This window comes from Manis pentadactyla, chromosome 13 (genome assembly GCF_030020395.1).
Source record: "Manis pentadactyla isolate mManPen7 chromosome 13, mManPen7.hap1, whole genome shotgun sequence".
NCBI classification, from domain to species: domain Eukaryota; kingdom Metazoa; phylum Chordata; class Mammalia; order Pholidota; family Manidae; genus Manis; species Manis pentadactyla.
In genome coordinates this window covers 58,293,511-58,356,082 of record NC_080031.1, presented here as the reverse complement: position 1 = coordinate 58,356,082, position 62,572 = coordinate 58,293,511, and the positions used below count along the sequence as shown (strand labels likewise).

At 52.1% G+C, this 62,572-nt stretch overlaps 1 protein-coding gene across 3 annotated transcripts; it reads right to left on the bottom strand.

The window, feature by feature from the left end:
• Nucleotides 1-1,895: 1,895 nt before the first annotated feature.
• Nucleotides 1,896-38,141, bottom strand: FLT4 (fms related receptor tyrosine kinase 4). 3 transcript variants are annotated; one of them, XM_057490385.1, is made up of 31 exons: nucleotides 37,872-38,141; nucleotides 25,152-25,248; nucleotides 24,277-24,521; nucleotides 24,020-24,132; nucleotides 23,724-23,886; nucleotides 23,379-23,518; nucleotides 22,985-23,153; nucleotides 22,561-22,678; nucleotides 19,936-20,090; nucleotides 19,685-19,847; nucleotides 18,420-18,543; nucleotides 17,315-17,423; nucleotides 16,035-16,397; nucleotides 15,632-15,778; nucleotides 15,406-15,537; nucleotides 15,169-15,275; nucleotides 14,743-14,878; nucleotides 14,218-14,322; nucleotides 13,887-14,000; nucleotides 13,649-13,737; nucleotides 13,367-13,517; nucleotides 12,754-12,848; nucleotides 12,261-12,383; nucleotides 11,126-11,237; nucleotides 9,901-10,000; nucleotides 9,588-9,693; nucleotides 8,901-9,052; nucleotides 8,342-8,462; nucleotides 7,246-7,331; nucleotides 3,615-3,714; nucleotides 1,896-2,631 (listed from the first exon to the last, which is right to left on the bottom strand). In XM_057490385.1, the coding sequence occupies exons 1-31, from the start codon at nucleotides 37,936-37,938 to the stop codon at nucleotides 2,581-2,583; spliced, it is 4,053 nt and encodes a 1,350-aa protein (XP_057346368.1). In that variant the 5' UTR covers nucleotides 37,939-38,141; the 3' UTR covers nucleotides 1,896-2,580. The 3 variants fall into 3 exon arrangements, with proteins under 3 accessions (XP_057346368.1, XP_036773708.2, XP_036773709.2); XM_036917813.2 differs by having other exon boundaries at nucleotides 1,896-3,714; XM_036917814.2 differs by having other exon boundaries at nucleotides 1,896-3,711.
• Between the last annotated feature and the right edge of the window lie 24,431 nt (nucleotides 38,142-62,572).

The window sequence follows — 62,572 nt, the reverse complement described above, 5'->3', positions numbered from 1 at the left end:
TGTCGGAGCATAAATTAAGTCAGAGCACATCACCCCTTTCTCAAAACTTCCCTCTGGACTTAAAGCCAACTACAGTTTGTGGGCTCCCAGGCCCTGCAGGATGGCCTCTGCTGGCCTCTCCTCCGCACCGCTTCCTGGCTCACTCTTCCTTCTGACCCAGGGTCTTTGCTGCCAGTCTTCCTCTGGTGTGGAGCTCCGTGCATGTGTCACTCCTTACAGCAGGGACTCTGGCCTGTGAGCTCTGTGGGGATGGGGACTCTGCCATGTCCTAGGGCCTCAGACCATGAGTAGCTCAGAGCAGGGTCTGGAAGGCTGCTTCCTGGGTATGTGTGGATCCTTGGCCTGTAGCATGGGATGCCAAGGGGCAGTGGTGACATCTGGACAGAACCAATGCCATCAAGGGACACCAGAGCATGCTCTTGGCCTGGTGTCTCCTAAAGGAGGTGACTCACGACCCCATGGCAGAAAGGAACAGGAGGGTGGGGCTGGGGAGGAGGGGAGGTGGGACATGGGGCAGGGGGGCACCCCATGGGGGGCTGGGACCTGAGAGGAGAAGAGAGAAGGCTCCTGGGAAGTGGAAGAGGCTGAGGGAGCCCAAGGTGGACACACTATGGCCTGGCGGGACACCCCCACATTCCCCTTGCTGGCCCATTCCCAGTCATACCTGGGACCCCTGTGCTCTGGGGAGTGAGGGCGGGACTGGGGCCTGAGCGAGACCCTGAGGGCCCAGCCCAGGTGGGAACACAGGAACCCGGAAGTGTGAGTGTGGCCCCACCTGGGACCTTCACAGTGGGGAGTGAGGTCCCTCCACAGGTGGGTACACTGGGCTGGATGACCCAGCAGGCATCCCCGATGGCCCACACCTGGGTTGAGGCATTCATGCAGGGAAAATGGCTAAATTCAGCCAACAACATAGTAGTTAAACATCCACACCTAGCTGGGGAGATGGTCTTCCCTGTATTCACATTTAGATTTATTATGGAAGGAGGAGCCACAAACCCACCACCAGCTGTTTCTGTGGAAGGTCTCCTCTCAGGAGCTGTGAGGAGGTGGGGGCAGCTGGCATCACAGCCTGGGGGAGGGCATGGGGAGTTGACACCCAGCAGGCTCCCCAGGAGGAGGAGGCCAGGATGGGGTGGCCTCTGGCTGCTGACCTTTGCTGGGCTCCCGTCTGCTCCCTAGACTGTGTGCACAGCCCTGCCTGGCCCCCATGTGCCTGGGCCTGGGGGTCATCGCTCGCTTCTCCTGGGCTCCTCCCAGGGAGCCTGCTAAGGCCGCGTCCAAATGGCCAGTCGCGCCCCAGTCTGCAGCCTTCTCTGCCAGCTCACTTGAAGGGCAATCGCGCACATATTGCAGGACAGGGCTGTGAAGGCTGGCCTGCTCTCCTGGCTGGAGCACATCTCCCTGAGCAGGCAGTGAAGCTGGGGTCCCAGCTCAGACCTCCCTGACCCCAGGGTCCGGGCACACACTCAACCAGGTGACCCTGGGCATGCTGCACCCCTCTGGGCCACCCCCTGGTGATGGGGGTGATCGGAGGCACCCGTCAGTGTGGTGAGCCTTATGGGGCTGGTGGCAGGAACTCACAGAGCTTCCAGGCCCATGGCCACCGGGCTCAACCTGAGTGTTTGGCCTTCGTAGGTGGGGACAAGTGCATGTCACTTTATCCATGAGGCGGTCGGCAAAGGAGCCAGGGGTCCTGGGGCTTCGGTGCCCTCTGCCTTGGGGGTCTCTGCAGTCCCCTGGAGAGGAGGGTGGGGCTGAGCTCCGTGCCCCCCTTTCCTCTGTGAGGAAGGTCCCGGGGCCTGGTGGGGCCAAGGGCTGAGTGGGAGGCCTGCTGGAGTCAAACCTGCACAGAAACTGGGGTTTCGCTGACGGCCCATTCACTGTAACTCAAACACTGGCACCGAATTTATTATTATCTTCTGTTAAATATTTTAACATGATGTGGCACTTGGTGTACAAGGGCGTGGCAGGCTTTCTTCCCGGTACATTTTTATGTGTGCAGTTATGTGATGAGAGAGTGACACCAAAAGGTGGCAGGCAGGTGAGAGGGGCCGGTGGGCCCAGCCTGCACCCGCATCATGCAGGTTGTTCCTCTGATTGGGAACAGCCTCTGAATTCCCACCAGGGAAACCTGAGACCTCAGTCTCCCAGTCAGGTGACATCAGAGGAGGAAGTCCCCTGGGTATGATGAGGATATAAGTCACATGTGCACTTGATGTGTCCTAAAGGACTGACACACAGTGGGTGGGAGGGGGTCTGCCTGGCAAGTCCTGCTGGCTGCATGGCCGCCTGTCCCGCAAGCGTCTCATGGGTGGGGGTGGGCATCAGTGTCCATGGCGATAACCAGAAGAGGGTCCCTCTCCTGCCCAGGTGGGGTGTGGCTGGGCAACAGAGCTGGGATGCCGTGTGGCTTGGGCAGAACAACTCCAGCCCCCAGAGGGCTCTTGGTCGCTCCCCTAGGAGGGCAGAGGCCCCCAGAGCCACAGGAATGCTGACTGCAGCCTGGCACAGAGCAATGCTGGTGGGTCCTCTGGGCCAACTCAAGCCTTCCTCAGGGGAGCCCATGGTGCTCACATCTCACAGAGCCATTCTGGCTTGAGCGGTGGCTCTGGGGGCGGATCCAGGCCCCTGAGGGAAGAACAAGCATTTCTCAAATAGGGCACCTCTGGTTCTCCCAGTCCTGGGCCCAGCAGGTGGGGCTGGGGACTGCCGCAGAAGAGGTGGTCACAGTGGCGTCTGCTATGATGGCATCCCGTTTGGGATCAGAGGCAAGTCATCTAGATTCAGAAAGCCTGTCCCTGGACTCCCTTCAGACCAAAGTTTTGAAAAGTAAATTCTTCACAGCAGCTCACATAGTCTCTGAAGCTCTAATGAAAAAAATATCTGTTGAATAGTTCTAGGCAATCAGGGGAAAGTGGCTGTAACTGGTCCGGTGCTGCCCCTAAGGTGGCCAGTTGCTTGGCCGGGCTCCAGGGAGGCCCCCCACCAATTGCTCCTTTGTTGCTTTGAGATGGAAATCTGGTGCCCCCTCTTCAGTCTTGGAGAGGCAGGTGAAGAAAGCTGTTCCCCACTGGAAAGGAGGGCTACACAGAGGGGGCATCATTTGGCACAGAGGCTAGGAGACCACAGCTAAACGATCATTGTATGACTCTCAGACCCTCATACTCCTTCCTCAGAACATGGGGATCACATCCCCACCCTCTGTTGGGGGAGGCAGTCAAAGAGACATTCCCCACAGGAGTGCCCAGCTCAGGGCTGCCCCCTGTGAACAGTGAGCTGAATGGAATCTGAATCTGGAGAAGGACCCGGGTCTGTAGGGCCCTGGGCAGGCATTGTGATGGAGGCTGGGGGTGCCTTGGAGCCTGGGGTTTGCTCTTCTAGGTAGGGAGGAGGAAACTCCTAAAGGAGAGGAGTTCCCAGCCCACCTCCAGCCCTCTGCTCACCCCACCAGGCATGGCCCCCAAGAGATGTCAGAGCCCAGGGTTGTGGGGGCCCTGCCTGGGGCTGCCTCAGTAACTGTCATCTGTGAGGAAGGGTGCACGGGTGGATGGGGCGCTGTCGCCTTCCTTGTGTGGCCCTGCCAGCTCCCCATACTCGCTGTTGTAGAACACCTGGCCTCCCTGTATGCCTGGGTCCAGCCGCCGCCGCCGCCCTTGGGAGTTGGAGTGGGCCCTGGTCACGTCCACATTCTGGCCGGGTCCTTTACAGCTGCTGAGACAGGGCAGGTGGCGTGAGAGAAGAGGGACCAGACCCAGGTTGGGATCTGATCAGAATCATCAAAGACACAACTGAGGCATTAAGTTAAGCAGGTGCAAAGCCAACAGAAACACACCCAGACTAAACTTAAACAGCAAAGCAGACTGATGTGACTTCGCAAACACTGGAGCCTTCTCTGCTACAAGCCTGGGTGTGGACACCACAGAATGCCAGCTCCATCCCCTAAACTGTCCATACCCATAAATGGCACCACCGTGGATGCCATGGCTCAGGCCCCTGAGGGTCACCTTTGCTTCCTCCCTTTCCTCACTCCTCATATCCAATCCATCAGAAGTCCTGTCTGTTCAAACTCCAAAGTGTGCCCTGGCCTCTCCATGCCCTGGCCCTCCTGCCATCACACTGCACTCTGCACTGTTCTAGCATGTCCCTCCTCCCACTTGTCCTCCCTGTAGCCCACTCTTCAGAGGTCCTTAAAGTTAGATGATGTCCTTCTGCACCTGACAGACCCTCCAGTGCCTTCCCAACCCTCTTGGAATGAGAGCCCAGACCCATCTGCCTCCATGATGGCCTTAGCCTGATCCCCGTTAGACTCCCACTGCCTTTGAAATTGTTGAAAAATGTGGCTTTGTTGCTCTTGCTTCGCATGGTGCCACTGAGAAAGCTGATGTCAATCTCCTCTTTTCTTTGCAAGTTGCTTGGTCTTTTTTCTTGAATTCCCTAAATGTGTACCTTTTAAGTCATAGTCTGACTGGGATATGTCTCAGAGTTTACTGTTTTCGGCCAGTTTTCCCAGGCTCCCTTCCAATATGCCAGTTCAGGTCTTCTTTTATTTAAGAGGGTTATCTTGAATAACAAGTTTGAAATGTTAGTTCCTTTCCACTGACAACATGTTCTTCCTCAGAGACTCCAACTGTACATATGTTGGATCTTTTCTACTCAACTTCTACATTTATCACTTTCTTTCTGTCCCTTCATACCTCTTTGATATTTTCTCAACTCTTTTCATGTCCACCTTCTGTGTTCTCCACATAAGTCTGACCATATCTACTGCTCCTTGGGCACACTGGTCTAAATTTTTGAGAGGAGGTGCCTTTTATTTCCATTTCTTTCCTGGATTTAATCAGCTCCCATTTGATATCTTCACACTGTCCATTTCCATCCTGAGTTCCAACTTCTCACTCATGGTACAGCTCGTTGTCTAATTGTATACCTAATTCATGTTGGAGTGTTGTATCAGTTTTTCTCTGCTTAATTTGTTTCTCTGTGTTTATATCTACTGAGAAGTTTTCATTCTAATTATCTTTATTCTTTAATAACTCTGTATAGATAGTGTGTACTTTTTCCTGTTCATGATTATTCATGCTGGGATTTCCTAGACCAGAAATAGCAGGTTACCCTATTGAAGAGGCTAGGGATGTGGGTGGCTTTCTAGGGTTCTTCACTGAGAAGGGCTGGATCAGCCCAACATCTTTGGTTTCACCTTGAATTCCTTCAATTGCATCCTTCTTTCCAAAGTCTTCATTCATGTCCCCTACTGAATCATCACCAGAGACCAACCAGTCACTCAGCCGGAAGTGTGGGCCCCTTCATGGCTGCTGCCATGCATCCATGCCGACCTACCACATGCCTGGAGTTTCCAGATCTTCCTTTTACCTACAAACTACTGGGTGTTGATGCTGGATCCCACCGAAAGGCCAGCGATCAACCTGCAAGTGAGGGTGAGTTAACTCTCCGTGCAGTGCATGTGGCCCGGTGGTTAACAGGAAACAGGAAAGGGCTGGGCAGATAAACTCCCTCTTCCTTTTCCTCCATAGATTCCTCCAAGGCACATTCTGTCTTTGCACCTGTTTGGAGAATGCTCTGTATGTCAAGTGCGTGCACCTGCCCAGTGTCATGCTCTGTGGCTCACCATGATGTGTTTCCAAGGGACCTTGCACAGAACAGTGCCCTCTGTTGCTGTTATTGTGAGGTACAGCTTCTGGTTCCCTTGGCTGTGTATCTGTCTTCTGGATTCTTGATACAATCTTGCCTCCATAGATCTTCTGCAACTTTCTTCCTCCTTCACCACTGAGCACTGAGATACACACTCCCTTCCTGCTCATGACCTTCCCAGGCGACTGTCCCCGGTGCCTTAGGCTTGCCTCAGGAGACTTGCTCTGCTCCACTGGATCTCTGCCTCCTCCATTAGCACCCTGGTCTGTGTCATGCTCCCCTATCACGAGGCAGTCCCCATGCTACCCTCCTCCCACTGTGGCTCAGGCATGGCTCTGCTGGTCCCAGAGCTAAGTTCCCTACTCACACAAAGACCAGAATCACCCGCCTGACTATGGCATAGGCATGGGCTCTGAGCGGCTTTACTCTATATCTTGTTTTTAGGAAGATGTGTGGAGATTTGAATTTAAGTAGTTCTGTCATCCTCTGGCTCACCCTCTTAGGAATTACTCTTTTTGAGAGATGAAATACTGTTTGATAAAGAGAGTATTAGTCAGGAATTCTTTCGATCAATTTGATTAGCATTAATTTTCCAAAGCTAGGTTACTAATAGAGATTACCTGATAGGATCAATACAAACAAAAGAAGGACAAGATACAGATGCAGTATTTATGCCTGCACAAATGACCTGAGATCCTTCAGCATTCCCTGTGCTAAACCTGCCCTTCATAAACTGCTGGGAAAATAAGAGTTGGTTAAGAGGTCACAAATATACCTACTAGAAAGGCGGAAAATGACCTCAACTATCCTAACGTGGTATTAATACGATACGATCTAGGGTGAAATATTCAATGACAACATCATATATTGGTTCAAAAACAGTGTGGGTAGAGCCAGGATTTGCTCTGGAAAACTGTCAGATGACCCATAAGTGGCTCCTGACAAAGACATGGATGTGAAAGGTGGAAGCTAATGGTCTGAACACCATGGCCTGCAGAAAGCAGGAAAGAGCAATGTTTTCTGTAATACTGTATTTAACAGCTTTCATTTAAACAGCTGTGTGCCAGTCAGCTAATCAAATGAACAGCTAGACATGCAGCTCTCTTATCTATACCCTTAAAAGTTTAAATATGCAGGTTTTTGGGGGGAGTATCTTCTAGGGCGAATAGAGGTGACCTTCTATTCAGGTCATCCTCCGCACAGGCACGTACAAGGACTGCTCTGTAACTGTATTCCTATCAACACAAGACACCAGCCATTGCCAGGTCATGTGATCTGTGGGTCCTGGGGCCACTGGGCTAAGTGCTGGGACCTGGGGATGGCAGAGGCCTCCACTGGCTGGGGGCGGGGTGCAGACATGTGCCTCAAGCTCGATTTCACAAAGAGATGGCATCTGGGCATCTGTCAACTGGAAGGGGAGTGTGGGGCCAGCACCAGCTTTGCTGGGTCAGGACAGTGATGGGGGAGTGGGCTCCTTGGGGAGCTGGTGGCCAAAGGCTTCAAGTCCCAGGTGGCCTGCCTTGAACACCCAGAACGGCACTAGGGAAGACAGTGACAGGGCACATGCAGGGCAGGGCGCTCCCGGAGCCCTACCTGAGCCCGCCTTCTTGTCTGTGTCTGCTCTCCAGCTGCTCGAACTCCTCAGAGGCCAGCACCATCCCACTGTCTGTCTGGTTATCCTGCGTGAGAGCGCCAGCCAAGGCTGTGGGTCTCCCTGGCCTGCCCGTGGGCTCTGCCACTCAGGCAGGATGGGCCACGTGGACCCCTAACCCTGTCCTGTGGGATGTAAATGGGAAACGGACTTCCATTTCCTCAACCTAGTGTGCAAGAGAGGGTCACATGCCCCCCACCACAGAGGGAGAGGAACTGAGGACTGGGGGGCAGGGAGCGGGCCTGGCCCCAGCTGAGGAGGTGGCAAAGCTGGGACACCCCATGCTGGGGGACCTGCAAGGTGTGGGCAGAGCAGGAACACCAGGTGACACCTGGACGGTGTCAAAAGGATCTGGCAGCTCAAAGGGTAGACAAAGGTCCTCTGGCAGACACAGCCCAGGTTGGTGGTCTTTCCCACCCTTAGACCATGTGTGGCCTGGCATGGCTTCCATTTTCAATTACATGGAGGGGCACTGTGGTCTTATCAGAGCTGGGGGTCCCAATGCCTTCTTCTGGTCCCGGGGACGGGAGTCTGGGTCTGCGTGCCTCTGGCCCAGGCCCATCCAGGTGTGGGACAGGAAGGGTCCAGGCCGTGTGGAGCTGGGAGGCTGTCTTTGCAAGATGGACACGCTGGCTCCAGCTCACCTGTGTGTGAGGTTCCCCCTTCCTGTGCCTGTACCCCAGCCTCCTCCTCTAGGGATGCCCTCCCTTTCTCTCTGGCATGTGATCGGAGACCACCAAAGGGGCCGGTCCAAGCAGAACCATCCAGAAAGAGGAGCTGTCTTTCCACTGGGTTTCTGTGCTGCTGGGGGAGAGAGGGCTGCACAGCAAGCAGGAAAACCCTGGCTGAATGACAGTAGCTCACAGCGGCAGAAACACAGACCCCAACACGCCAGGGGTGCAACCTGCACTCGGTGTCTCAAGTCAGCTTCCTCTCCTGAGCTGGTTTCTGCTGCTTGCCTCAGGAGCTCCCACCGCCTGCCCCTGCAGAGAGCCCAGGATCCTGACCTGGGGCACACAGGTCCACCACCCCACTTACCACAGAGGCCTTGTAGGTCGTTGGGGTCATGGGAAATTCTTCAAACGTTTTCATCCTGGAGGGACCCTGGCTCTGAGTCCCCCTGGTCAGGCACCCCGGAAAGGACACACAGTTATAGTATCTGCAGGGAGAAAACAGAGTGCTTAGGAAGGGCACCCCAGCACACCTCCCGGAAGCCCTCTCCACCTCTCCTGTCCAGGCTCCGTGCCAAGATGGGGCTCCCTGGAAACTGCAGCCAGGGGCTTGTGGGTGGGAGTGGAGAGGAAGCTGGAGGGTGGATACGGATGGAGTAGGTGCAGAGAGAAGCAAAGTCACAAGGTGTGCGACCCTGGTGGGGCCCGCAGGCTGACCAGGAGTGTCCCTGATGCCAGACTGTCACTTAGAATCGCTGCTTTGAGTTGGTGAGAGATGGTCTCTGCAGACCTTGTAGTTTGCTTTTACCTGATGACTAATGAGGGTAAAACATGCCATGTCCAAACTGCTTGTCCCCAGCTGGGGCCCCGGGACCTGGGGGTTTGTCCCCTGCTGGGAGACCCCAGACCCAGGGAGGGCAGCTGACCTGGCGGCCAGGCTGTGCCGATGCAGGCTTGCTGGGCCGTCCTCAGTGTCTGTGTCAGCCTCAGCGACGTGCAGGGCAGTGGTGGACACCTGCAGGAAGCTGCCCTCCTCTGAGCTCTGAGAGCTGCGGGCAGCCGTGCAGGTCTCCTCCTCCTGCAGGAATGGCAGAGGCAGCCGGCTCAGAGTCCACTGGGCCCTGGTCACCCACCCCTACTCCAGGGGCTGCTGTGAAGTGCTGTGCTCTGAGGTAGCAGGGATTAAATGAGCCTGCTGGGCAAATTTCTGACCCCCCCTAGCCTTCCCAGGTGCTGGCTTATGGAGGAGGAGGCACAGTGGGGGTGTCCTCACACCGTGCCCCCTTCACTTGGGGCAGAAATGGACCCCACGTGCATGCCTGTCCCTAGCACTTAAGGCTGGGGCCACAAGCAGCTGCTTGCTCCCTCCTCCAGGTCCTAGGGCACCTGTGTGGCCTTAAGCTGGCTTTGCTTCCTGCCCCTGGGTGAACGCCATGGAGGGAGACATAAGTCAAGGGCAGGTGCAGGGCCTGGGGCTGCACATTGCTCTTCTACCTCCGACAGGGGCTCCCTGCAGGCCCGGCACGACCAGCCTGGGCTCGACCATCTGCACGATGGCCTCCGACTGTGGGCCAGAGGTTGCTTCAGCAGGACAGGGCAGCGAGAGGGCTCACCTGCCTGCCGCCTGCCTGGAGCAGGTCCCCGAGGATCTCCACCAGATCTGAGAATGCAGGCCTTTCTTTGGGGTCTCCTGACCAGCAGTTCAGCATGATGTGGCGTCTGCAGATAAAGTGGAGCTGGGCTGTGGCCTGAGCATGCCCACACCTGCAGACCCCAGCCCCCGCCTCGCCTTGTCCCACTCACCGGCTCTGCCTGCACAACAGTCCACCCTGCTGCCCCCACCTGTGGGCGGCCCTTCCTGTGCCCCACCATGTTGGCCTGCCCCTCTGGCTCCCCAACACCCGTGTGGCTGGTCGGGGGACTCACATGGCGGGAGTGGCCAGCTCAGGGGCCCTCATCCGGGTGCCCTCTTTCAGCCTCTGGCAGAACTCCTCATTGATCTGCACCCCGGGGTATGGGGAGGACCCTGGTGGCAGGAATGGGATGGAGGTGGGGATACCCGGGGAGCAGGTGCCTGCTGCTCAGCCCAGACCCCCACAGCCCGGCCCCCAGATCTATCCTGGCCTCCACGGCAGAGGGCTCCTCCTGCTGCTCCTGGGTGTGCACAGGGGGCCTGGCCAAGGTGCTCCCCTCCCCCAACACTAGTTCTTCATTTGGTTCAGAGAGGAGAATGAATGAAAACACGGCCACAAGGATCACCAGGGTCGGGACCACCAGGGTGGGGGAGCTGTGCGGAGCCAGACAAGTGATGGCCCCTCTTCAGAGATGCCTGTCCAATCTTCCCCTAAACCCTGTGGCTCTGCCTGCAGACACACCCTGGACCTCACCACTCCTGACCCCAGGAAAAGCAGCTCCTAAGGGCCTCTAGGGCTCCCTCTGACCCTGAGGGCCAATTTCACAGCAGGACATGGCCCTTTTAGGATGAAGCCATTCTGCTCCCTCCCAAGCTCAAAGCCCTCCCTGTACGCCCCCATTGGATTCATATTCTAGGTCTTCCCCGGTCCGCCTGCAGGGGCTTCATGGACCCCCTGTCGCACCTCACACTGTGTCTCCTGTCACCTGCCTGGCCCACCTCCAACACACAGGGCCCCTGGGCTTGGCTGCGCCCTTGCCCAGAATGGCTGTCCTGGCAGGCCCACCTGCTGCACGTCCCCCATCAGCCTGCCCTCCTGGCTTGCACAGCCCGGTTCTTCTGTGCTCTGCACTTTTACTGTTAGTGACCCGTCATGGTTGCCACTGGGTGCTTCTCTGTGCTCGCTGCCTCTCCGCACCTAGCCCAGGACCTCCATCTTGGTCCCAGCTGCCCATGTGGGGCTTGCATGACAAGCACCCAGTGTCCTCTAGGCAGCCCAGCAGAGGGGGAAGGGGCTCAGCCAGGGAGGGGAAGTTCTGGGGAGCCCAGGGCCACTGAGTGAAGACAGGGCTCCATCCAGAATGGTGCCCGAGGCTGCAGGTGGGGACTCTCAACCCACCTGCCTCAGAAACCTGGGCTGCTTCCTCCCCTGGTGGCCCAGACCCTGAGCAGAGGAGCTGGCCGTGTGGCCTGGAACCAGGCCTGTCTGTCCCCTCCCTGCGCCCCGCCTGCACTCACCCAGGGAGAAGATCTCCCAGAGCAGCACCCCGAAGGACCACACGTCGCTCTGGGTGGTGTACACCTTGTCAAAGATGCTCTCAGGGGCCATCCACTTCAGGGGCAGCCGGGCCTATGGGAGGTGGAGGGAAGTATGTCCCCACTGGTTGAGGGCAGGGAAGAAGGAGGCCAAACCCTTGGGCAGCTCCACCACCCCTACTCTCCCCTGGCTCAGGGGCCACACCCACCCTGTGAGTGTTCGTTGGGCCCCCCGCCCCATCCCGTGGTGCTGGACACCTCCCTTGAAGGCTTCTTTCTGGGCTTCTCTTCCCCTGGGTGCTCCTGGGGAGCACTTGCTCCCCCTCCTCCAGACCCTGGAAGACGTGGGTCCCTGGCCACCCTCACCGTCCCCACTTCATGTGCTCACTCGGTCCCCACACTGGAAGCCCACATCCTCCGGATCCCTCCTCCCACTGTCCCTCCTGGGTGTCCCCATAGTTTCTCTTTCTCCCTTCTATGGCCTTTGCCTGAGAGTCCTGAGGGCCATGGCCCATCTTGAGTGGCCTCTGCCTCCACCCCAGCACCCCCACTCCCCCCAGCAGATGCAGAGGGAGCTTCTGGAACACACACCTGAGCCTCACCTCCACGTGCCCCACATACCTGCCCATTCAAAAGAAGGACAAAAGCCATGTGCCAGCAGGGTGGCCTGTCACAGCCTGCACCCACCCTGCCCATCGCCTCCTCTGCCCTCCTCCTGGGAGGCAAACCCCTCATCAGCTTTGGCTGCTCCTTCAGGTGCCTGCTTGAGTGCCACTGAGATACACAAGGAACCCCTGTGACCCTCTGCCCCAGGCCTGTCCATCTCTAGGACAGACACCATGTGGCGTCCATTTCTGCACATCCAGCCCCCACAGGGCAGGTGTGGGAGTCAAGGTCCACCTACTGGACCAAGGCCCAGGCTGAACACAAGCTCCAGTCAGAGCACAGCAGTCCCTGCTCATCTGCTCCTGCCTCCATTCACCTGGGCCAGGTGCCCTGGCAGGGTCACTAGGGTCCCTGCAGGCACCAGCCCTGAGATCTTCCATGAACATGGGGGTGAGTCCCTGTTCCTGCACAGGAGTCCGTGCCCCTGCCTCCCTCTGGGGCTCGCACTCACGCTGCCCTTGCGCACATAGTCCGGGTCTTTGTAGATGTCCCTGGCCAGGCCGAAATCACAGATCTTCACCACATCACTTTCTGACAGTAAGATGTTCCGAGCAGCCAGGTCTCTGTGGATGCACTAGGGGCAGAGGAGGTACCAGGGCTTGGTCAGCAAAGTCCCCTGGGGCCATACCATACCTGAGCCCTGCTCTCTTGGGGACAGATTTCTGTGTCCCCAGGACTCCCCATGGTGAGGACTTGTGGAGCCATGGGCACAGCAGCGGAGGCTGTAGGGTGGAGCAGACTCTGATTCTACATTCAGCTCTCCTACTGACTAGGTGGAGATCTTGGGTAGTTACTTCCATGCTTGGGCTCAGTGTCCCCCTCTGCAAAGCAGGAGAGATGTGCCTCGACCGTGGGGTTGCTGCTGGTGAACTGGGACAGTACACACACCTTGGAAGTGGGGTCTGCCCCCTCTTCCCCTCTGAAAGGCCTGCCAGGGTAGTCACCTTGCGGGAGGCCAGGAACTCCATCCCTCGGGCCACCTGGAAGCTGTAGCAGACAAGGTCTTCCAAGGTCAGTGGACTCAGCCACAGGTCCTCGGCTGCACGAAGAAGCAGGATGGGCTCAGGAAAGGCCCCATCCACGACTCATCTTCCAACTGCCTCAAAGTGATTGTTGTTCTTTTGACCTTGGCTGTATCTCTCCTGGCCGGGCCCCCAAGGCCCTTGGCACTAGCTAACAAGTAATCAGGACCCCTCTTCTGCCCCTCAGCCTCCATCCTGACTGCAACACCCACTAATGACTCCCACAGCAGTGAATACTGTTGTACCCCTGGACCTTTGCACATGTAACTGCCTGTCTGCTCTCTACCGTCTGGAGGGGAAACTCCTATTCATCCAGTGATGCCTAAATCAACTGTCAAGTCTCCGTGAAAAATGTCCCTGAGGTGTCCTTCCTTCCTAAGACAGAGCCCATCACTTGCTCTCCCATGTAAGCCCCTGTGTGGAGGGGGTAAGCCCCTCCAGGAGGGCCAGAGACCAGCTTGTCCCACAGCCCCCTGATCATGAGGCATCATCCTTCCAGCTAGACATCTTAGGCAAGGGGAGGCCCAGCCCTTACCTTCTTGGACTGGAGGGTTCTGTCCGGTCGCACCTTTGACCATCAGGAGCCTGGAGAGGAGGGCCCTGTCACCACTCCCCCTCCTCCTGTGGTCAGCCCTGGAGCCCTCCACCATGGCCCGGAAGTGCCTTCGCTGCTCTGGGGATTTCTCCTGCCGAGGCACAAAGCGGGTCCCACAGGTCGCTGCCACCTACTGAAGAGGGAATCCCCTCAACCCCAGCCCACCTTGGCACCCCCCTGGCTCACTGTGGAGCTACAGCCCTTGACAGGGCGCCCACATACCGCATAGGGGTTGAAGGTCTCCCTTTTGGCGCGCAGGAAGTTGGAGAGATTGCCGTACTTGCAGAACTCCACGATCACCATAAGAGGGCCTGGGGCAGGACAGGGCAGGAGACCAGCGCTTGGTGACCTAGGGCACACTGCCACGCAATCCCCGCAGCAACGCCCCGCCCGCATGCGGTCCAAGCCCAGCAGGCCCCTCCCACCCGGAGAGCCTGTTCGCCCGCCCCAGATTGCGTACCGTTGGGCTTGGTGCACGCCCCGAGAAGGTTGACCACGTTGAGGTGGTTACCGATGTGGATTAGGATCTTGAGCTCCGACATCAGGGCGCGATGCTCGCTGGCTGTGGCGCCCTCTGGAGGGGACACCGGGGACTTCGTTTGGTGCGTGCCCGTCGCCCTGGGCCCCAACCGTTGCGTGTCCTTCCTCCCCAGCCCACCTGCTTAGCTAAGGCACCGCCACTGCTACTGCCGGTGGGGCCACAGGGTCCCCAGCACGTCGGTTTCCCTTTGCGCACCAGCCCACCCAGGGCTGCTGCTCCTCACCACCGCCTCCACCCACCGACTCCACACCTTTCAGCATTTTCACAGCCACAGTGTCACAGCTGCTGCCCTTGTTGATTCCAAAAGCTGAGGCTTCCACCACCTTCCCGAAGGCCCCGTGGCCGAGAACTCTCCCTGTGGGGGTAGGGAGCCGGTTCCAGGTGAGCTGTATGAGGGTGAGGGTGGACCCCTTGGGAGGGCCAGGAAGGCAGGCCCAGGAAGGCAGGCCCAGGATGGGGAGGAAAATCGGGAGCCCCCTGCCAAACAGGAAGAGCACGAGGAGCGGCGCGGGAAGGGAGGGAGACGAGAGGCAGACAGGAAGGGCTGCATCCTCTACCAGCAGGTGTGAAGGGCCCACCCCGCTCAGAGCAGCAGGAAGTGACCTCGGGGCCTGGGAACTGGGTGCCCCGGCTGTCCTGGGGATGCGTGCCCAGATGGACAGGTCAGGCCAGGCGGGGCTTTCTGGCGTAGGTTCTGAGAATGCAGGCATTGCGGGACTCCAGCCTGCTGGCCCAGCAGCAGAGGGGAGGCGGGGCAGGCTGGGTGTGGCCTCACCGAGGTGCAGCCTCTCCCGCGGGAACTCCCACCGGCTGGCATCGTAGGACAGGTATTCACACTGCTCCTCCAGGGGTACCTCCCCCGGGTCCATGATGATGGACAGGTAGCCGGTCTTGATGTCTGCGTGGGCGGGCTGGGGGGCGGGGGTGGGGCAGCTCACGGATTTGGTTTACATCACCACAGGCTTGGTTAAAACTTTGCCCAGGATAGGTGAGGTCTCCCTCGGAACTCTCAATCAAGGAGGGGACAGGGAGAGAGAAATTCTCTGGTCGGGTAAGGACCCAGCACAGAGACATCAGAGAGGCTTTCTGGGAGACAGGACAGACCTTATTTCTTATCTCAGGGGCTGAGTGGACAGAGTGTACCCCCTTCCCCGCGCCTCGCCAGGAGCTGGGGAGAGGCAGCCGGCTGAGGAGCACTCACCCTCCTTATGTTACAGAAGATGAGGAGGAGGAGGAACCAGAAGAAGACAGCGATGACCCCGGTGCCCACAAGGATCGCGAGCTCCATGCTACCCTTATCCTCAGAGCCTGAGTGCGCAGAAGGGGGCAAGTATGTGTATGGGGAAGGGTGCACCTGTGGGAAGCACCCCTTCCTGTGGGCACCATTTGTGCCATGTGGGAGGAAGGTGGGTGGAGGGGCGCGAAGGGGAGACCCGACCTTCCACGGCCACGCTGGCGGAGGAATTGACGCAGCCCTTGGCGTTGCATACGCTGCACAGATAGCGGCCCGCGTCCTCCTCGCGCACGCGCTGGATGCTCAGCTTCTGGTTCGAGTCCGCCAGGTCAATTCCTGCAGGGGGCGGGGTGGAGGTTCCGGTTCAGGGGGGTCTGGGCCTTGATCATGCAAGCCTCCGTACGGGGTGCGTCTGGGGTGCACCCCCTACCGGACTCTTCCTCCAGCAGCCTCTCGTCTTTGTACCACACGATGCTGGGCACGTGCGCCCCCGCCACAGGGCACCGCATCTCCAGGGAGTCGCTCACGTTCACCAGAAGGTCGGTCAAGTTCTTCGTGAGCCGCGGGGCTTCCAGGGCTACGGGAGGGGTCAAGAGGAAACTGAGCGGGGTTGCAGAGAGAAGGAGGGAGCTTGATCAGGAAGGGCTGGGAGGATGGCACGAAGCGAGGCGCAAGGAGAGGTCAGGGCTTGAGGCGGGGTGGGGAGGGCTGCGCCCCTCTGCGGCGGGGCTGGGGGCCGCGCCTGCAGGCCCAGGCTCCGGGATGGCCGGCCCAAGTGTGTGCGGGCCGGGGTGAGGGCCCCCCGCCCCCCGCGCCGGCCCTGCCCACCTCACCCTGCACAGACAGGTACTTCTTGTGGCAGTGCTTGTCGCGGCTGCGTCGGTCCTGCACTTCGCACACATAGTCGCCTTCGTGCTCGGGCGCCACGCGGGGGATGGTGAGGCTGAGTGTGGTGTGGCGCTCCCCGGGGACTGCCTCCTCCAGGCTGGCGGCCAGCGGCGTGGCGAATAGGTGCACGTTCTTGCAGTCGAGCAGCAGCGGGTTCCCGTGTGCGTCGTGTAGCGTGGACAGATTGAGGCGGTACCAGCGCGGATGCTCGTAGGTGTAGTTGTCCGCCCGGCAGCTCAGGCGAACGGCTTGGCCCTCCAGGGGTTCCTCCGATGGCTCCGATTCTATGCTGAAGCCATCGGGAATGGCTGGGGAGGGAGGAGGTGCCGCTGTGACACTGCGCCCGGTGTGGGTGCTGCCCTTTCCCGTCAGCTCTGGACTCACTCGGCACTGAACCAAGGGTGTGCACCAAGTGTCTCGGGGCCAGCGGCACCAGCCCCGACCTCTCTTACCCCTTCTCGCCATCACAACCAGACCAGCTCGCTGATGTCAGCGCCACTGCCCCTTCCCACCTCACCTCCATCCAACTCCATCCTGGACAAGCCCCAGCCGGGCTGCGCTCCCACCCTCCCAGACCACGGGTGAGCTCCTTGCAGTGCACTTGGCGGAGTCCGGTCCCTCCCTGCTGACCACAGCTGACCACCGTCCTCTCCTTGGAAGAACCTCACTGTTCCCTTAGCTTCCAGCAATGCCCCGCTCCCAATTTCCTTTTGTCCCTCTGGCCACTGCTGGTCAGGCTCCTGTGGGCTCCCCTCCTCCCCCTCCCGCAGCGTTCGGTCTGGCTCCAATTCCCTGGGAGATGCCCTCACCTACTCCCAGTGACTGTCCTTTCATGGCCTTCCTGAGGTCACTATCATGTTTGAAAACTAGAGGGAACAAACCAGGGACCCTCCCACAGGGTAAAGCGCACAGGTGAGCCAGCCACTGCTTGGCAGCCTGGGCTTGGCAAAGGGGTTGGGGGGAGGTGGGGCGGGGGGTCTGTGTGGAGCAGGAGGCCACCCTAGGGAAAGCGCCTGCAGGGCTGGGGGTGAAATGGACCAGCTCCCCGTCCATACGCTGCTGACTTCTAAATCCATCCCTCTTGCCCTAGGTCTCTCTCCTGTGTGCCCCACGGTCATAGAAATTCAGTGGGCCCCAACCCGGGCTCATCAGCCTCTCTCCCAGGCCTGCTCTCCAGTGCCCACCTGGTTCCCGACCTCCACCCAGGCCTGCCTAAGTCACTCACTGGTCACATAAAAGTAGATGAGCCGCTCATCTTGGCCCACTTTGTTGAAGACCACGCACTTGTACATGGCGGAGACATTGGCATCCTGGATCACCAGCTTGCTCACCGTCTGGGCAGAGCACAGGCATAAGGACCCATTTCCCACCTAAGCTCTTCTTGCCTTTCTGCAAGAAGGCTGGTGTGCCCACCAGAGTACTGGGGGAAACTGAGGCTCGGGCTGGGGGTGACCAAAATGCAGGGCGGGGTGAGGCAGGGAGAAGCTGAGGCCCTCCAGCAGCAGACGGAGGTGGATCCCCAGGAAAGTCAAGGATCAACGCTATGGCCAGCTGCTATTGGCTGTAACTGAGGCCAGAGGGTGGAGTTAGGCAGGGCCAGAGAGACCTGGGTGTGGATGGGCCCAACTCGCGGCTGTGCTGAGGAGCGGACAGGGCCAGTGTGGCCCTGGGGGGATCCAAGCCGGGGTTAGGATGCAGGCTGTGGTGCAAGGCTGGCTGCTGGTCACTGGTAAGCCCTGGGATGTACCACTTCCACCCCAGGGCTGCCCATGGTACCTCCCTTGGGACTCTGGGTAGTGGGGACTGGAGGTGCTGGGTTTCAGGCCTGCAGAAGGACTCTGGCCTCGGGGAATAGGAAGCTTGGAAGCAGAGGAAGAGAGAGGGCCACAGGCTCTGCCTACCATCCAAAGATCTCTCCACCCCAAGCGGGGCACTTCCTGGCCAGGCCTCGAACAGGAAGAGGCTCTGGAGGCGTGTTGGAAAACAGGAAGTGACTGTAGGAAGTGGGTGCCTTTGTTCAGTCCCCTCCCCCCAGCCTGGCTTCTTCTAGGCATTGCCCCCAGGCCGGGCCAGCTGCTGAGCCTGTGGCTGCTGGTCCCTCCCCTTGACCCTTCCAGGAGCTTGGGGCCCAGAGCCTGGCCACTTGGCCTTGAATCTCAGCTTCTCTGGGAAGCGGCAGGAGGTCTGGCCCCCCCATCCACATGCAGGCAGGGGAGACCCCGAGAAACTGCAGAAAGGTCATCGACTTTCACAGTTCTGCAGGCCTGGTAGACACCGAGGCTAGGAGAGGGCCCCTCCCCACCTCCTTCTCCTCCCTCTGCCACTCTTACCTTATTCTTTCCCTCCACAAACTCTGTCCAAGTGTCCAGGCTTTCGATAGGGTTCACAGCACCCTGCATGGTCACCTCCCTCCAGTCCCGGCACTGTGGCATGCGGTCTCGTGGCTGCCGCCGGCTGCCAGGCATGAAGAGGTAAGGATTAGGTCAGAGATCTGGGCAGGGAGGGCCCACTGCGGGTTGGGGTTGAGCCTTGGGATACGCAGGGTTACCCTTCACATCATGGTGGGTGAGGCTGGCTCTCAGGTGATGGAGAGGGGTCCAGGGCTTTGTTTCTGGAACACTCTTCCACCCTTTGTGCCCAGGGCCTCTGCAAGTGACCCTTCAAGGGTTGCCAGACACCACCTTCTCCTGCAGGCCAGGGCCTGGTGCCCACAGAGCAACACACACCTGTGGCTCGCCCTCCAGCCCACTCTTCACTCTCCCCCACTCGCATGTGGTCCCCCTACAGAATCCACCCAGATCTCCCAGGGGCAAAGGCACCACTCCTGCTCCTCCCTCCCCTGTCTGGCGCTGAAACCCCTCCCTGGGCTGGGTGTGCATCCCAGCATCTTTGGTCCCTTGCTGGGACGTGGGTCTGGCACCCCAAAAGAAGCTCTTGCCTGCCTGTAGGGAAGCAGAGCGGGACCCCAGGGTTCAGCTAGTTGATGCAAACTAGAAAGGTAGAGCATCAGAGGGAAGCACATTTGGGGATGCCCGCAGTGACCTGCAGCCTTGTGGTCCAGAAGAATCTCTTATGAGCTTTTTGGACATTGTGGGCCACACTTAAGCCCCCCCCACTGAAGACTGGCCATGGCCCCTCTGCTGGTGCAGCTGCCCTGTCTCCTCCCTGGATTTCTGGCTCTGTCCCTCCTCAGCCTGTTCCCTTCCACCTCAAGAATCTCTTGCTAAATGGCAAATGTGACATGGACATACTTGGCAAGCCTGGGACTCAATCCAAGTCCCGTAAAACTAGCCCAGGTCCACCTGCTTGGTGGGAGGTGCCCTCCTCCCAGAGGCACGTCCCTTGGCCATCTCTGGAGGATGCAATTATGTGTTTGGGGGCTTTGTTTTCAGAGAGATGGGTGGAGGCTGGACCATCCCCATTGTCCAGCCTGGCCTGACTCATACCAGGGAGGGTTTGAACCTTGCTCGGGTGAGGTGAAGATAGGTTCGAGTTTAGAGCAGGGCTGTGGTGGGCCGAGGCAGCAAGTGGAATTCACAGCTGAGGTGGGGACAGAGCTGGGAAGTAGGGGAGGATGGGGTGGAGCCTAACTCACAGGCTGCGCTGGGTGAAGGTCTTGCAGGGTGTCCAGGGCCGCCAGTGCCACTGGACACTGAGAGGAGGGGGCACGCCGTGCGCAGTGCAGGTGAGGGCCTGGCGGCTGTGGCGGGAGTAGATGCTGGGGGAGGAGGCCTCCTTCTCGTGGATGTGGGGGGGCACTGGGGGCACAGGCAGGCAGCCGGTCAGCCAGCCCCCACCTCCCCACCCTCCTGCCGGTGTCCCCTCTTCTGTCCTTTCTGCCCATACCATTCACCACCAGCTCCAGGCTGATGTTGTGCCGCAGGCCGGCCGCAGAGTTCCAAAGGGCGAGGGTGTAGATGCCGGCACTGGCCTCAGTCACCTCCTTCAGCACCAGGGCGTGTGGACTGTGGCGCCCAGGGACTGCCCTTCTGTCCTTGTACCTGGCCCAGGAAGGGAGTTCAGGGGGCCGCACTGGCTCCATCCCTGGTGCCACCTGACACACCCCAGTGCCACAACTGGAATATACTGTTGGGAGGCAGGGGTGCAGGCTGGGACTACCAGTTCTAAGCTGCCCAACTAAAGGCCATGGGGGTGCACTCCGGGCCTGACCTGCCATGTCACGTGCCCACAGGTTCAGGTACAGCTGGAGGGCCCTGTGGGCCCTGCCTCCTTCCCTAGGCTTCGGTGGTGGTTGCAGACCCCTCTCCTGGGGAGCACAACCGTGCCCTCCCCATGTGGCAGGCGCTGACCTTCTGTCAGCTCTCCAGGTGTGGGCGCTCCTCGTTGTCCCCAGATCCCCATCTGGGGCCTCCGTACTGCCTGTCCCCCTTGCTTGGCTGCTCAGTCCTCTAGATGCCTGAATGGTTTCCTCCCTGCTATATTCAAATACCCACTAGTCAAAGAAGCCTTCTTTGACTGTCCTATGAACTGACACCACCTGCTGCCCCATTTCTGCCTGCCTGCTCATTTGCACACTAATTTTCATACAAGTGTCTGCTGACCATCGGTCTTCCCCTAGCTGTGCAGGGACTGTCCCCTCGCTGCTATTCTCCTACACGTAAGGTGGAGCTTAGCATGTATAGGGTGTAGGTGCTCAATGCATGTGGGAATAAACAGATGTCTCCCACCCCAGGGAGTGGCTTCTCTCCTGTCCTGAGCTGGGAGTGCTGCAGGTAGCTGCCCTCGTAGCCCAATTTCTGGACTCCACCTGGAAACGGTCCTCCCTGAGGCAGGCGCCTTCCCCGGGTGTGCTCAGCCACATGCACAGCCTAGTAGAGACCAAAGTGAGGGTGATGCAGGGCCTGGATCTCAGATGGGACACCACAGCCTGACGACGCGGGGACCTGACTCACCCGGGATCACATGGCAGGCCAGGGCCCAGGGGCAGCCATGTGGCCTGCCTGGCTCTGATGCAGAATCCTGAGGCCACCTACGACTGCATCTGTGACCCTAGGCAAACCTCTTCAACACCTCAAAGTCCCCATGACCTCATCTAAGAACCAGGGAAATGCAATGCACCTTCTTGCAGGGATCATGAGGTCTAACTGAGGTGTGGCATTCAGTGACAGCACCATGCTGGGCACACAAAGGGCACTTTGGGAGCTGAGGACCAGCCTGTCTGTCTACTAGATTTCCATCCATTTACTCACTCATAATTACTGCACGCTGACCCAGAACAGTGGGCCCCTGTGGGGCTGAGGTGGCCCTGGGGCAGGAGTCTCTGTGGAGGATCAAGCCTGGGCCAGATGCAGCAGCGCTGGCCACCCTCCCAGAGCTGGGCTAGTCCTGCTGGCCTTGGAGGGCAGGGGACAGGGCTGCAGTATCTCCAGGAGGCTGTACCCAAGAGGGAGGCTCTAGGCCCCATTAGCGCCCTTCAGGACCCTGTGCCAAGGGCCCTGGTCCTGCACCAGGTGCCCCAGGTGGGCCCCAAAGCCTATGGCCTCACAGGTAGGGTCACACCAGGCCCAGACCAGGGAATCTTGAGGCCCTCTCGGGAGAAGCCTGCTTCCCGCCTATGGCCAGGGTGGTGGGATCCTAGCCGCGAATGTCAGGGGCTCTGCTTGCCCAGCTCCAGGCTTTCAGAAAAGGTCATCCTGCCTGGAAGGAGGTGCTCCCAGCTGGGAAGGGCATGGCTCCTCTGACCAGCTGGGAATGGAAGGAGCAGGGCCCTCCCAGGAGGTTCAGGTAGGAACAACCTCTCACTTTACTGGCCTCTTGTTTCTTCATCTGCACAGTGAGGGTCAGGCTACAGTGTGACTTCCCAGGGGACAAGGGTGGGCCACGTGGACTGCTCAGATGGTCCAACACTGCTGTGCCTTCCCGAGCTCTCGGGGAACATCCAGTGCAGGCAGAGCCACCAGAGAAGGGCCCCCTCACTGACCCTTGGCACCTCACAGAGGAGGCCTTCCTCTTAGGTCACAGACCAGAGTCAGGGCTTTGGAACCTGTGGGCCTCCTGGAGGGTCTCACTGCTGCAGCGCTCAGGTCCAGCTCACGGCCTGGCTCTGGAACAGTTTGAGCATCACTGAATTTCTGGATAGGGCGCACTGGGGTTAGCAGCCTGCTGAGAGGAAGGCCTAGGAAACCCAGAGCTCCATGACCCTCTCCATCTGGCAGAGCCCTCAGAGATACTGAGTGCATGCAGCAAGCTGTTAAATGAAACCCTACACTGTGCCCACCACACCCACATGTCATAGGAGGCTGGTATTTCAAAGTTTTCACAGTTCAGTAGCAACCCAGGCCAACCTTCCCTCTGGCTGAAATAACACATTCTGTGCATTTTCCTTAGAGTGTCTTCAGAGGGGTTTTCAGGGTGCAGGCCCTGATGAGGAGGAAGCTGCCCTTCCTGCCCCCCGGTCTGTTCTTGTGCCTGGCCTGGTGTGTAGCGAGGGGCAGGAGCCAGGGCTGGTACCATTGGAACTCCGGTGGAGGATACGCTGCCAGCTTCACAGGCAGCTTCACCAGCTCGTCTCCTGCTGTGGCCTCCAGGACGGGACCCTTGAGCCACTCGACGCTGATGAAGGGCTTTTCTGCCAGACGGGAGGCATCAGCGTAAAGCAGGGGCCTGGAGTCGCTGGCCCACCCCTGCCCAGGGACTCCTAGCATGGCCCCACACTCCCAGCGACCAGACGCCTGCAGATGGGGGCTTGCCCTGCCCTCTGGGGTCCACTTGCTGCCCTCCCTTCCCTCTGGCCAGACTCCATGCTGCCCAGGTGCCCCACGACCTCTGACCCCGGGCCCACAGTGCATGAAGACCCTCGTTCCCCAGGCTTGAAGACGGACACCTGACTCAGCACAGGCCACGCTGGGCATGCCAGCCTGACCCCTGGCCGTACCGTGCACGATGACCTCGGTGCTCTCCCGGAATCGCTGGATGCCATTGTTGGCCTCGCACACGTAGGGGCCTAGGTCATGCTGGCTGACGTTGTAGATGGTCAGGATGCTGGAGAGCTCGGTGTGAGTCTGCTGGGAGCGCCGCTCCGGCACCCACCTGCCCCGTTCTGCCTGCCCACGCCCAGGGAAGCCCGGGGTTAGAGCAGGTGGGCTCTGGAAGAGCTGACTGCCGAGGGCACTCACCTGGCCCGGCCCACTTGGCTCTGGAAGCCCTGGACCCAGACCCAGTGCTTTAGGTAGGCAAACCCCCCCCCCCCCCAGCCAGGGCTCTTGGGGACAATGTGGGCAGCAATGGGGGCTTGTGGAGACGGCCCCGCACAGCACTGCTGACCTCACCTGCTTCCCCGGATAGTCCCAGTCAAAGGTGACACCTGAGTTGAACTCGGCCCACACCGTGCAGTTCAGGACCAGCTTCTCCCCGACAAGCAGCTCCAGGGACTTCTTGGGGAACAGCTGGATGTCATAGAGCTCATTGCCTGGCGACACACGCACAGTGACCCCCACGCCCTCACAGGACACCACGCACAGTGTGGGGCACAGGGTGCCCACTGAGGCCAGCCGGGTGACCCAGGACCCTACACCCCCCTTCTTAGGCCTGGGGGCTCCCCATCCTCCTGCAGTTCTCGCAGGACGTGGAGATGGTGACAGGGTGAGGGCCCTGCAGCCCCAGGTGGCCCCTACCTGTGATGTGCACGAGGAAGGGGCTGGATAGGAAGGCCTGGCCACCCCAGGTGGTCTCGCACTGCAGGTACAGGGCGTCACGCAGCAGTGGCGTGGGCACCCGCATGCCCCGACGGTCGTCCCACACCACCTCCTGTCCATCAGGCTGCAGCACCGAGCTTTGCTGCGGGGATGTGGCAGCAGTCAGGGCCCAGCTGCCCATCCTCCTGGCCAGACCAGCAGCCGCCTGTCCCAGGGAAGGACGATGGGCCGGATCCGGGGTGGGGTTGCAGGTGGGGCAGGGGTGGGGGCTGTACCGAGCGCAGTGTGACGTTGAGGCCGGGGATGGACACCAGGCAGGGCACCCACATGGCGTCCTTCCTATTGACCAGGAGCGTGTCCGCCTTGTTGATGAATGGCTGCTCTGGGTCTGAGGAGAGGGAGCAGACTGAGGGAGGGGAAGGGCCTCTGCCTGGGTTGGGGGCGGCAGGGCAGCCCATGGGGTCCCCAGGTGTGTGGGTGTGGGTGCCACCTGGGCCTGGTGGCAGTGGAGGTGGGTGGGGGGCCCTCTCACCTCTCACGAATACGTAGGTGCTGGCCGCCGTGGTGCCCTCGATGCGCGCCTTGATGTACTTGTAGTAACAGTGGTAGCTGCCCGTGTTGTTGGCATGGGCCTCAGGCAGCAGGAGTGCTTTGCAGTAGGGTCTGGTGTCTGTGCCCTCACAGTCCCTCACCACCCCTGTGTCCTCGCCGTCCTTCTCTCCGGGGGCTGGTGCCTCCTGGGCCCCGGGCCAGGCCCACTCGAGGGGGTGCTGCCCCCTGGCAGAGGATGCGAGAGGTCAAGAGGGGCAGGGCTGTAGCCCGCAGCTGGGGTGGGGGCACAGTCCCTGCAGAGCCTCCCCAGAGGAGCTTTGTCCACAGGTTGTCACACTCAGAGGTCAGGACAGCCCAGTGTTCTGACACCCCAGGGTGGGGTGCTCCTGAGCCCCCGGGGGCCTCTGCCTGGCTCCTAGGCCTGCACGCAGCAGGCTGGCCTGCAGAAACCCCTGGGCCTCAGTTTATAGGTGGGTCTGCAGGGAGGAAAACAGGCCTGGAATGTATGGGCAGGCCTGTGGCCTGTGAAGGTCGCTGGGGTGGGTGCAGGCCATTTGGGGTCCATGCAGGGTGATCTGGGGTCAGTGTGGGGTGACCCAGTGGTGGGTACAAAGGGACTGATAAATGATTCATGTGAAGTAATGACATTGTGGTGGGTGCAGGATGCCTGTGTCTGCAGGGCAGGGGTCTGTGCCTCCAGGCATCCACACCTAGACCACTGGGAGCCCCACCAAGCCTCAGGGCCCCTTTGCCCTGTGCAGGGGCTGCCTTCTGGGTCCTCCACCTTCTCCAGACTCCTCTCCTGCCAGGTCGGAGGGACCCAGGACCTTGCTGCCCCAGCAGGGAGCTGAGTACCTGCAGGAGATGGACAGGCTGTCACTGGAGTCAATAACGTGTGTCTCCTCCGTGATGTTCAGGGTCGGGGGGGTCATGGAGTAGCCAGTCGCCAGGCCTGGGGTGAGAAACAGGGTCAGTGTGATGCTGGGCGGTGAGTTCACATGACAAGATCCAGCAGGTGCACTTGGCCCAGAGCAGCAACTACTGGGCCCCACGGCAGCCGGTGACTACCTCAGGCAGCCCCTGCCCGCGGCCCCAGATGGCCAGCCCCAGTGGGCCCTGACCGGGGCCTGCAGGACCCCGACTCCAGGCCCCAGCTGTGCTGAGCTGCCAGAACGGAGTCCACCTGGAGTGCATCACCTTGGCGTGCAGCCCGTACGTCCACCTGGCGGCCCCGCCCTCCTGAACCCCAGGCACGGCCACTGCCGGGGAGGGGGTCCTGACAGTGCAGACCCTCTCCCAACTCCAGAACGGAGCACCTTGGCTTCCCCTGACATTCTGCCTGTGACCTCGCCTCTCCCAGGCCCCTCGGCGTCCACCGCCCGTGTCCGTGGCTCCATCAGCTTCTGTCCACATCGCAGCCCCTCTGGCTGCCTCAGCCCCCCTCCCTCACCCCCATTCTCCCTTCAGGGCCCCTCCCTGACACACACATAACTCTTCCTCATCTGGTTGAAAGCCCTCCTGCGGCCTTCAGGATCCCCTCCCAGCTGCCACACAGGGGTACATATGCCCAGTTGGGGGGTGCCCAGCAGGATGGTGTGTGTGTGTCTGTGGGTGTTGATCTGTGTGTGTGAGTGGTATGTGTGGCTTTGACATGTCAGTGTGTGCATGCACATGGACTTGTGTGATGGGGGGACTCCAGTGCGGGTGGAGCAGGCCCCAGGGAGGTCTGGACCTGGACTCTGGCAGATGCATCCTGCCAGGACCATCCTGAGACAACAGGAAGAGAAGACTGCATGGCTGGAGGCCCAGGGCTGCGTCCTGTCCCTGCCCCCGAGCCCCTGTCCTCCTGGGGGGCACAGCCCACTATCCTGCTCCAGCCGCCAGCTCCCTCCAGGCCCACAGCCCGGCTCCCTGAGGCTCAGGGTCCCACCCTGAAAGCTAGCTATGGGACGTGGAGTGCAAGGGACCCCCACCATAGGTGGTTCTATACCACCCTGACCCCAAGCTGCCCTGGGAAGCAGCACTGGGGTGACACCCTCTGATTTTGGTGTCACATAGACAAGATAGTTACCAGCCAAAGCTTGGCCAGCCTCTCCCTTCATGCCTCCTCTGGCCAAACCTTTTAGGTGCTGCACCACTACAGGTCAGAGATGGAAGGCCCTCACTGGCACCAGGCGTCAAATCCCACTGTACAAAAAGGGAAACTGAGGCCCTCTTGCTGCACTGCACCACTGCTGCCAGAAAGCAGTCCCCCCTGCCTCCACCATAGCCAGCAGCTGTGACCCTGCAAAGTCCCTCCTTAGTCTGAACCCAATGCCCCGCCGCCCCAGCCCCCAAAGGTGGGAAGGTGGCGTGGGGCTCTGTCCCCAGGGACCTTCTCCATATGGGCTCTGCCACCAGGCCCACTTCCCCAGGGTAGCCCTGGTCCTTCATGCACACTGGCCCCCACCCGCTGTGCTGCTGGGGAGAGCAAGCCCCCACAGAGGGTAGGCTCCCCTTGGGTGGTAAGTGGCTGGGAAGGAATCTGGGGAGGCACCTCCAAGCTGGTCCTCAAAGGAGAAACAAGATTTTCTAGGCAGTGGACAGTGACTAAAGCCACATGAGGCAGACGAGTGGTCTGTGAGCTACCGAAGAGGGAGAATGACAGGCTTGGTTGGGCCTGTAGGGGGTGAACCAACTGGCACTCCAGGTGGACCAGCTGGGGCGAGGCCCGAGGCGGCATCTGGGCACCACCTGCCTGGGGCCTGTGCATGGCCCGCAGGGAGGCCCGGGGTCCCCGTTACTGTGGTACATGTCCAGGGCACACGCCTGGACCCTCTGGCTCTGGCGATGGCAGATGTGAGCCCGGCTTCCTCGCCTTGGCCAGGCCGTCCCTGCTGCCTATCCCTTTGCTCCCGACACACCTCCCGGAGGCAGAGCCACTCGCCCTTGGCCCCAGGTGCCAGGCTTTTCCTGTTGTCAGGCCCTGGCCCCTGCTTGTGTTTTTGCCGGGACATTTGTACTCCTTCTGTCCCTCAGAGCCCCTCCGTAGGGTCTAGTTCACGCGTCCCTTCCCCGATTGGCCTGGCCTTCTGGGCTCCCACTGTTAGGACACCCACTGGACACAGTTGTGCTTTCTGGTCACAGCTGAACACAGCTTGTATTTTGTTCATCCTTAACTCAGTGCAGCTTGAGGGATGGATTCAAGAACGGATTCAAGGGCTGACTGTGGATGGGTGGGAGGGTCAGGGGTGGGTGGGCAGTGGGATGGATTTGTGGTGGGAGGATGGGTAGTGGATGAAGGACAGGGAGATTGGTGCCTGAGGGATGGGTGGGTGCATGTGTGGGGCCTATAGGAACTTCCTCCCCAGAGACCACGGCACCACCAGGGAAGCATCCACGTCCCCGCAGTGAAGAGGAGGGGGGCCATCCAGCGCCTTCACCCAGTGGTGCAGGACCCTGCTTGCCTGGAAGCCCCTCTGTCTTCACTTCCACAGGGCCATGTGCAGTCGGCAGGTCGGCAGGCTTCACCGAAGACCACGCTGTCCTCCATCCTTCCTGTCTTAACTGGTTTTCTGAGGACACCATAGCCCTGGGGTGGCACTGCTCTCTGCATGCAGGGCATTGGAGGATGCCCTGGGGCCACCTCCTCTTCTCCAGGGGCGCCAGCCACCCCCCACTAAAGCTGTCATCAGCTGCTGTCCTGGTCACTTCCCCGCATTCTCTGCTCCTGGCCCTGCAGGTCCTCCACCCCACCTCGGGCCATTCCCCGTGACACGGCATCCACACGGGTGACTCACCAGTGCCCCGGCCTTCGCGGGCCTCCTCTCCATTGTCCGCCCTCCTCCCCGCAGCCCAGAAGTGCTCCCCACCTCTCTGCCTCTCGCCGGGTGTCCTTGCCGCACCCCCGCGGAGTCCTTTAGCCTCACTGAGACTCCCAGGCCAGGGACCCTCCCCCTCGCCAGCCCCTCCCGGCCTCACCCTGGCCTGGGCATGGCCCACCGATGTCATTCTGCTTGCTCACCTGCCTCTTGCTGTTCCCCTCAACCCCCAGCAGCCCCGCGTCAGCGGCTCAGCATGCAGGGCAACGCCGAGTCTCACGCCACCACTTCCCCTTTCTCTCCCTGTTGGCAGGCCCCAGGGGAACCTGGGTGTGGAGCTCAGGGCGGGCTCTCCTCTCCCACCTTCACGTCAATGAAGCAAGTCCACCAGAGGGAGATGGGTCACCCTCCCACGTCCAAACCTCAAACCCCTGCCTGGGCCCTGGAAACCCGCTCCCACGCCCTCGGCCAAGCCCTCCATGTGCTGGGGTCGCTCCCTGCAGACTGAACCTCTGCATCCAAGTCCTGATCACCAGGCTTTCTCTGCGCAAACTCCCCACCCGTTCCTTGACCCTATATTCCCCTCCAGCCGTAGCCCCTTTCCTGCGCCTCCTCACAGCTCTCTGGCCCCTCCTCTCACACCTGCTCATCCTCCCCTGGGGTGCAGACCCCTCCTCTGCTTCATGGAGTTGCTGGCCAAGGAGTCTTGTGACCTCCAAGCTGGTGGCCTGTGGGTGCTCCAGGGCAGGGAGCCATCCCCTCCCCTCCTCTACCCAGCACGGATGCCATAGCACCGCACACCCTCTCCATCCTGCCAAGGGCTTCTCCTTGATCCCAGTGTCTCACCACTTGAGAGTGGCTATGCACGCCTGCCTCTCCCACCCCAGCCATCTGTCCACCACCAGAGCATCTCAGAGGCAGCCTCTGCTCTCCTGGGGCCTGTCCAACAGCACTCACCACCAAAGTGCCCCCTGGACCTGTTCTTGCCCTCCCCGACTCCTCCACGCAGTTGTGAGTAAGGGGCCATGTCATACTCGAACTTAAATCCCAGTATACTTTCTGGAAAATCCAGACTTCTGACTGTGCCTTGGTCCCTGCCGCCTCTCCACATGCTCCTGGTCCACCCTCACCCTGTATTCACATCCTCGAGCCCATGGCCTCCAGGCTGTTCCATGACGTGTGTGCATGCGCCTTCCTACCCCTGGGGCTGTGCACACATCTCTCCTGGTGACTTGCCCCCTCTCACATGCCCTGCTCAGCTGGCTTCTTCTCATCTTCAGGCTTCAGTTTAGACACAATCTCTGTGCCTCCTCCAAAACCTCAGTCCCCCTTTGAGCTCCACCTCAACCTCTTGGCTGCTGCTTCATCCTCCCCATCACAGTTCATAATGATATTATCTTCATATTTGTTTAAGTTATGTTTTTCCATGTCCTCTACTGGTCAGTGAGTTTCAGTGGGATAAGGACCAAGACAGTCCTCTTTTCTACTCCATCCCATGCCTAGCTCTGCATCTGGCACAAAGTCAAGGCTCCGTAAATACTTGTTGAGTGAATAAACTGATGGATGGATGGACAGATGGATGAAAAGATGAATGGGTAGAAAGATAGCTCTCTGAATGAACACATGGATAGATGGATGATGGAAGGAAGGATGGATGGAAAGAAGGAAGGAAGGATGATTAGCTGGATGGTTAGATGGACAGATAAATAGAAGGAAGGATGGATTTATGCAAGGATGGATGGATGAATAGAGTCATGGATGGTTGGATGGATGTGTGAATGGAAGGAAGGATGGCTAGATAGGACAAGTGGGTAGATGGATAGATGGATGGACGGACAGACTAATGGACAGAAGAATGGACAGGTGGAAGGATGGAAAGGTGGGTGAATGGATGGTTGGAAGGATGGGTGGACGGCAGACTGGTGGCTAACAACCTCTGAGGTCTCCCTTTGGGTTGGTACTGTGTTAGACCCTGTTGTTACTTTGGAAAAGATGATTCTAGTTGTAAAGGTCAGGCCCCCTGGGGACTGTGAGCACCTTGGGCTGCTCAGCAGCTGGGGCACAGTCAGCCGAGGGCTACTATGCCCAGCGCCTCCATGCTGCCCACCCCACCCCCAGCCCCAAAGAAGGCGCATCCTTCCTGCCTGGCTGTTGTCTGTCCCTGCTGTCTTTCCCTTCCCGCAGCAGGAAGCGCTGTCATCCTGGCCTCTGCTGCACTCCCCCTGCCTTCCTGTTCCTGGCCCAGGAACTGGCTTCTTCCTTCCCCTGGCCAGCGGCTCTGGCCCCCCAGCCTGCAGGAGAGCAGTCCCGGCAGGCGCTGCGCCGAGGTCAGTGGGGCCAGAGTGCACACCTCCTCTTCTGTGTGCTGTCAGCAGCCTTGGGCGGGAGGAACCCTGGCATCAGCCACAGGTGTCTGACTGTGGGAGCAGCCCACGGGGCTCCTGGGTGAGGGGCTGGCAGTCCTGGGGGTCAGGTGCTGACCATGGCTGCCTGTCACTGTCTCATTTGATCCTCACACAGCCAGGGAGGGAGGGAGAGGCCACGAGTCCCATCAGCAATAAGGAAACTGAGGCACCAGGCCCCACTACAGCCGTGCAGGAGCCGAGGTCTGGCTGAAGCCCAGGAGCCCAGAGCCAGCATCCCATCTCTCTGTCCCCTTCCCTCCCAGCACCACCCTGAGTGCTAGCCTCTACGCCCCCGTGCTTCCCAGCAGCCTCCTTCCTGGCCTCTTGGTTGTTTCTCAGCCCAGAGGGGCCTTGTGCCCTGAGGACACATTCGCTGGCTCCTCTGCCCTCTGGAACTGTGCACGCCCTTGGCCAAGCCACGGAGCAGAGCGCAGCCTTCCTGGCCAGTGCCACCCTCAGTGCCCCTGCCACATCCAGCATCTGTCTGCCAAGCACAGCAGGCCGTCACCTGCCTTCCGGCTGGCCCAGGTATATCCTCTGTCCCTCCCTGCTCCCTGTGCCTTGGAGATCTGCTGCTCCTGTTGCAGCACCTGAGAGGCCTGCCCAAGGCCCGAGACTCACAGCATCACCCCCACCCAGCCCTGACCCAGCACATGGCAGGTGGGGGTGTGTGCCATCGGGTGGCTCCAAGCGGCCAGGATGGCACTAGCCCACAGCTGTCCCCAGGCCCAACACGGCCAACCCAGGGATAACATCAGGATGGCCTGTGAGCTCAGGGGCCCCCTCCACGCCCTGGCAGAGCGCAGCGGTCACGGTCATTCCCTCCTGCAGGCCCTGCCTGTGAGTGATGGGGCTGCCCTGCTAGTCTGACCTGCACTCTCTTTAGCAGCTGTGCCCAGGAGGACAGAGGCAGCCAGGGGCCTGTGGCTGCAGACTGGAGGTGAACCAAGTTGGGGGCACAGGGGGCAGCTGGCCAGCAGAGCCTGGGCTTGGGGGCTCTGTGCGTTAGTCCTAGGGGGCAGCGGGAGGGAGACCTGCCCCAGAGCCCTCACCCCACACCTTTGGGCCAGGCCTATGCATAGACCTGGGGGAAGCACGGGGGGTGCTCTTTCATGGAGTCCCCCACCCACACCTAGTTGGCAGCCTCTGTGCCTCCGGAGGTCAAGGATGAAGTCCATGAGTGCCCGCACCCACATTCACGGAATGGAGGGGCCTAAGCTGATCAAATCATCTTTCTTGCATCAGCCCTGGAAACATTGCTCTCACTCCCTCTAGGTTCACTATCAGAGCAGAGGTCACAAGCCGGGCATTCCTGATGCCACTCATCGCCCATAGCCAACTGACCACCAAGTTGTGCCCATTTTCAGAGCCAGGACTGAAGGCAGGGTGGCCAGGAATGCCAGGCATACCTGTCTCCTCTCCCTGCCACTCTGGCCGAGTGCTTTGCACTCATACAGCTCAGATGCGCAGCAGGGGACACCTTCCAGTCACAGAGCCACTCCTGGACATCCTGGGGCTGCCCCTGTCCAGTCCCCCTCCTCTTCACTCCACTGTCTGGCCAGCCTCCCCTGGCTTACCACACCAGTGTCTCCCCATTCGTCCAGACCTCACCCCATGGTTAGATGATCTTTCTAGAACACAAGTTCCCCTCCTACTTAAAACCATTCCCTGCCTCCCAGCTGCTTGGGAGCAGAACCTGAGCTCGCAAGACCCTCCAGTGAGCCCTGCCACCCACCACCTCCTAGTGCCTGCTCTGGCCTTGGAGGTGGACTCCGCATGCCTCTGACCCGGCATCTGACAGCTCCTGAATGCAAGGAAGAAAACACCCTTGGCAAGGGACTTGGCCCATGACTGCCCCTGGGGGTCTGGGGATCTGGGGAACAAAGTGTGTGGGCAGGCGTGGAAGCGAGGGATGGAGGTGGCAGTGTCCTGCACTGAGGTAGGCACATTGCCAGGGGCAGACCCTGAGGACGGGGACATCTGTGAGGCTTGTTGTTTTTGAAAGGTCTCTGGGACATCCAGGTAAAACTGAGAGGTGGTCAGAAATTCAGAACCCTGCTTGTGCACCTCTCTCGACCTCTCCCTGGGGAATGTGGACCAGCACCTGCCATGCCTGCCCCTTCTTACTCCTCAGCCCCCATATCAGCTGGGACCAGACACCAGGCACCTGTCATCTCCATCAAGCTGCGTAGCACCTGGCGAGCCATTTCACCCCTCTGGCCTCGATTTCCCAATCTCCAAAATGGGCACAATAAGCATACGTCACAAGGCTAAAACCTTCATGCACCTGAGTGTGAAGCAATTTGATTAACCATTTTATGCCAAAATTTGGCTCAGCTGCTAGGCACTCCCAGTGTGGGTGCATGTGTGTGCGTGTGCACATGCATGCTGCTTATTACAAATGAATCTCCACCTGGTAGAGTTCAGGGTGACTTTGAGGGTGGCGCTTCAGTTTGGGTGAGGATAAGAGCTCACCCCGGAAGCCTGCATTCCGTGCTCTGGGCGGCACACAGCGAGGAGGAATGGAGCGCCCCACAACCCGGCCCATGGTAGACCCTCACACTGGGAGCAGTGCCACCCTCTGCCTGGACTTCTCAGCAGCCTCCCCAAGGTAGGGTGGAGAGCAGGAGGAAGGTCATGGGTTGGGGCTGGGTGTGTGGTGGGTGCAGGCTAGGTGGGCATGGGGCTAGGGTGTCCCTAGGACCCCAGCAGGAAGGGTCTGTGTACCAGTCTAAGAAACTGGTGCTTATCATTGGGGCAGTGCTGAGGCCTTGACTCTGTGGTGGGGAGACCCCTTGGGAGCCTGGAGGTGCCTCTGGGGAGCAGGGAGCAGTGGTGAAGCTGAGTGGGGATGTGGCTGCCAGGGCACCCCTGGGGCTGAGATGGGAAGGAGGGGCGTCCCACAGACGCAGAGCTCCCAGGTGCAGCCAGCTGTCCCAGGAGTTGCCCTGGCCTGCCTGGGGTCAGGACTCTGCTCCTCGGAGGCAGGACAGGCGTTTTTATCAGACAGCACAGCTGGCTCAGAGGTGGCCCCCCAGAGCTGCTAAATCGGGTCCGTGGGCTCCTGCTGCAGGAAGAGGGAAACGCAGGCAGGATGTCCTCTCTATGGCCGACAAGTCCTTTCCCATGAACCCCTGCTGACCTTGTTGGCCACGTGGCGGGGCTCCCCCGCTTGCCACCCTGACCTGTGCCTGCTCACGGGGCCACCCACACCCTAGTCTGGCTGAGGGGGTGACCTGGGTCTGGCGAGCCAGGCGGGGGCGTGCCTGCTGTCTGCCCCACCCAGCCACAGCCACCGCCAGCAGTGAGTGCCCGCACCTTCCTGCTCCCAGACTTCTCCTCCAGCATGACCGGAAAACAGAGATCCCAGAGGAAGCCAGTGTCTGAAAAGGATCGAGACTCAGGAATCCCTGGCTCCAGCCGGACATGCCGGCTGTGTCTCGCTGCTGCTGGTCCAGGGAGTCTGAGAGGGACCCTCTCCCTGTCCACCCTCCTCTCCCAGGGGCATCTCAGAGGGTTGTGGGCATTGGCTAGGCCCTGGTGCAGATGAATCTGCCTGGTGGAGGAGAACGCCCGAATGACAGGAGTGTAAGCTAGACACAGAGAAGGACATCCCCCTGATAGCTAGGACCCCACATAATGCCCCTGGGCTCCCCAATGCCCCTCTGTCTCATTGCATTCAAGTGCCCCCAACTTTCCTCCTTCCATGGCTGGCATAGTTGCATCAACTGGGGTCTTCTAGGAAGTCTCTCTAGGCACCTCCACCTGGGGCACCTGCTGTCCAGTGGAGTGCCTCACCTTCCCATATCTTCTCCTCCTCTTAGGGTCCCCGTCTAGTAAACAAGCTTGTGAGCCATTCTGTTGCTAGTCAGGGACTGGCACTCATCCCTCCCTCCCCATCCTCCCCTGCTGCCTCCTGGGGTCACCCTCAGCCTGCTTGCTGTGTGGCTTTGCCCTTCTGGTGATGCCTTCAGGGAATCTGACCTGGCGGCTCCTTGCTCAGAACCTCTGTTTCCCAGGTGTGCTGTCAGCTCTCGCCACCTGCACGTGCTTCATTGTCCCCACCAAACTCCAGTCTCATCTGACTACCCCACCCCATACACCCTCTGGACTTTACTGCCTCTGGACCTTTGAGGGGTCCTTCTCTCTCCTTGGAATTACCTTCTCTGGAGTCTGCAGACCCCTCCAGGAAGCCCTGAGCTGGTAGCAATGCCACCTTCCTGTGCAGCCCACAGCCACCAGCTGGGCCTCAGCGGGGTCGCTGAGCACTCATCCCTGAGCTATGGATGTCTGACAGCATGTCTATCCCTGCCAGTGTGGCACTCAGGAGCAGAGCCAGGTCCAAATCCTCCCTGGGCCACCCTGAGCAGCACCAGAGCTTGTAACTTGCACAGAACTGCAGTCCCCTGGGTCTGGGTTCTGCTGCCTGGGGGCAGGGTGGGGATGGCACAGCCAGTAGCTGGTCAGACAGTCTCCTTGTCATACCTCACACCCGGTCTGGTGCCTGGCTGTGTGGGCTCTGTTCTCTGGGGAGGCAGCAGAGCCCTTCAGCCACACAGACCCCTAATCTCAGGTGTAGGGGGCACAGGGCAGAGGAGGACACTGAGAGCCCCCCACCCAATGCGGGAGCAGGAGCAGACTCCAGAGAAGGTAATTCCAAGGAGAGAGAAGGACCCCTCAAAGGCCCAGAGGCAGTAAAGTCCAGAGGGTGTATGGGGTGGGGTAGTCAGATGAGGCTGGAGTTTGGTGGGGGCAATGAAGCACGTGCAGGTGGCGAGAGCTGACAGCCCCTAATCTCAGGTGTAGGGGTCCCCAGAGCACAGAGCTGGGCCAGTGGATCACAGTACCAAGTAAGGCGGGGCTGGCCCCCAAATCGTGCCTGCACCCACTTGTGTTCCCTGGCCCACCTCTGCACACTCCTGTCCACATCAGGGCCTGGCTCAGGGCTGAGAAGCAGGGACAGCAGAGAGCTGGGATGGCCACATGTGAAGCAGCCCATGGCAGGAGCCAGTGTCCTCGAGCCAGGCCAATCTGCTGCCAAGTGGTCACCTCCTTCCCTTGCAAGTCCCTAAGCTGACTGCCCACTGTCTGGAGGTGCAAACAGCCTCTCTCTAGACTAAGCCCAAGAGATGAAGCCTCCTGGGGTTGACCTCTGCAACCTACCTTCTCCACAGGGACATTGCTAGGGCAAGGCATTTTGGAGCTGGACTGGGACGCCAGCAGTGAAGTCCAGCCCCGGCACAGACCCCAGCTTGTTGCTCTGCTACAATGGGGAAACGGAGATGCAGGGAGAGGAAAGGAGGGGCCCACGCCACACAGCTGGGCCCCGAGTCAGCTTCGGGGGCCCCAGGCTTCTCCATTGCCAGCGCCTCGCCTCCCACTCTGGCTGTGCTGACCCTTGACAGCACCTAAGTCCTCGTGCTCCTGCTCCCGCATTGGGTGGGGGGGCTCTCAGTGTCCTCCTCAGGCCAGCAGCGGGTGAGGCACATGCAGGGCTCAGGGGAGCCGCACAGGCGCCTCGCCACTGGCATCTCCCCGGCCAGCCTGGGCCACCCCTCCATGGCACCATTCAGCTAGCATTCTCTGTCCTCCTTTCACTGCGACTTTGGTAAGAGTCACATGCACTCATTGCAGGCCTGGCCTCATCTCCCCTCCTCCATGGGACACCAGCCTCCCTGGTTCTTACACCCTGTGGAATGTTCCCTGCCTCCTAGAAGCCTCTCCCTCTCTGGTGCCCCCCCCCAGCGGTGTGGGGGTCCCATCCTGGACCCTCTGCTCTGCTCCCTCTCCAGCTCTTTAGCCCAGCCTCTCCCTTGAGCCTCAGATGCTGCACCCAACTGCCTGCTGGACGTCTCCTCAAGGTGGGTCTCCCACCCCTCAGCCTGGCAGTCCAGCCAGGGCCCCATTCACTTCCTCTCCCACATTCATTCAGTCACTCAACAAACATGTCTGTGAGAGACTGGCCCGAGTTGGGTTCAGAGGAGCACAGGCAGCCAAAAGGCAGCCCCTCTGTCCAGACCTGCCCGGACCGAGAGGCCTAGACAGATGTCCTCTGCCCTCCTGCCCCTAGGTCCATCCACACCTGCCTCACCTTCCCTTTCCTCAGCCCTTCAGCCTGTGAAGGCTCCGAGAACAGGGTCCTGCTATCCCACAGACCTGTACGGGCCACTCTCCTCACTACTGACCTCCTGGGAACCTTGGGGAAGATGCAAATGACCTTGGGTTAAGCTTCCCCATCTGTAAAATGGGTCTAATGTGCCTTTGTGAGGATTAAATGATGAAGCATGTAAAGCCAGTACTCAGGGCCCACAGCACTCAAAAAGCAAGGTCCCCATCTCTCCCTTCAGGCCTCCCACACTCCTTCCCCAGCCACGCGGGGTCCACAACCCTCCCTCCACCCTCTGATTTCCAGGGTCACTCACTAGATCTTGCCGTAGACTTCCAGCCCATCCTCTCCACTCCTGACTTCATCCTTGAAGCCCCATTCACTACAGTTCTCTCTCTACTCCCTCCCTTACGTCCCGCGCTCCATTTTCTCCAGTTCAACAGCCGCACCTCCGGGCTTGTTCCCGACGCAACCGGACCCTGCCTCTCCTGTGTTTGAGACCCTTTCGTGGTGGCCCCTGCCTTCTGCGCCAGGCTCCTGAGCTCGGCCCTCAGGGCTCCTGCCCCGTCGAAAAGAGGGAGGTCGGCCTTCTGCCTCTTCTGCCACGCGGGTCGCTCACGAGTTGCCTATCCGAGATTCACCTAAAGGTCCAAAACGCACCTGTGCGCAATCCGCGCCATGGCGCTATGTCCCGTGGTCCCCACCTCTGTCCCCTGGAGTCCTTGGTCTGTGGAAGGTGGACGCCCGCCGTAGCGCCCTCTGGGGGACCGACCTCGAGCGCAGACGAGGCGTCGGGAAGTGCGCACCCCGGTCTGCGGCCCGGCGGGGATTGCCGCCTTGGCGCCCGGGACCGTCCCTGGTGCGCGCGGGTCGCAGGCTGCCCGGTTCGGCGTGGGGACTCCTTAGGGAAGCGTGTAAGCAAGCAAGCCAGGGATCCTGGATGAGGATGCGGCGCGACGGGGCCGATCCAGGGTCGCTGAGCCGTGGGCGGAGGAGCGAGGTGGACCCCGAGCACCATCCCTGCGCTGCGCTGCAGCCCGGCGCCCCGTCCCTGACCCGGCTGCAGTCGCTGCCCGCCCTTTCCTCATCCCGGGGGCCTGGCCCGACCCGCCGTGCTCCGGCCGGCGTCCGCACCCTTGGCTCCCCGCCCTGCCTCTCTTGGTGCCCCCGGACCCCGTTCCCCGTCGGTGCGGCCCCTCCGCTCGCCCCGGGACAGCGACCCCCCTCGCGGCCAGCCGCGCCCTCGGGCGGGCGGCGGGCTCACCGCGCTCGCGCTCGAGGAGTCCCAGGCAGAGCCACAGGCGCAGGCACAGGGCGGCGCCCCGCTGCATCTCCGGCCGCTGCGGCGCGGGTCCGACCTGCGCGGCGGCGCTCGGGGCTCGGAGTGTGGGCGCGCGGCCTGGGCGGGGCCTGGGCGGGGCCAGGCGCTCGGGCCGCCCCCCACACTTCCAGCTCCGCCCCCAGCCGGGGCCGCGGGCGGCGAGGTGCCCGTTGTGCCCCGCGGCGGGAGGCTGGTCGGTGAACCCCCGCACGCGTCCCCTGCGGCCTTTAAGTCGCCAGCCGCTGCGGGCGGGCGTAGATGGGTAAAGCACCAGTCCCCACTGCGATTTTAGGGAATGGACCTCGCAGTCAAGGTTGCACAGAATGTGCCAGACCGTATTTTTCTGTAATTTCCTTTAGCCGATAAAAACTACCTTTAAAGTAAGAAAAAAAGCAATGCCTATTACTTAAAAATACCAGTATGTGAAATGGTTGAGGACATGCGGCAAACTCCATCTTATCACCTACCAGGTGTGGATGGAGGCTGTACCCTGCGCAGGCCCGCACCCAGTGTAACCAGCCCCCACCCTAAAGTCATGGCCTCTTTAGATCTCCCCCAAATAGTTTTGTTCTGAGCTCATTCATCAGTCCTTGTATCAGGGGACACTTCACTATCTGACTTGGCAACCCTCTCATGGATTTCCTTTCTCTTTTCAGTTCTGTCTCTGCAATTTTCCTATTTGAAAATAAGTCCCATGACGATGATTTTCGCAGCCTCCCTTCCCTGCTTTTGTTCTACTTCATTCAGTTTTTCCCATCCCCCGACCTCAGCAAAAGTCCACTCATTCTTGCCAGAAACCAAGCCCGGATTGTTGATAACAACCATTACCAATTCTCAGGCGCAAGTAAGAACTGAATATATTTTAAAGCTGGAATCACATATCACTGCAAATAGTATAATGATTTAATAAATAAAGTTGGAGAAACTAGGCAACTAAATAGTAAAGTTAGATTCATTTTCAACTATATATTGATTTTCCAATTTGTTTTTGGTTTTAAAATTAAAAAATAGATGTTACACACATGTAGACAGTATATGCCAATGTAAATTTTAAACCTGTTTCCACCCTTAGATCAAGGAAAATAGAATGGCACTAGCTTTCCAGACGCTATCCCCCTTTCCCATCACAAAATCCTCCCTAAACCCCAAATCCTGACTTTATCATATCCCTGCTTTTCCGTATCTTGTCATTACTCAAATACATATTTTACTTGTCTTTTTAAACATTATATAAATGGAATGCTTCCCATATACATGTATTCTTCTGCTCAGCATCTTTTGTGAGATTTATCTATAGCACTTAGATAACCTACCCTTCACTCATATTCATTGTTATAGTCTTTCCACTGTGTGAAAACCACAATGTATTTGTTCATCTGCTGTTGATGGAAGGTCTTGTTGTTACTAGTTTCCAGCTTCTGCTGCTATGAACATACTTGTATGTTTCTTGGTGTACATATACCCTATTCTCTAGGTATGCGTCTAGGAGTGAAATTGCTAGGTCCTAGGATGTGTATCTGCATCTATGGCAGACAGTGCCAGCTATCTTTTCATTATTTGTACCATTTTGTACTCTGCGGCTGTGTAACTAGTTCCCTGTGCTCCATACCTTCAATGACATGGTATTGTCAGTTTTGATTTTTTAACTTAGCCATTCTAGTTGGTTTGCAGTGGCATCTCATTATGGTTTTCATTAGCTTTTCCCTAATTCCCTAATTAAACACATTTATATAATTGGCCATTTGGATTTCAAGATGTTTGTTCTTTACTACTGCCTATTGTCTTCTCCTTATTGATTTATAGAAGTTCCTTATATATTCTGGATATGAGTCCTTTGCCAGTTCTGGTACTATTGCTCTGTAGCAAATTACTCCAAAATGTAGTGGTGTAAAGCAGCAACCATTTTACTTAGCTTATGCTTTTGAGAGTCAGGAATTTGAGAAGGGCTTGGCTGCATAGTTCTGGCATGGGGCTCATGTAGTTGCTGTCAGGTTTCCAAAGGCTGGACTGGGGTGGACAGCTGGCAGTTGATGCCGGCTGTCATCTGGGAGCTCAGCTGGTGCTGTCAGTTGGCTTATTCATTCATGGCCTTTCCAGCAAAGCAGTCTCAAGGTGGTTGAGCTGGCTTCCTCAGATTAAGCATCCCAGGAGAACCAGGTAGAAGCTAGATGGTCTCAAAGAAGTGTCAGCCTGCCTGGTGGACATAGTTTCCAGCTCTTGGATAGGGAGAGACCAGGTCACACTGCTGAAGAGCATGTGGGATGGGAGATATTGCTGAAGCCATCTTTGGAAAACACGCTTGGACACAATGTGCTACAAATCCTCCCTCCATTCAGGATCTTACTTTTCAGTCTCTTAATTGGTACCTGTTTTGAGGGTAGAAGGGATGGGGAGACAGAAGATCTTAATTTTGATGCAGAACTCTTATGAATTATTTTCCTTTTGGTTGGTGCTATTTTTAACATTTTAAAGAAATCTTTCTCAACCTTGATGTCATGAGGATATTTACAACATTTTATCATTTACAAATTTCAAGTGTTTTATCTTTCACACTTAGATCTTCAGGCATCTGTGATTGTTTCTGTATAGTGTGAAGCAGAGGAGTCAGTATTTTTTTTCCCTCAAAGGATATCTAATTGTCCCGTCACTATTCATGAAAAGACCATCCTTTCCACACTGTTCTCTAGTTCTACTTTGGCTGTAAATTAGTCTACATTGCTTGGATAATTTTGGGGGCTTTGTGTAGGTGTCTGTGGGGCTTGCCTATTTTTGTACTGATATCATCATGCCAAAGCTATATAATAATCTCCATATCTGGAAGGTCCTTCTGATTTATTCTTTAAAAGTGACCTTGAAAGTCTTTACAATTTATATTTCCATTTCCATTTTAGATTTATCTTGTGAATTTTTACACACAGATGATATGCTGGGATTTGACTAGGGTTGTATTTAATCTATAACAAATTTGGAGAAAACTGACCCTCTTCCAATCCATAAACATGGTATATCACTCCGGTTTTAGAAATGCTTTAATTTCTACCTGTAATGGTCTCTTGTTTTCTGTGAGAATTCTTGGATATTTTCTGTTAGATTTATTCATACATATTTAATATCCTTATGCTATTGTAAGGATAATCATATGTTGATACTTCATTTTCTAATTTGTTTATTCTTTGCAAAATTTATTTTTAAAAATCAGGTAGTGCATCTTTAACTCATAACAGTCTACCTTCAGGTGATAATGTATTGCTTCATATCTAATATAAAACATAAAACCTTACACTAGTTTACCTCCATTCTCCCCACTCAGGTTTAGGCCAGTGTTGTGATTTTACTTGTACATAATATAAACCCCACAATCCATGGTCATTACTTTTGTCTAAGCAGTCACTTATCTTTCTAAAGACATTCAAATAAAAATAAAAATATTGTATATATTATATATTTCTGATCACAATGCCATCAGGTATCATTTTTCTTCTGCCTGAAGGACTTGAACTTTCAACATTTTTGGAGTGTGGGTCTGCTCGTGAAGAGTTCTTTCAGCTTTTGAATATCTGAAAAGTCCTTATTTATCCACTCTTCTAGGACTCCGAGTACAAGAGTATTAGACCACTAGATATTATCCCACAGTTTCCCGAGATTTTCCTCCTTTTTAGAAATGGTGGTAAAATGCACACAACAGGAAATTTATGCCATCTTAACTATTTTTAAGTGTACAGTTCAGTGGCATTTAGTTACATTCACATTGTGCTACCATCACTACCATCTTCTCCAGAACAATCTTCATTTTGCAAAACTGAAATTTTGTTCCCATTAAACTCCCCATCCCCCTTGTCCCCAACCCTTGGTAGCCACCATTGTACTTTCTATCTGTATGAATTTGACTGCTTGTATGTGGACACAGTATTTGTCTTTTCATTAACTGACCTATTTCACTTAGCATAATGTCTCCAGTATTCATCTATGTTTTAAGATGTGACAAGAATGTCCTTCCTTTTGACACTGAATATTATTTCATGGTATGTATATACCACATTTTGTTTATCCATTGATCTATTGATGTCCACTTGGGTTGTTTCTACTTCTTGACTATTGTGAATGGTGCTGCTATGAATGTGGGTTTACAAATATCTCTTTGAGTCCCTGACTTAAGTTCCTTTGAGTATATACCTGAAGGAATTGCTGGACCATATAGTAGTTCTATTTTTAATTTCTCTTGAGGAACAGTTTCCACAGTAGCTGCACCATTTTACACTCCTGCCAAAACTGCGCAAGTGTTCTGATTCTTCCACATCCTCAGCAACACTTGATATTTTCTGGCTTTTTTTTTTCTTTTTCAAATAGTAGCCATCCTGATGGGCTCCAGATGGTATCTTATTGTGGTTTTGGTTTACATTTCCCTAATAGTTATGTTGAGCATCTTTTCATGTGCTTATTGGCCATTTGTACATCCTCTTTGGCAAAATGTCTGTTCAAGTCCTTTGTCCATTTAAAAAATTGTTTTATTTTCCTTCTAGCCTTTTTTCCTAGGGTGCTTCAGTTGGGCAGTTTCTATTGATATTTTTCAGGTTCCCTGTTTTATTCTTCTGCTATTAAGCCCTTCCAGTGAAATTTTCATTTCTGATATTTTAGTTTTTAACTCCAGGACTCCATTTGATCTTTTTTCATATTTCTTCCATTTCTATGTTCATCATGTTCATTTGTTTTCTTTTTAAATTCTTCAACATTATTTATAATGGCTTTAAAGTCATTATCTGCTAGAACTACTATTGTCTCTTTCATTGGGTTTATTCCTGTGTGACTGACTTTTCTCTTGTTTTTTCCTGCTCCTTTGCATGTCTAATAATTTTTATTGGATGTTGGACATTTTTAATATTACACTGATGAATGTCTGGATTTGTAATGTTCCTTCAAAGGGTACTATTTGTTCTGGCAGACAGTTAGTTGTAGATCAGCTTGTTTCTTATGACATTTATTATTAAGCTTTGCTGTGGAGATGTGGTACCTTCCCACTAAGGCTTTATTCTTTTGAGGTTTCTACTGAATGCCTCAGGTATTCAACAAGGTCTTTTCATTCTGGCTGTTGCTTCCAGTCCTTTGTGATTTCTGGGAATTGCTCAGCCTATAGCCCCATGCTCAGCTTCTTGAAGTTTTGCCTTATGCAAAGGTAAATGCAGTTTAGCAATCAGCAAAACACTTAAGGTGTGCATAACTCAGTCTTGCCCTATACCCTGTACCACAAATTCCAGCCACTTTGGCCTCTCTAATTCTAAGGCCTGTTATCTCATTTCAACAGGACTACTGTGCTTTATTTGGGTTTCCTCGTCTTGTACCAAGTTCTAGAAAGTTGGAGAATTTGTAGGACTTACCCAGCCAGAAAGTTGAAATATTTTCAGGACTCACCTGGTTAGTTGTCAAAAAACATTGTTTCATATGTTTTGTCCAGTTTTCTAGTTGTTTATGGTAGGAAGAAAAGTTTATGGTGAAAGTGGAAGTCTTTCACTTTGGATTTGCACTTACATGTTTATTGGTTATTTGGATAGTCTCTGTTTTGAAGTGTTCTTTTGCCTATTTTCTATTTGATTGTCTTTTGTTGTTAATCTGTAGAACTTCTTTATATATTCTGGATAATCCTTTGATGGGTATATGCATTGCAAAAATCACCTACTCAGTGACCTGATTTGCATTATTTTAATGTTCTCTTTGATAAATTGAATTTATTAATTTTAATATAGTCCTTTCTATAGTCTTTTCTGCATAGCCTTTTTTGTTATGTTATAGTCTAAAATCTTTCTGTTTACTCCGTCTAAAAGCTTTTGTGTTGTAGTCTAAAAACTTTCAATTTACTCCAAAGTCATAAAGATATTTTGCACCACTTTTTTTTGTCTTAGTTTTCTATTTTCACAATTAGATTGACAATCCATCTAGAATTGATTTCTGTGTAAGATAGGTACCAGCATTCATTGTTTTCATATTGCTATTTAATTAGCTTGGTATAATTTGTTGAAATAACCAGTCATTCCCCACTGCATTACAGAGGCATATTTGTCATAAACCATGTCATCATATATGGGTTGGTCTGTTTCTGGACTGTTATGTTTCATTTGCCTACATGCTTATTCTTGTCTTAATACCACATGTTGTAATTACCATGGTTTTATAAAAACTTGTAAGGTGTTAGTCCTTAAAATTTGTGCTTCTTTTCTCAGAATGGCTAACTTTTTATTGGTCCTTTGCATTTCCATATTAATTTTTGAATAAGCTTTCATTTCCAGAAATGAAAAATGTGCTAGAACTTTGATCGGAACAATATTGAATGGATTTGGAAGAATTATCATCTTAACAGTTTTCAATCGCAAATATGCTATGTTCATCCATTTATCTAGTTTTTCTTTCTTCTTCTATCTGTCAAATACATAGTTTTGTAGTTTTGATTTGTTAGGTTTCACTGTAACCAAGATAGTAGATAGCACTGTCTAATTTTCAGTATGATTTCTTCTTTGAGCTATGGGTTATTTAGAAATATGTTGTGTAATTTACAAATATTTGGGAAATTTTGGTTACCTTTGATTTTTAGTGTAATTTGTCTGTGATTAGAGGATGTATTCTGAGTTCAATCCTATGAAATTCACTAACACTTACTTTTAGGCTCAGCATGTGGTCTATCTTGGTAAACGTCCCATGTGTGCTTGGAAGTAATATACTTGAAAAAGTAATTTAGTGTAGCATGGCACTATACATGGAATGTAAATCCAGTTGGTTAATCATGTTGCCCAAATCTCCTGTATCTTTACATTTTGTTTGATTTCTTGTTCTGTCAATTACTGAAAGAGGTATGTTAGAATTCCACCTATAATTTGGCTTTTCCACTTCCCTTTTAGTTTTGTTAACTTTTGATGTATGTAGTTTGAATGTATATTATTTTGTATTTATGTATTTGTTTTCTATGGGTTAATGAAGTACTTTTTTCTTTTTAATTGATTACTCAAGTATTTTTTTACTGTTACTTTTTTTCTTCTGTCAGTGTGGTAGATTGCAAAGATCGCCACCACCCTTTGCTTGTCTCTGTACCTGTGCCCTTCACAATGGGACTTTGCAGCTCCTCTCAACAATTGTATATATTTTGGAAAAATACTAATAGGGTCATGAGAATTTAAGATTGTTTTATCTTCTTGTTGAATTGACTCTTTTAGCTGTATGTATCTGTAACTTTGACCTCTTATAATACATCTGAACTTAAAGTCTACTTGGTATGACATTATTATAGCCACATCAGCTTCCTGCTGGTTATGTGCATGGTCTACCTTTTAACATCCTTTTACTCCTAACCCACTGTCAATTCTGCTCTAATTCAAATATACATTCCTAAAAATCACTATACTACACAGAATTCCACAATAAGAACCACAGAGTGTATGGGAAAAATGGGATCAGGGGCATAACACTCAAAAACTTCATCAGAATATGTTAAAAAAAAAAGACAGGAATTTAGTAAAAATGGTAGCACAGATTCTACTTCTGGCATGGCAACATAAGGATCTCTATGGACACTGGTGAAAATTATTTAAAAACAACCACATAAAATAACCTCTGCAATGGTCCTAAGGGCTTACAGAAAGTAAAGAAATGTTTATTCCAGAAAACCTACTAATACTCAGTAAGAACAATGAGAGTCTTGTACGTGAACCACAGCCTGCTACCTCCCTCCCCTCTCCCAGCTCAGAGTGATGGAAACCCCACTCTTGACGGGTGTAGCCATGAACACAGGGTGTCCTCTCCCCTCGCCCTCAATTGGAGGCCCATGATATCTTTCCAGGAGGGGCAGGGCATCAGCATTTCTCATCCTGCCCCTGGCTATCCACTGCAGAGGCTAAGCTCTGGGAGAGTGTGGCTAAGACCTGACGCTCCCATCTTCCGTTCAGTTCCTGATCATGGGATGAAACTCTACCTTGGTTGTGACGCACTGAGAGTACAATAGCTCTGATTGCCCTCACCCTAGCTACTTTGTTAAAGTGGAATTCCCATACCAGGAGAGGCAAGCCCAGAGTAAAGAGCTTGCCCTTTCTCCTCCTCTTCTATGGAGCTCCAAGATCCTAACGCTGGTATTTATCTCAGAAGGAAGTATGCTACTGTCCCTGCTCCCAGCTCTAGAGCTGTGGCTCAGAGATTTTGCCAGAGGAAGAGGTAGGCATAAAATAGAGTACTTTGAAGTTCTTCCAAAAAAAGACTGAGTTCATTTCCAACATAAAGTAGGACTAAGGGTATGTTAAAAAACAGTGGAGGTTCTTCTGAAAAATAATAAAAGAAGACACTAGTAGATTTGTTAGAGATAAAAGCTAAACCATAGGGTGTCTAGTTTATTAGAGAGAACCAGAAAATGAAGCAGCTAAGAAGAACCCTCCTGGGTAAGAACAAATCTCAAACACTGACTTCAAAATCTATTCTCATAAAGGATCCCAAATTTAATTTGATCAGTCTGTGTAGCAATTTAAGCCCCAAGATATTGTTCAAAACAATAGAATAGTCAGTCAGCAGTTAGCGGAGCTTAACCATCTGGCAGTGGGCATGGAGTGAGAACATCAAAAAGGCCCAAATCATTGTGATCCAGGGTGACTGCACATGCTTAAGGCTGTACCTGCCAAGGAGAAACACAGGCTTCACACTGCTGGGGAGAAATTGACATCATTAAAATAATCCAGTGAATCACTAAACAAATAAACAACAAATAACAACACAGGTCCTAGAGGAAATGGGAGGGTGGAGACCAGTACCCAGAGTTGCTACAATATATTACCCCAAATTCCTAGTTTCCAAAAAGTGAAAAAAATTACAAGACATGAAAAAAACCAGGAAAGTCTGGCCCATACATGGAGGAAAAAAGCAGGCAACAGAATTTTCCTGTGAGAAAGTCCAAGTATTTGATTTGATGAAGACTTTAAAGTAGCCACAATATCTTCAAGGAACTAAACTAAACCATGTTCAAAGTAAAGAAGGTATGAGGACAATGTCTCATCAAATAGAGAATATTAATAAGAGGTAGAAATGATTAAAAAGAATCACATGGAATTCTAGAGCAGAAATGTATAATAACTGAAGTGAAAAACTCTCTATAGTAGGCTTAACGGATTTGGACTAGCAGAAGAAAGAACTAGTGAACTTGAAGATAGACCATTTAAAGATTACATAATCTGAAGAACAGAGAGAAAAAAGAATGAAGGAAAATGAATAAAACCTCATAGAAATGTGGGACACCACTAAGTGTACCAACATATATGTAATGAGAGGAGGAGGAGACAGGAAAAGCAAAAATATATTTGAAGAAACAATTGTGAAAATTTCCCAAATTTGAAGAAAAATTTTAATCTACAAATTTGAGTAACTCAGTGAACTGCAAGAGGATAAACAGAGATATCCACAAACAGACACATCCTAGTAAAAATGCTGAAAGTCAAAGACATAGAAAAAGACTTTAAAGAAGCTAGAGAAAAACAAATCATTACCTGAAAGGTAACCTTAGTATGATTAACAGCTGACTTCTCAGCAGAAACAATGGATGGTAGAGGCACTTGGATGACATATTCAAAGTGTTCAAAGAAAAAATATTGTCAACCAAGAATCCTATATCCAATAAAACTTCCTTTAAAAAATGATGGTATAATAAAGACATTCCTAGATAAAGAAAAATGGAGAATTTGTTGCTAGAAAAGTCACCTCACAAAAAATACTAAAGGAATTTCTTCAGGCTGGAAGCAAGTGATCCCAGATAGTAATTCAATTCAAGTGAAAAAACAAAGAACAACAATAAAGTTAATTGTAAAAGGCAATATAAATATTTCATTTCCTTTCTATTCCTAACAGATTTAGAAAATAATTGCATAAAATAGTATGTATGTAATTGCGTTTTGGGACCTTTAACATATGGAAATGTAATATATTTCCAATAAGAACACAAAGGAGGAGGGTATGAGCAAAGCTGTACTGGGCTAAAGAAACAACTCCAAAACTTATGGGATGCAATTAAGGCAGTGCTTAGAAGGAAATTTATACCTGTAAAGGCCTATATTGGAAAAGGAGAAAAATTTCATCAGTATTCTAGACACTAGACCTCAAGACACTAGAAAAAGAAGGGTACACTAGCCTAAAGAAAGAAGATGAAATGTAATAATAAAGATAAAGGTAGAAATTAATAAAAGAGATTTTGGGTTGTATCCCAGAAAAGGCCAAGCACAGAGGACTCAGACCACAGGTTATAAAATGAAGCAACACAATAGTGAAGCAGCTATGGCGTAAGAACTACTTCCTGCAGGAAAGACATGTGTGTCACAGGTAGTCAGGAGGAAGAGCAGTGACCTGAGTAGGAGTCTTGGGTCCCCAGAGGGACTCGGTGTGCCCAGTAATGGGACCTTGGCTCCTGGAAGGTGGTCTTGAGATGGTGGTTGGGGGATATCTCAGGGCACAGAGGCAGGGCCTTGTTGGCTTGGGGGTGTCCCAGGAATAATTCTGGCACCACAGGGAAGCCCATGTCCAGCACCATGCTGGAGCTGCCTGGTTGTGGAGAGGAGAAGAGTGAGGGCTGAGGGAGGAGCCCATAGTGACAGGCCAAGGTGGCCTCCCAGACAGGGTCCTGCACAGTGCATGCCAGGAAGGCTGAAGAGTGGTCATGCAGCCGGTTTCCACAGAGCACACCCAGCAGGTGTAGCTTGAAGAACCCCTGTCACAACAGGAATTTGTAGTAGGGCTATGGCTCCAGCCAGCCACATGCCAGTGATCAAAGACAGAGGAGACCCTGACCTTGCCTGAGCAGCTGAGGGTGGAATGGACTCCGGGGAGCCTCTGTGACATCCACACTTGGGGAACAGAGAGGAGGGGAGGCAGTGGAGAGTCAGGGGAACCTGACCAAGCATTTACCCAGAGAGCCTGAGTCAGCTTGAGGGGATCTGAGGCTCATTCTAGAAATGGCTGAACACCTGTGTAGGCATGATTTTATAACTCAGAGGCACAGAAATGTATGTTTCTTTATCCATAATGGAATGAAATTATTCTCGGACACCACTCCCATTTTCACAGATAGTGCAAAGAAACAATGTTATATGTCAAAATCTCCATCTTTAGTGGGAGAGAAAAAAGCCCCAATAAGGGACTTAGTTAAATCAATTAATATATCCTCCTTCCCTCCCACCACACAGGGCCTGACTGTGACTTCATTTCACCCAAGATTGGCCTACATGGGGGCAGTGCCACTCCATCCTCAAATATCCAATGGGCTGTTATGGGGACCAATTTGGGAACACAATAAAATTTTCTCTGGCTCCATTTCAAAGTAATGTGCTTTTGAACACCTTGCATAATGGAAAACACACATTGATCAAGACTGATTTTTCCCTTAAACCTGTGTGTGTGTGTGTGTGTGTGTGTGTGTGTGTTTGGTGCCCATCTATCTATGGCTGTTGTCATGCATTCATACTTTCATACCGTTTTCTTCTCCACAGTCTTTTCGACAATTTGGTTACTGCCTAAATGGCGCCACCATGTGGCCAGATTGTGCCATGTGGCCACATGCCCAAGACTGGTCATCTTTAAAATCACCGCCCCAATTAAAAATTTTAATTTAAAGGGATTCACATTATACTAAGTTGAACACAAGGTGAGGCTTTATGAATGATATGTAGCATGTAATTTCAAATTCACATAATTTGTACCTTTAATAAAGATGACTACACCAGGAGAGACTTGAGCTGAATTTCTTTGAAGAAGAGCTGTATAGACAATGTGAATCAAGAGGGTCCATCTTCCTTCTTTTCACTTTTGATGGGGTACTTGTGCCAGACAAGAAAACCCCTCGTTAGAGTTGGTGACATATCCAGGAATGGTTATGTTTGCTGGACATTGACTGTGGCCAGTCTCTGTGCTAAGCTCTTCATGCATTTATTTAATTATGCACCTACTTATTAACACTTATTTCTTGTGCTCCTACCATTTGGCAAGCACTAAGGATATAGGGGTGAATGAGCAGGAGCTTCTTGCTCCTAAATAATCCATTGGCCTCACAACAACCCTGTTCATCTTTGCTTTTCATATTGGGAAACTGAGGCGCGGAACAACTTGCCCCATGGCTTGACTTGTGTCAGTGATTTGGAGATGCCTCTGCCAACCATGGTTCCCAGCAGAGGCCATCTCTGGGGGGATGGATCATGTGGCCAGGAAGGACCAAACATGTAAGGAGGGCCACCTGGCATGTCAGGAGATCTCCACACACCTCCCTCATCTGTGGATTTCCCACTCACTTGCTCACTCAACAGGGATCAATCAGTGCTGTACACAGAGCTCTTGAAGAAACATAAATGAATAACCCTTCGAGGCTACTGAGGGGGAACCTGAAGTTGGAAGGCCCTTGAAAGATGGTCTAGCTTGCCCTCTAGCCCAGCCCAGCACCCTCTGCAGGAGGCTTCTGCTTTGGCTTGTATACTTTCAGTGACAGGGAGCTCAGCCCTCATAAAGCAGCTGGTAATACAAGTCAAGCTTCCTTTTATATTTAAAGAAAAATATGAATTTTAGAAATAGCACGTCATTTTCTGTCTTAAATATAGCCTGTTGGGGTTTTAATTTAGATTCCATTGGATCAATAGGTCAGTTTGGGAGGAACTGACATCTTAACAATATTGAGTCTTCTGATTCATGAACAAAGACTCTTTTCCAATTTACTTAGGTCTGCTTGAAGTTCTCTCAGCAATGTTTTATAGTTTTCAGTGTACAGGTCATGTGTACCTTTTGTTAACTTTATTTGCAAGTTTGAAGAATTTATTTAATTTTTAATTGTATTATTTCTTAATTTCAATTCCAGTGTTTTTAAATTTTTCATTTATTTTGTTTTTTATTGTTTTTCAAATTTCAATTACAATGGTCCTTTGTGAGTCTATGGAAATGCAACTGATTTTTGTTTAATTGATCTTGTATACTGCAACCTTGTTAAACTCACTTATTTCTAGTAGTTTTTGGTAGATCCCATTGAAATTTATACATAGATGATCATATCATCTGTAAATGAAGAGAATTTTACTTCTTTTCCAGTCTGGATGCCTTGTATTTCTTTATCTTGAGTTATTATTCTGGTTAGAACCTCTAATGCAATGTTGAATATAAGCAAGGTCTAGAAGGGTCCTGGGCATAGAAACTTCTGTCCCCATGGAGTTGGGGTACAGCACCCTCCCCATTCATGGGTGTGTTTACCAACCTGGAAGCCCTCTGAACTCCAGACGAGTGAGATTTTGTGGAGGCTTCCTCATGTAGATATGATCAATTATTAACTCCATTTCCAGGCCCTCTCTTGTCCCTGGATAATGGGGGTCAGGCCAAAAATGCCAAGCTTCTAATCATGGTTTTGTCTTTCTGTGACCAGCCCCATCCAGGAGCCATCCAGTATTACTTCATCAGAACAAAAGATGATTCTAGTGTCTCACTGCCTAGGGTTTTACAAGGGTTTAAGAACTCTGTGCCAAGAACAGGATTGGAAACCAAACATATGTTTTTTTATTATAAATCACTATATCACATCTTGAATTGGGCAAGGATTTCTTAGCTTTAACACCAAAAGCTCAAGTGATAAAAGAAAAAAACGATAAATTGGACTTCATCAAAATAAAAAACTTTTGTGCTTCAGAAGACATCATTAGTAAAGTGAAAAGGTAAACCATAGATTGGGTGAAAGTATTTATAACTTACTTATCTGAGAAGGAACTTGGGTCCAGAATGCATAAAGAACTCAAACTTGGTAATAAGAGACCCAATTTAAAAAATGGGTCATTTGAATAAACACTTCACCAGAGAAATAATATTTGAATAGACATTTCACCAAAGAAAAAATGTGATGTTTACAGTAAGTCATTGGGATAAAATTCATACCATAGGGAATATAGTCAATATTATTGTAATAACTTTGTATGGTGACAATGGTAACTCCACTTATTGTGGTGAGCATTTCTTAAAGCACGTGATTGTTGAATCACTATGCTGTACACATGAAAATTAATGTAATATTGTATGTACACTAAATTTCAATTAAAAAATTTTTTTAAGAGGATGCTACTATCATAAGTCATTAGGGAGATGCAGATTAAAACCACAATAAAATACTACTTCTCACTAACTGGGATGGCTACACATGGAGATAGACAATAACAACTGTTGGTGAAAATGTGCAGAAATGAACACTTTCATACTTTGCTGGTGTTATTTTTTTAATTTATGTTTTGTAGATAATTATTTTTTATTGAAGGGTAGTTGACACACAGTATTGCTTTAGTTTCAGGTGTACAACACAGTGATTCAACATTTATATACATGATAATTCTAGCTACGAGCTATCACCATACAAAGTTGTTACAATATTTTGACTATATTCTTTATGCTATACATTACATCCCGGTTACATATTTATTTTACAATTGGAAGTGTGTACTTTTTTTTTTTTGAGAGGGCATCTCTCATACTTATTGATCAAATGGTTGTTAACAATAAAATTCTGTATAGGGGAGTCAATGCTCAATGCACAATCATTAATCCACCCCAAGCCTAATTTTCGTCAGTCTCCAATCTTCTGAAGCATAATGAACAAGTTCTTACATGGAGAACAAATTCTTACATAGTGAATAAGTTCTTACATGGTGAACAGTACAAGGGCAGTCATCACAGAAACTTTCGGTTTTGCTCATGCATTATGAACTATAAACAATCAGTTCAAATATGGATATTCGTTTGATTTTTATACTTGATTTATATGTGGATACCACATTTCTCTCTTTATTATTATTATTTTTAATAAAATGCTGAAGTGGTAGGTAGATACGAGATAAAGGTAGAAAACAGAGTTTAGTGTTGTAAGAGAGCAAATGTAGATGATCAGGTGTGTGCCTGTAGACTATGTGTTAATCCAAGCTAGACAAGGGCAATAAAACATCCACATATGCAGAAGATTTCTCTCAGAACAGGGGGGGGTGAGGTTCTAAGCCTCACCTCTGTTGATCCCCAATTTCTCACCTGATGGCCCCCCTGCGACTGTGCCTGTCTTAGGTTGTTCCTCCCTTGAGGAATCTTACCCGTCTCTGGCTAACCAGTCATCTTCTGGGGCCATACAGGGAAATGTTAAGTTGGTAAGTGAGAGAGAAGCCTTATTGTTTGAAAAGGTTAGCTTTTTACTTTTCTGTGGCTTCTATGCCCAGCATTTGTCTTGAGGTATCTTTACCACTTGGAAGAATTATGATACTCTGTAAATTCGATATGAGGCACGAATTCTATTTAAGGGTTGTAATTAGGAAGGAAGAAGAAAAGCTATAGAAGTAGCAGGCTGAAGAAAACTTGGGAAGATTGATTATTTCTTTGACATATCTTCTTGTAGAGTAACTTCAGCATGTATAGGTTTTAAACTACTAATTAAGTTGCGCACACACATTAACATAATAGGAGTACAGTTACATAACCAAAGCAGACCTATAATTACCAGCCATCTCCAGTGAAACCAAGAAAACCAGTTAGGCACCTTAGGCATTTGTGAAAACTTATCTATGATATGGTGGATATTGTCCAACCGAACTTGAACAGTCTGAGAGAAATCAGACAAATTAAAACAACCCATTCCTGGGGACTGTTCACATCCCATATGTTCTTTTAATAGTAGATAGTCTGTAGTTGTAAGATTTTGGAGCGCTACAATTTGCACTTCTCCTAATTCTTGGTTGAGTTCCAACAGTATAGATCCAAATTTGTTGTTTTACTGTATGCACAGGCCAGCTTCGATATCTCCTTCTTCATTCCCATGGCAAGTCCAGGAACCGGTGGGATGAGTGCATCTACAGCTGTAGCAGTGCATGGATCTTTGTTGGGGTTTTTTGATGATCATCTTCTGGTATGAGTCTTCCAGAGAGTGCTGATGTTGGAAGTTCTTTTTCATATTGTATCTTAGTTCATTTTTGGGGTAGCCCAATTAGGCTTTGATCCTCTGTATAAACACAAACAGACCCTTTGTCTACACTTTTATATGCCCTTTATACCCTTGTGTAGAACTCATTGGAGGTCACCACACAGGAACCGCTTTTTTTTTAAATCATTAATCTACACTTACATGACGAATATTATGTTTACTAGACTCTCCCCTATACTAGGTCCCCCCTATAAACCCCTTTACAGTCACTGTCCATGAGCATAGCAAAATGTTGTAGAATCACTACTTGTCTTCTCTGTGTTGTACAGCCCTCCCCTTTCTCCCACCCCCCCATGCTTGCTAATCTTAATACCCCCCTTCTTCTTCCCCCCCCTTATCCCTCCCTGCCCACCCATCCTCCCCAGTCCCTTTCCTTTTGGTACCTGTTAGTCCATTCTTGAGTTCTGTGATTCTGCTGCTGTTTTTTTGTTCCTTCAGTTTTTCCTTTGTTCTTATACTCCACAGATGAGTGAAATCATTTGGTATTTCTCTTTCTCCACTTGGCTTATTTCACTGAGCATAATACCCTCCAGCTCCATCCATGTTGCTGCAAATTGTAGGATTTGCCCTTTTCTTATGGCTGAGTAGTATTCCATTGTGTATATGTACCACATCTTCTTTATCCATTCATCAATCAATGGACATTTAGGTTGCTTCCAATTCTTGGCTATTGTAAATAGTGCAGCAATAAACATAGGGGTGCATCTGTCTTTCTCAAACTTGCTTGCTGCGTTCTTAGGGTAAATTCCTAGGAGTGGAATTCCTGGGTCAAATGGTAAGTCTGTTTTGAGCATTTTGATGTACCTCCATACTGCTTTCCACAATGGTTGAACTAATTTACATTCCCACCAGCAGTATAGAGGGTTCCCCTTTCTCCACAGCCTTGCCAACATTTGTTGTTGTTTGTCTTTTGGATGGCAGCCATCCTTACTGGTGTGAGGTGATACCTCATTGTAGTTTTAATTTGCATTTCTCTGATAATTAGCAATGTGGAGCATCTTTTCATGTGTCTGTTGGCCATCTGTATTTCTTTTTTGGAGAACTGTCTGTTCAGTTCCTCTGCCTATTTTTTAATTGGGTTATTTGTTTTTTGTTTGTTGAGGCATGTGAGCTCTTTATATTCTGGACGTCAAGCCTTTATTGGATGTGTCATTTTCAAATATATTCTCCCATACTGTAGGGATCCTTTTTGTTCTATTGATGGTGTCTTTTGCTGTACAGAAGCTTTTCAGCTTAATATAGTCTCACTTGTTCATTTTTGCTGTTGTTTTCCTTGCCCGGGGAGATATGTTCAAGAAGAGGTCACTCATGTTTATGTCTAAGAGGTTTTTGCCTATGTTTTTTTCCAGGAGTTCAATGGTTTCGTGACTTACATTCAGGTCTTTGATCCATTTTGAGTTTAATTTTGTATATGGGGTTAGACAATGGTCCAGTTTCATTCTCCTACATGTAGCTGTCCAGTTTTGCCAGCACCATCTGTTGAAGAGACTGTCATTTCGCCATTGTATGTCCATGGCTCCTTTATCTAATATTAATTGACCATATATGTCTGGGTTAATGTCTGGATTCTCTAGTCTGTTCCATTGGTCTGTGGCTCTGTTCTTGTGCCAGTACCAAATTGTCTTGATTACTATGGCTTTATAGTAGAGCTTGAAGTTGGGGAGTGAGATCCCCCCTACTTTATTCTTCTTTCTCAGGATTGCTTTGGCTATTCGGGGTCTTTGGTGTTTCCATATGAATTTTTGAATTATTTGTTCCAGTTCATTGAAGAATGTTGCTGGTAGTTTCATAGGGATTGCATCAAATCTGTATATTGCTTTGGGCAGGATGGCCATTTTGACGATATTAATTCTTCCTAGCCATGAGCATGGGATGCGTTTCCATCTGTTAGTGTCCCCTTTAATTTCTTTTAAGAGTGACTTGTAGTTTTCAGAATATAAGTCTTTCACTTCTTTGGTTAGGTTTATTCCTAGGTATTTTTTTTTTTGATGCAATTGTGAATGGAGTTGTTTTCCTGATTTCTCTTTCTGTTGGTTCATTGTTGGTATATAGGAAAGCCACAGATTTCTGTGTGTTGATTTTGTATCCTGCAACTTTGCTGTATTCCGATATCAGTTCTAGTAGTTCTGGGGTGGAGTCTTTAGGGTTTTTTATGTACAGTATCATGTCATCTGCAAATAGTGACATTTTGACTTCTTCTTTGCCAATCTGGATTCCTAGTATTTTTTTGTTTTGTCTGATTGCCGTGGCTAGGACCTCCAGTACTATGTTAAATAACAGTGGGGAGAGTGGGCATCCCTGTCTAGTTCCCGATCTCAGCGGAAATGCTTTCAGCTTCTCGCTATTCAATATAATGTTGGCTGTGGGTTTTTCATAGATGGCCTTTATTATGTTGAGGTACTTGCCCTCTATTCCCATTTTGCCGAGAGTTTTTATCATGAATGGATGTTGAACTTTGTCAAATGCTTTTTCAGCATCTATGGAGATGATCATGTGGTTTTTGTCTTTCTTTTTGTTGATGTGGTGGATGATATTGATGGAATTTCGAATGTTGTGCCATCCTTGCATCCCTGGGATGAATCCCACTTGGTCATGGTGTACGATGGTTTTGATATATTTTTGAATTCGGTTTGCTAAAATTTTGTTGAGTATTTTTGCGTCTACGTTCATCAGGGATATTGGTCTGTAGTTTTCTTTTTTGGTGGTGTCTTTGCCTGATTTTGGTATTAGGGTGATGTTAGCTTCATAGAATGAGTTTGGGAGTATCCCCTCCTCTTCTATTTCTTGGAAAACTTTAAGGAGAATGGGTATTATATCTTCCCTGTATGTCTGATAAAATTCCGAGGTAAATCCATCTGGCCCGGGGGTTTTGTTCTTTGGTAGTTTTTTGATTACCGCTTCAATTTCGTTGCTGGTAATTGGTCTGTTTAGATTTTCTGTTTCTTTTTGGGTCAGTCTTGGAAGGTTGTATTTTTCTAGGAAGTTGTCCATTTCTCCTAGGTTTCCCAGCTTGTTAGCATATAGGTTTTCATAGTATTCTCTAATAATTCTTTGTATTTCTGCGGGGTCCGTCGTGATTTTTCCTTTCTCATTTCTGATACTGTTGATTTGTGTTGACTCTCTTTTCTTCTTAATAAGTTTGGCTAGAGGCTTATCTATTTTGTTTATTTTCTCAAAGAACCAGCTCTTGGTTTCATTGATTTTTGCTATTGTTTTATTCTTCTCAATTTTATTTATTTCTTCTCTGATCTTTATTATGTCCCTCCTTCTGCTGACCTTAGGCCTCATTTGTTCTTCTTTTTCCAATTTCGATAGTTGTGACATTAGACCGTTCATTTGGGATTGCTCTTCCTTTTCTAAATATGCTTGGATTGCTATATACTTTCCTCTTAAGACTGCTTTTGCTGTGTCCCACAGAAGTTGGGGCTTAGTGTTGTTGTTGTCATTTGTTTCCATATATTTCTGGATCTCCATTTTGATTTGGTCATTGATCCATTGATTACTTAGGAGCGTGTTGTTAAGCCTCCATGTGTTTGTGAGCCTTTTTGCTTTCTTCGTACAGTTTATTTCTAGTTTTATGCCTTTGTGGTCTGAAAAGTTGGTTGGTAGGGTTTCAATCTTTTGGAATTTACTGAGGCTCTTTTTGTGGCCTAGTATGTGGTCTATTCTGGAGAATGTTCCATGTGCACTGGAGAAGAATGTGTATCCTGTTGCTTTTGGATGTAGAGTTCTGTAGATGTCTATTAGGTCCATCTGTTCTAGTGTGTTGTTCACTGCCTCTGTGTCGTTACTTATTTTCTGTCTGGTGGATCTGTCCTTTGGAGTGAGTGGTGCGTTGAAGTCTCCTAGAATGAATGCATTGCATTCTATTTCCTCCTTTAGTTCTATTAATATTTGTTTCAGGTATGTTGGTGCTCCTGTATTGGGTGCATATATATTTATAATGGTTAAATCCTCTTGATGGACTGAGCCCTTTATCATTATGTAATGTCCTTCTTTGTCTTTTGTTACTTTCTTTATTTTGAAGTCTGTTTTGTCTGATACCAGAATTGCAACACCTGCTTTCTTCTCTCTGTTGTTTGCTTGAAATATCTTTTTCCATCCCTTGACTTTAAGTCTGTGCGCGTCTTTGGGTTTGAGGTGAGTCTCTTGTAAGCAGCATATGGATGGATCTTGCTTTTTTATCCATTCTATTACTCTGTGTCTTTTGATTGGTGCATTCAGTCCATTTACATTTAGGGTGATTATTGAAAGGTATGTACTTATTGCCATTGCAGGCTGTAAGTTTGTGGTTATGATAGGTTCAGGGTTAGCTTCTTTACTATCTTACTGTCTAACTTAAGTCGCTTGTTGAGCTATTATAAACACGGTCTGATGATTCTTTATTTCTCTCCCTTCTTATTCCTCCTCCTCCCTTCTTCATATGTTGGGTGTTTTGTTGTGTGCTCTTTTTAGGAGTGCTCCCATCTAGAGCAGTCCCTGTAGGATGCCCTGTAGAGGTGGTTTGTGGGAGGCAAATTCCCTCAACTTTTGCTTGTCTGGGAATTGTTTAATCCCTCCTTCATATTTACATGATATACGTGCTGGATACAGTAGTCTTGGTTCGAGGCCCTTCTGTTTCATTGCATTAAGTATATCATGCCATTCTCTTCTGGCCTGTAGGTTGTCTGTTGAGAAGTCTGATGATAGCCTGATGGGTTTTCCTTTGTAGGTAATCTTTTTTTTTCTCTCTGGCTGCCTTTAATACTTTGTCCTTGTCTTTGATCTTTGCCATTTTAATTATTATGTGTCTTGGTGTTGCCCCCCTTGGATCCCTTGTCATGGGAGTTCTGTGTATCTCTGTGGTCTGAGAGGCCATTTCTTCCCCTAGTTTGGGGAAGTTTTCGGCAATTATTTCTTCAAAGACACTTTCTATCCCTTTTTTTCTCTCTTCTTCTTCTGGTACCCCTATAATGCGGATATTGTTCCGTTTCGATTGGTCACTCAGCTCTCTTAGAATTCTTTCATTCCTGGAGATCCTTTTATCTCTCTCTGCATCAGCTTCTCTGCGTTCCTGTTCTCTGTTTTCTAGTCCATTAATGGTCTCTTGCATCTCATCCATTCTGTTTTGAAGTTGTTCCAGAGCTTGTTTTATTTCTGTATTCTCCTTCATTAGTTCTTGCATATTTCTCTGCAAGTCCATCAGCATGGTTATGACTTTTGTTTTGAATTCTTTTTCAGGAAGACTGGTTAAATCTATCTTCCCGGGTTCCTTCTCAGGGGAAGATGTAGCAGATGCCGAAGCTGTCTGGGTTAGTCTTGTCTGGATCATATTTTTTTTCTTTTCATGTTGACAGGTGCTATTGACTGTCAGCTGGGAGGGCCAACCTTTTCACTTGCTACTGGCCTTTCTTTACTGGGACAACTGCGACCCCTAGTGGCTTGTGTTGGGTAATTGCATGTAGACTGGGTCTTTGTGTCTTGCCCGGCTGGAATGGGGGAATTTCCCTTTCTGTGGGCATGGTCTGCCTTAGGCTGCTTCTCTGCTTTCGCAGCGCCGGGAGGGGTAATGAACAGGGGGGCTGTTTGGCTGTTTACCTCTGTGAGGGGTCTCAGAGCTGTTGCCCAGGGGGTTAGTGTGCCCAGTTTTCCCTGTAATTTCCAGCCACTGGGCTGTGACCTGTGTTGTTTTCGTCCAGCTGTTACGTCCCTGTCCCTTTAAGACTTTCAAAAAGCACTCGCTTTTCTTTTTCACAGGGGCATCAGCTTTGGAATCCGCTCAGAGATCTTCCTGCCCTGTTTCCCTAGTTTCCATCCCTCCACGCATGCACTGTGTCTGCGCTCTGGTGGCTGGGGCTGGGTGTTTAGCAGTCCTGGGCTCCCTCTCCCTCCCGCCGGGAGCTGGGGGGAAGTGTGCTCGGGTCCCACCGGGCGGGGGGTTGTATCTTACCCCTTTCACCAGGTGCTGGGCTCTCGCACATGTGGATGTAGTCTGGCTGTTGTCCTGTGTCTTCTGGTCTCTCTTTTAGGATTAGTTGTATTTGTTGTATTTTCAAAAATATATATGTTTTTGGGAGGAGATTCCCACTGTCCTACTCACCCCACCATGTTGGCTCCACCCTGCTGGTGTTATTTTAAAATGCTGCAGCCACTTTGAAAAAAGTTTGGACGTTTCTTCAAAAATTAAACTTAGATTTACTATATCACCTAACAACCCCACTCCTAAGCATCTACTTCCAAAAACAAAAACATGTTCACGCAAAGATTATATGTGAATGGTCACAGCAGAATTGTTCACAATGCATAAAAGTCAACACAGCTAAAATGTCCACCAACTGGTTAGTTGTTTAACAGATGTGGTGTACCCATACAATGGAATATTTTTCAGCTGTAAAAGTAATGAAGGCAAGGGATCAGGAGGCTCAAGAGAGTGGAGCAGAAAAGCAAGACAGAAACCTCCTCCCACACGCATACCAAGGAAGCAACTACAGCAAATACAGCTAACCCTGAAAATGACCTGAAGACTGAAGAAAAGACCACCTACACCTGGGAGAGAAGAGAAGCCCACACAGAGAAGGGTAAAGGCGCAGAGATGTGGTTGAGCAGGACCCAAGCCCTTCCCACATCCCAGCCCACAGGTGGTAGGAAGAGGAGCACAGCAGGGAGGGCATAGGTGCCCAGGAAATTTATGCATCTGGCCCTGGAGATCTGCTCTGGGAACATGAGTTCACATTGTATTGAGTTCTGGTGATTAGTGGGACTGTACACCGGAGACAGTTGGGACACTCTGGGAGACTGAGACACCAGCCACCTGTAGAGGACAGGCATGTGCTGCTAGTCCTGCTGAGATTCAACACAGAGGCAGCAGTTTGGGAGACTTACCAGCAGCGGGAGTGGAGCCAGGGGGGCAAGGGTTGGACGGACCTATCTCTGCAGGAGAAAGGGCAGGTGGATGATATATACTCACCCTTCCCTCATCCCAACAGGTTGGGAATTCTTGGGAGCCCCAGGTGTTCCATCCCCCTCACTGGTGGCTCAGCCTCAAGGTGCTTCCCAGCATACCCGCCCCCACCCACTCAGCCCAGTGGCATCAGACTTTTCTGCCTGGGAGGTAGAGAGGCTTTCCCATCTTTCTCAGTCCTGTCTCAGCACAATTAGATGCCTGCAGGAGGCAGCTCAGAGTGCTCCTTCTTCCTGGCAGGCAGCCCAGCCCATTGCTGCCATCATTGCAGGGCAAGCAGAAGGCAGCCCCCACCACAATGATCCCAGAAGTACCACTGCTCTGGTCACAAAGGGCCGGCTGAGGCAGACTGCCTTCCACAGCAGATAGACCACTGCCAACAGACAGATGGAAAGGCAGTCCTGCCCACAGCCCACCAACAGCTGCTGGGGCTCCACTCAAAGGAGAAACAGGCAAGGGAAGGTAAAGATTCCTGAGCTCCTGGGCACCACAGGACACCTTCATGAAGCCATTATTCTCTAGACCAGGAAGTGCAGCAGATCTGCCTAATACAAAGGGAGAATCACAGAGCCTGACAAAATGAAGAGGCAGAGGAATGTGTTCCAAACAAAACTACAGGGAAAGACACCAGAAAGGGGGCTAAGTGAAATGGAGATCATCAATCATCTTGATAAAAAGTTCAAAGAAATAGTCATAAATATGCTCACTAACCTGTGGGAAAGTATTGAAGATCTCAGGGAGGACTTCAACAAAGACATAGATTTGAAAAAGAGCTACCCAGAGCTGAAGAATACGGCAACTGAATGAAATACACAAGGGAGGGAATGAATTATTATCTACTTCATTGCTGCAAGTAGAGGAGACAATCAGGGAGATGGAAATTACAGAACAGGAACACAATGAAGCTGAAGAACAGAAAAAAAGAATCTTCAAGAATGAAAAAATGGTAAGTGAGCTGTGTGGCAACTCCAAACGAAACAGTATTCACGTAATAGGGGTACCGGAAGAGAGGAGAGAGAGAGACAAAGGGATCAAAAGTTCTCTTTGAAGAATAATTGTTGAGAACTTCCCAGTCTGGGGAAGGAAACAGACACTCAGGTCATGAAAGCACAGAGAGCCCCCAACAAAAGGAATACCAGGAGGACAACACCAAAACATAATAAAAATGACAAGGATCAAAATAACGAGAGAGTATTGAAAGCAGACAGAGAGAGAAAAAAGATTGTTTCTAAGGGAAACCCCATCAGGCTATCAGGAGAAACTTTACCGGCCAGAAGGGAGAGGCATGAAATATACAATGTATTGAAACAGAAGGACCTTCAACCAAGAACCCTCTGCCAAGCAAGATTATAATTCAAATTTGAAGGAGAGATTAAACATTTCCAAAATAAACAAAGGCTGAAGGAATTTAGAACCACAAAACCAGCATTACAGGATATCTTAAAGGAACTTCTGTAGATGGAAATGTTCCTAAGCCTGAATAGTTTTAGCAGTGAAAAAAACCCCACAATAAAGGTAGTAGACCATTGCTACTTAAAACCATTAACTTTTGAGTATTTTACCATGCTACATTAGGTTTCCAGAATATATATGCAAGAATAAAAAGTAATATATACAAGACATTCAATAGCTTATTTCAAAGTAAATATAGCAAGTCTTTTATTTAGCAACTTCCTGATCTAGAGCCAAGGCCTTTTCATGGAGAATATTACCCATTTCATTTGTCAG

Coding starts and splice junctions, on each gene's coding strand:
- FLT4 (XM_036917813.2), bottom strand. CDS start 37,938: ATGCAGCGGGGCGCCGCCCTGTGCCTGCGCCTGTGGCTCTGCCTGGGA. Junction 24,133..24,276: donor CACCTACGTATTCGTGAGAG/GTGAGAGGGCCC, acceptor CCCTCTCCTCAG/ACCCAGAGCAGCCATTCATC. Junction 15,779..16,034: donor GAAGTACCTGTCTGTGCAGG/GTGAGGTGGGCA, acceptor CCCCTCCCGTAG/CCCTGGAAGCCCCGCGGCTC.